Here is a 65487-nt window from a genome sequence, read left to right on the forward strand (position 1 = left end):
ATATGCCTAAACATACACATACATTTTAATCATGAGTTCAGAAGACTTCTGTGATAGAGTAGCCTTCTAGCAGACCAATATTCTAACAAGAAAACTAGAAAAGTCAGGTTTTAAAAAATATCTTTTGTGAAGCAATCAAAGGACCACTGAGGCAGCCAAGATTTGAGAGAGCAAATCCAGAAAGAAGAGAAGCTCATTAAGGTAAGCCTTACTTTCGGCATACTATTTTCCCCTCAGGTTCTTTTTGGCATAGGGCACAAGACAAGCCAGCAGATCAGCTTTAGGTTGCCTCATGGGGCTCAGAAGCATAAAACAGTAAAGTCTAGAGTTGTCAAGGTAGCTAACAGTTGAAGGACCAAGATCCTAGAGAGAAACGGAGGACACAAAATAGAACATAATACATGGAACCAGTTTTCTTCTAGAGGTATTTATGGTTTAAGCTGCACTGAAAATAAGGGCAGAAAGCATCAGCAAAGCAGAGCAGGTTTGTGACAGGCTTACAGTGCTGAGAGAGCAAAAGAGGTTATAAAGTGCTACGTAGAAGCCCTATCAAACAATCCTGATTTTTATTTGGAACTCCTAGAGGACTACACCCTAGAAATGGGGGTGAACCAAAGGCAAACCTGGACATTTAAAGACTGCAAACTACCCTAGAGTCAGCAAAGTCTATAGTTGAAATAAGGTGATCAGAATCTCTGCTTCCTGACAGAAGGGAGGAGTAAACCTCTCTGGAGGAAGATAACATGATCTGGAGCCCTTATAATTTTCACACACAATGCTGAGCATTCAATCAAAATTTACTGGCATACAAATAAACAAGACCAAGAGCAATAGAGAGAGGATAGAAACAGAAACATAGGTGATACTGAAGTTATCAGACACAGACTCTGGAATAATTGTGATGAATAGATTCAAGAAAATAGATGGCAAGAGAGAAATTTTCACCAGAGAACTGGAAACTATAATAAAATGCCAAATGGAAAATCTGGAACAGAAAATAAAATAACTAAAACTAAGACCTCAACAGATGGATTTAACAGTAAATTGAGCCAAGTTGAAAACATGATTTGTGAACTAAAAGATCAATAGAAAATATCTAGAAAGAAGAATGAGGAGCAAAAGGGATGGAAATGAGACATATGAGAGACATATGAGATATGGTAAAGAGTGCATTTGGGAGATCCAGAAAAGTGAGAGAATGGGTCCGAAGCAGCCCTTGAAAAAGCAGACAATATCCTTAAGAAACACAATTCAATAAAACTGACACAAGAAGAAAAGAGTCTTATATGAGTGTTAGAAATGAAACTTGTTATTAAAAAGTTAAACTGCAGACCTAAATGGCTTCACTGGTAAGTTCTTTCAAACACTTAAAGAAGAAATAACATTGATCTTTAACAAACACTTCCAAAGCTCAGACAAAAGGGGATATTTGTTATCTTATTTTATGAAGCCAGCATAACCAAAACCTGAAAGAAATGATAAGAAATGAAAATCACATAATAATAATAATAAAAGGGGCAAGAAGGAAATTTGGGAGGTGATGGATATGTCTTTGGTCTTGATGGTGGTGATTGTTTCAGAGGTATATACATATCCCCAAACTCATCAAATTATATTCATTAAATATGTACAGCTTTTAACATGTAAGCTATAACTTAAAAAAGTAGCTTAAAAAGAAATGAAAATGATAAACAATGATATAAATGTTTGAATCTAATCCAGCGATATTTAACAATGATTAATACATCTCAACAAAGTGGGTTTATGGGAAGATCAATTAGTGTAATTAGGCATATTAATAAGAAAAGCTAGAAAATTATAGATGCAGAAAATGCATTTAATAAATTGTACTCCTACTTGATGTTAAAAAAAATACTCATAGCCAAAAACAAACAAACAAACAAACAAAAACAAAACCATAAAAACAAACTCATAGATAACTGGGAAGCAAAGGCAACTTTCTTAGTCTGAGTAAATAGTGGCTGCAAAAAAAAATCATGAATTTTTTTTAAATCATTATTTTTTTATTTCCCCTGAGATCATGAATAAGACAAGGATATCAGCTAGCAATGCATCTATTTAATGCTGTCCTGGAGGTCCTAGACAGTGTAATCTAGCAAGGAAAACATAGAAAAGGCAAAAGGAGTAAAAACGAAGAAAGAAAAACTATCATTTACACAAGATATGATTATACATAAGAAATCCAAAAGAACCTACAAATAATGTGAACTAATAACTGTACTTAATAATATTGATATAAAGTTAAAATGTAAAAATCAATTTATATAGATCAGGACGAGTAAGAAAAATTTTTAATTTATAATACTACCTGGTGTAAGGTGATACCTCAATGTAGTTTTAATTTGAATCTCCCTGATGGCTAGTGATGGTGAACATCTGTACCCCAATGTTTATAGCAGCAATGGCCACGGTCGCCAAACTGTGGAAAGAACCAAGATGCCCTTAAACGGACGAATGGATAAGGAAGATGTGGTCCATATACACTATGGAGTATTATGCCTCCATCAGAAAGGATGAATACCCAACTTTTGTAGCAACATGGACGGGACTGGAAGAGATGATGCTGAGTGAAATAAGTCAAGCAGAGAGAGTCAATTATCATATGGTTTCACTTATTTGTGGAGCATAACAAATAGCATAGAGGACATGGGGAGTTAGAGAGGAGAAGGGAGTTGGGGTAAATTGGAAGGGGAGGTGAACCATGAGAGACTATGGACTCTGAAAAACAATCTGAGGATTTTGAAGGGGCGGGGGGTTGGAGGTTGGGGTACCAGGTGGTGGGTATTATAGAGGACACACAGATTGCATGGAGTACTGGGTGTGGTACAAAAATAATGAATACTGTTATGCTGAAAATAAAAAATAAATTTTAAAAAAAGAAAGAAAACATTTAGAAAAAAAATTATAATACTACCTAAAAGACACCAAATACTTAAGAAAAATTTTAACAAAAGATCTGTAAGATCTTCACACTGAAAACTAGAAAATGTTATTGAGAGAAATTAAAGAAAACCTAAATAAATATAGGGATATACCATGTTCATAGGCTATAGTCTCAATATTGTTAATACTGTTTTTTTATTATAGGAAGTAGGATTTATTGGTGGGCATGAATAGGGAGAGGGCAGTGCCAAAATTCTCAAGAGTGCAGTACCCGCCATTTGTCCAAAGGGACATGATTTGACCCCATAACCATCTTGGATGAACCAATTTTTTGCCACCATATCTTCAAATTCATCCACATCAAACTTAGTAAAGCCTTAATTCCTGGAAGTGTGGATATTTTGGTGGCCAGGGAATTTGAACTTGGTCTGCTTAGGGCCTCAATCACATGCTCTTTGTTCTGTAGCTTGGTACTGATGGACATGATGACTTGGCCAATATGGACCCTGGCCACTGTACCTTGGGCTTTGCAAAGGTATACTGCATACCTCTCTGGAGCCTAGTTTGGAGATAGCATGCATAAGGTCAGACATCAATGTCCACTGGAAAGGGCTATCTCCAAGGTCTCTTAGGGCAACCCATACAATCAACAGGCTGCATACACGATCAAGGAGGGTAGTGGTTGCTGCCATTGTACACTGGGACCCCATTTGGTACACTGTTAATATGCCAATTCCTCCGTGATTTATGGAGTCAATGAAATCCAAATAAAAACTGTAACTGGTTTGTTATGAAAACTGACAAGCCAATATTGAAATTTATATGGATACACAAAAGGTCAAGAATAGCCAAGGCAATTTTAAAGAATAAAGCTGAAGGAATTATACAACCAGGTATCAAGACCCACTATACAGCTTTAACAAGACAGTGTGCTTTTGGGGTCAGCATAGATAAATACATCAGTGAAACAAAATAAAAAGTATAGGAACAAACCACAATGATATAATCTCCTGATATTTACATCTTTTTTTTTTTTTTTGACAGACAGAGATCACAAGTAGGCAGAGAGGCAAGCAGAGCGAGAGAGGAGGAAGCAGGCTCTCCGCCGAGCAGAGAGCCTGATTCGGGGCTCGATCCCAGGACCCTGGGACCATGACCTGAGCTGAAGGCAAACGCTTTAACCCACTGAGCCATCCAGGTGCCCCAGATTTTTACATCTTTTTAAAACAGATTTTATTTATTTATTTGGCAGAGGGGGGGGGCACAAGCAGGGGGAGCAGCAGGCAGAGGAAGAGGGGGAGGGAGAAGCAGGCTCCCCACTAAGTGGGGAGTCCAATGTGAGGCTTGGTCCCAGGACCGTGGGATCATGACCTGAGCCAAAGGCAGACACTTAACCAACTGAGCCACCCAGGTGCCCCTGATTTTTGTATATTCAGGTCATATCCTACTGAGATTATTCAGATTCAAAATTTACTTGAATTCTTTCATCTGTGATTAAGTTATCAATCTGATACACAAGATCATTTGTTTTTGTCTTTCTTCTGTGATCAAGTTATCAATCTGATACACAAGATCATTTGTTTTTGTATGCATTCAACTTAAGATTTGCTTTTCTTAAATCTTTTTTGGATATGTCAGATATGTACATGATTCAAAAGTGAAAATTATATTAAAAGAGTAGAAATTATTATTTTTTAAAGATTTTATTTATTTTAGAGTGAGATAGAGAGTATGAGTTGAAGGAGGGGCAGAGGGAGAGAGAGAATTCCAAGAAAACTCCATGCTGAGTGCAGAATCTGATGTGGGACTCAATCCCAGGACCTTGAGACCATGATCTGAACTGAAATCAAGAGTCAGATGCTTAACTAACTGAGCCACCAGGTACCCCAAAAGAGTAGAAATTAAACAACACACTACTTCATAACCATAAGGTCAAAGAAGACATCACAAAGAAAATTGTAAAATAGTTTGAGATGAATGAAAATGTAAATACAACATACCAAACTTATATGGTACAACTAAAACAGTATTTAGTTAAAAATTTATAGCTGTGAAGACTTATATTAAAAGAAAAAGATCTCAAATCAGTAATCTAAACAATAAAAGGAAGAGCAAACTAAACCTAAAGCAAGCTGAAGGGAGGAAATAGTAGATATTAGAACAGAAATAAATAATAGAAAGTTGAAAAATAAAGACAATGACACAAAAGGTAGGTTCTTTGAATAGGTCAACAGAATTGACAAATTTTAAACTATATCAACCAAGCAAAGAAGAGAGAAGATTCAAATTATTAAAATGAGAAATGAAAGAGGGAACCTTATTATCAACCTTACAAAAATAAAAAAGGACACAGAAATAAAATGGATACTATGAACAATTATATGCCAATAACGTTGACAACTTAGATGAAGGCATAAATTCCTAGAAAGGTACAGATTACTGAAATTCAAGAAGATTCAATTAGTAAATTAAAAACTATCCTCACACAAAAGCCCAGGTCCAGATAGCTTCACTGGATTTCACAAACTCCTTCAGATAATAGAAGAAATACTTCTCAACTCATTCTATGAGGCCATTATTACCTTCATATCAAAACCATATAGGTCTTTTCTGAAGACGGTACTGAAGGCAGAGAAAGAAGCCCCTGTCCCTCCCAAAGCTGAAGCCAAAGCAAAAGCTTTGAAGACCAAGAAAGCAGTGCTGAAAAGGGTCCACAGTCACACACACAAAAAAATGACACGTGTGACCTACCTTCCAATGGCCTAAGACACTGCTTCTCTGAAGGAAGCCCAAATATCCTCAGTAGAGCACCCCCAGGAGAAGCAAGTTTGATCACTATGCCATCATCAAGTTCCCCTTGACTACTGAATTAGGCATGAAGAAAAGGGAAGACAATAACACACCTATGTTCATTGTGGATGTCAAGGCCAACAAGCACCAGACCAAACAGACTGTGAGGAAGCTCTATGGCATTGAGGTGGCCAAGGTCAGCACCCTGATCAGGCCCAAAGGAGAAAAGAAGGTATAGGTTTGACTAGTTCCTGACTATGATGCTCTGGATGTTGCCAATAAAATTGGTACCATCTAAATGAGTCCAGCTGGCTAAAGCTAAATCTAACTTTTTTTCACCTTAAAAAAAAGATATAGGGGTGCCTGGGAAGTTCATTTGGTTAGGTGTCTGACTTCAGTTCGGGTAATGATCTCAGAGTCCTGAGACTGAGCCCCTTGTCAGGCTCCACACTCAGTGGGGTGTCTGCTTGTCCTTCTCCCTCTCTCCCTCCACTCATGTTCCCTCTCTCTCTCTAAAATATATAAATTCTTTTAAAAAAGACATAGACATCACAGACTAATATCCATAAGAAAAGCACAGACCAATATCCTTTATGAATATAGGCACAAAATTCCTCAACAAAGTACCCAATCCAGCAATATATAAAAAAATTATACATCATCACCAAATGGGACCTTGAGAATTAGGTTGGCACAACATAGGAAAATCAATCAATGCAACATGCCATATCAATAAAATAAAGTAAAAATCCAAATAATCTTGATAGACACAGAAAAAGCACTTGACAACCTCTAACATCCCATCAACAGCAAACTAGGAATAAACCTGGAATAAAAGTAATCTTCTTCAACCTGATAAAGGACAACTATGAAAACTGTACATTGTACTCAATGATGAAAGACTGGATGTTTCACCTAAAGATCAGGAACAATACAAGGCTGTCCACTCTTATCACTTCTGTTCAATGTTATACTCGAGGTTCTAGAAAGGGTAATTAGCCAAAAAAGAAATAAAAGGCATTCATATCAGAAAGTAAGAAGTAAAACCGTATTTTCCATCTCCATCTATACATAGAAGATGTTATCTTAACATAGAAGATGTTATCTTTTATAAACAAAGTTCTAAGTAATCTGCTAAAAAAAACTATTAGAACTAATAAATGAGGGGCAACTGGGAGGCTCAGTCAGTTAAGCTTGTGACTCTTTTTTTTTTTTTGCTTCTTTTTTTAAAAATTATTTATTTTTTATAAACATATATTTTTATCCCCAGGGGTACAGGTCTGTGAATCACCAGGTTTACACACTTCACAGCACTCACCAAATCACATACCCTCCCCAATGTCCATAATCCCACCCCCTTCTCCCAAACCCCCTCCCCCCAGCAACCCTCAATTTGTTTTGTGAGATTAAGAGTCACTTATGGTTTGTCTCCCTCCCAATCCCATCTTGTTTCATTGATTCTTCTCCTACCCACTTAAGCCCCCATGATGCATCACCACTTCCTCATATCAGGGAGATCATATGATAGTTGTCTTTCTCTGCTTGACTTATTTCGCTAAGCATGATACGCTCTAGTTCCATCCATGTTGTCGCAAATGGCAAGATTTCATTTCTTTTGATGGCTGCATAGTATTCCATTGTGTATATATACCACATCTTCTTGATCCATTCATCTGTTGATGGACATCTAGGTTCTTTCCACAGTTTGGCTATTGTGGACATTGCTGCTATAAACATTCGGGTGCACGTGGCCCTTTGGATCACTACGTTTGTATCTTTAGGGTAAATACCCAGTAGTGCAATTGCTGGGTCATAGGGCAGTTCTATTTTCAACATTTTGAGGAACCTCCATGCTGTTTTCCAGAGTGGCTGCACCAGCTTGTATTCCCACCAACAGTGTAGGAGGGTTCCCCTTTCTCCGCATCCTCGCCAGCATCTGTCATTTCCTGACTTGTTGATTTTAGCCATTCTGACTGGTGTGAGGTGATATCTCATTGTGGTTTTGATTTGTATTTCCCTAATGCTGAGTGATATGGAGCACTTTTTCATGTGTCTGTTGGCCATCTGGATGTCTTCTTTGCAGAAATGTCTGTTCATGCCCTCTGCCCATTTCTTGATTGGATTATTTGTTCTTTGGGTGTTGAGTTTGCTAAGTTCTTTATAGATTCTGGACACTAGTCCTTTATCTGATATGTCGTTTGCAAATATCTTCTCCCATTCTGTCAGTTGTCTTTTGATTTTGTTAACTGTTTCCTTTCCTGTGCAAAAGCTTTTGATCTTGATGAAATCCCAATAGTTCATTTTTTCCCTTGCTTCCCTTGCCTTTGGCGTTGTTCCTAAGAAGATGTTGCTGCGGCTGAGGTCGAAGAGGTTGCTGCCTGTGTTCTCCTCAAGGATTTTGATGGATTCCTTTCGCACATTGAGGTCCTTCATCCATTTTGAGTCTATTTTTGTGTGTGGTGTAAGGAAATGGTCCAATTTCATTTTTCTGCATGTGGGTGTCCAATTTTCCCAGCACCATTTATTGAAGAGGCTGTCTTTTTTCCATTGGACATTCTTTCCTGCTTTGTCGAAGATTAGTTGACTGTAGAGTTGAGGGTCTATTTCTGGGCTCTCTATTCTGTTCCATTGATCTATGTGTCTGTTTTTGTGCCAGTACCATGCTGTCTTGATGATGACAGCTTTGTAATAGAGCTTGAAGTCTGGAATTGTGATGCCAACAACGTTGGCTTTTTCAATATCCCATTGGCTATTCGAGGTCTTTTCTGGTTCCATATAAATTTTAGAATTATTTGTTCCATTTCTTTGAAAAAGATGGATGGTACTTTGGTAGGAATTGCATTAAATGTGTAGATTGCTTTAGGTAGCATAGACATTTTCACAATATTTATTCTTCCAATCCAGGAGCATGGAACATTTTTCCATTTCTTTGTGTCTTCCTCAATTTCTTTCATGAGTACTTTATAGTTTTCTGAGTATAGATTCTGTGCCTCTTTGGTTAGGTTTATTCCTAGGTATCTTATGATTTGGGGCGCAATTGTAAATGGGATTGACTCCTTAATTTCTCTTTCTTCTGTCTTGTTGTTGGTGTAGAGAAATGCAACTGATTTCTGTGCATTGATTTTATATCCTGACACTTTACTGAATTCCTGTATAAGTTCTAGCAGTTTTGGAGTGGAGTCTTTTGGGTTTTCCACATATAGTACCACATGATCTGTGAAGAGTGATAATTTGACTTCTTCTTTGCCGATTTGGATGCCTTTAATTTCCTTTTGTTGTCTGATTGCTGAGGCTAGGACCTCTAGTACTATGTTGAATAGCAGTGGTGATAATGGACATCCCTGCCGTGTTCCTGACCTTAGCGGAAAAGCTTTCAGTTTTTCTCCATTGAGAATGATATTTGCGGTGGGTTTTTCATAGATGGCTTTGATGATATTGAGGTATGTGCCCTCGATCCCTACACTTTGAAGAGTTTTGATCAGGAAGGGATGCTGTACTTTGTCAAATGCTTTTTCAGCATCTATTGAGAGTATCATATGGTTCTTGTTCTTTCTTTTATTGATGTGTTGTATCACATTGACTGATTTGCGGATGTTGAACCAACCTTGCAGCCCTGGAATAAATCCCACTTGGTCGTGGTGAATAATCCTTTTAATGTACTGTTGAATCCTATTGGCTAGTATTTTGTTGCGTATTTTCACATCTGTGTTCATCAAGGATATTGGTCTATAGCTCTCTTTTTTGATGGGATCCTTGTCTGGTTTTGGGATCAAGGTGATGCTGGCCTCATAAAATGAGTTTGGAAGTTTTCCTTCCATTTCTATTTTTTGGAATAGTTTCAGGAGAATAGGAATTAGTTCTTCTTTAAATGTTTGGTAGAATTCCCCCGGGAAGCTGTCTGGCCCTGGGCTTTTGTTTGTTTGGAGATTTTTAATGACTGTTTCAATCTCCTTACTGGTTATGGGTCTGTTCAGGCTTTCTATTTCTTCCTGGTTCAGTTGTGGTAGTTTATATGTTTCTAGGAATGCATCCATTTCTTCCAGATTGTCAAATTTATTGCCGTAGAGTTGCTCATAGTATGTTCTTATAATAGTTTGTATTTCTTTGGTGTTAGTTGTGATCTCTCCTCTTTCATTCATGATTTTATTTATTTGGGTCCTTTCTCTTTTCTTTTTGATAAGTCGGGCCAGGGGTTTATCAATTTTATTAATTCTTTCAAAGAACCAGCTCCTACTTTCGTTGATTTGTTCTATTGTTTTTTTTTTTGTTGTTTCTATTTCATTGATTTCTGCTCTGATCTTTATGATTTCTCTTCTCCTGCTGGGCTTAGGGTTTCTTTCTTGTTCTTTCTCCAGCTCTTTTAGATGTAGGGTTAGGTTGTGTACCTGAGACCTTTCTTGTTTCTTGAGAAAGGCTTCTACCCCTATATATTTTCCTCTCAGGACTGCCTTTGTTGTGTCCCACAGATTTTGAACGGTTGTATTTTCATTATCATTTGTTTCCATGATTTTTTTCAATTCTTCTTTAATTTCCCGGTTGACCCATTCATTCTTTAGAAGGATGCTGTTTAGTCTCCATGTATTTGGGTTCTTTTCAAACTTCCTTTTGTGGTTGAGTTGTAGCTTTAGAGCATTGTGGTCTGAAAATATGCAGGGAATGATCCCAATCTTTTGATACCCGTTGAGTCCTGATTTAGGACCGAGGATATGATCTATTCTGGAGAATGTTCCATGTGCACTAGAGAAGAATGTGTATTCTGTTGCTTTGGGATGAAATGTTCTGAATATATCTGTGATGTCCATCTGGTCCAGTGTGTTGTTTAAGGCCTTTATTTCCTTGCTGATCTTTTGCTTGGATGATCTGTCCATTTCAGTGAGGGGAGTGTTAAAGTCCCCTACTATTATTGTATTATTGTTGATCTGTTTCTTTGATTTTGTTATTAATTGGTTTATATAGTTGGCTGCTCCCACATTGGGGGCATAGATATTTTAAATTGTTAAATCTTCTTGTTGGACAGACCCTTTGAGTATGATATAGTGTCCTTCTTCATCTCTTATTATAGTCTTTGGCTTAAAATCTAATTGATCTGATATAAGGATTGCCACTCCTGCTTTCTTCTGATGTCCATTAGCATGGTAAATTCTTTTCCACCCCCTCACTTTAAATCTGGAGGTGTCTTCGAGCTTAAAATGAGTTTCTTGGAGGCAACATATAGATGGGTTTTGTTTTTTATCCATTCTGATACCCTGTGTCTTTTGACAGGGGCATTTAGCCCATTAACATTCAGAGTAACTATTGAGAGATAGGAATTTAGTGCCATTGTATTGCCTGTAAGGTGACTGTTACTGTATATGGTCTCTGTTCCTTTCTGATCTACCACTTGTAGGCTCTCTCTTTGCTTAGAGGACCCCTTTCAATATTTCCTGTAGAGCTGGTTTGGTGTTTGCAAATTATTTCGGTTTTTGTTTGTCCTGGAAGCTTTTAATCTCTCCTTCTATTTTCAATGATAGCCTAGCTGGATATAGTATTCTTGGCTGCATGTTTTTCTCATTTAGTGCTCTGAAAATATCATGCCAGCTCTTTCTGGCCTGCCAGTTCTCTGTGGATAAGTCAGCTGCCAATCTAATATTTTTACCATTGTATGTTACAGACTTCTTTTCCCGGGCTGCTTTCAGGATTTTCTCTTTGTCACTGAGACTTGTAAATTTCACTATTAGGTGACGGGGTGTGGGCCTATTCTTATTGATTTTGAGGGGCGTTCTCTGAACCTCCTGAATTTTGATGCTCGTTCCCTTTGCCATATTGGGGAAATTCTCCCCAATAATTCTCTCCAGTATACCTTCTGCTCCCCTCTCTCTTTCTTCTTCTTCTGGAATCCCAATTATTCTAATGTTGTTTCATCTTATGGTGTCACTTATCTCTCGAATTCTCCCCTCGTGATCCAGTAGCTGTTTGTCCCTCTTTTGATCAGCTTCTTTATTCTCTGTCATTTGGTCTTCTATATCACTAATTCTTTCTTCTGCCTCATTTACCTAGCAGTGAGAGCCTCCATTTTTTATTGCACCTCATTAATAGCTTTTTTGATTTCAACTTGGTTAGATTTTAGTTCTTTTATTTCTCCAGAAAGGGCTTTTATATCTCTCGAGAGGGTTTCTCTAATATCTTCCATGCCTTTTTCGAGCCCGGCTAGAACCTTGAGAATTGTCATTCTGAACTCTAGATCTGACATATTACCAATGTCTGTATTGATTAGGTTCCTAGCCTTCGGTACTGCCTCTTGTTCTTTTTTTTTGTGTTGAATTTTTCCATCCTGTCATTTTGTCCAGATAAGAGTATATGAAGGAGCAAGTAAAATACTAAAAGGGTGGCAACAACCCCAGGAAAATATGCTTTAACCAAATTAGAAGAGATCCCAAATCGTGAGGGGGGAGAAAGGGGATAAAAAGAGGTTCAAAAAGGAAGAAAGAAAAAAAAAGAAAAGAATTTTTAAAAAAAGGAAAGAAAACAAATAAGAAAAATATAAAAAAGAAAATATATATATATTAGATAAACTAGTTAAAAAATGTTAAAAAAGAATAAGGTAAAAGTTAAAAAAAAATTTTACCAGAAGGAGAGAAAAAAAAAACAAAAAATGAAAAAGAAAAAAATTAAATTAACTGCAAGACTAAAAAAAATCACAGGGAAAAATCCATGAGTTCCGTGCTTTACTTTCTCCTCCTCTGGAATTCTGCTGCTCTCCTTGGTATTGAAACCGCACTCCTTGGTACGTGAACTTGGTCCTGGCTGGATTTCTTGTTGATCTTCTGGGGGAGGGGCCTGGTGTAGTGATTCTCAAGTGTCTTTGCCCCAGGCGGAATTGCACCGCCCTTACCAGGGGCCGGGCTGAGTAATCCGCTCGGGTTTGCTTCCAGGAGCTTTTGTTCCCTGAGCGCTTTCCGTAGAGTTCCAGAGGACGGGAATACAAATGGCGGCCTCCTGGTCTCCGGCCCGGAGGGGCCCAGAGCCCAGGGCCGCACTCCTCAGTGCGCCCTCAGAAAACAGCACCCAGTTACTCCCGTCTGCCTGACCTCCGGCCGCGCTCCGAGTTCACCGAGCCTGCGACCGGTTCAAGGTCACCCCAAGCTGCGAGCTTACTGTCGGCTCTGTCTCTGCAGCCGGCTTTCCCGTTCCAATACCCACAAGCTCTGCGACACTCAGACACCCCCGATCCTTCTGTGACCCTGCGGGACCTGAGGCCACGCTGACCCCGCGTGGGCTTCGCCCCGGTTTAGCCTCTGGAGCGATGTCCCTCAGCGGAACAGACTTTTAAAAATCCTGATTCTGTGTGCGGTTGCTCCGCCGCTTGCCGGGAGCCGGCCCCTCCCCCCGGGGTCTATCTTCCCGTCGCTTTGGGTCCTACCTTTCAGAAAGTGGTTGTTTTTCTGTTTCCAGAATTGCTGTTCTTCTTCTCTTCGATCTGCCGATGGATTTTCAGGTGTTTGCAATCTTTAGATAAGCTATCTAGCTGATCTCCGGCCAGCTGAAGTATTCTCAGCCTGCTACTTCTCCGCCATCTTGACTCCTCCCACAAGCTTGTGACTCTTGATTTCAGCTCACATCATGATCTCAGATCATGAGATAAAGCCCCACATCTGGCTCTACGCTCAGCCCAGTCTGCTTGAGATTCTGCCCCTCCCATTTGTGCTCTTCCTCTCAAATAAATAAATAAATCTTTTTAAAAATCTGGGCACAGGATCTGAATAGGCTTTTCTTGAAAGAGGATATGGAATTGACACAAACATAAGAATAAACATAGAATAAACACATAAGACGCTCAACCTCAACAACCATTAGAGGAATGCAAATCAAAATCACAGTGTAACACAAATTCACACCCACTAGAATGACTACTGTCAGAAACAGAGAATAACAAATGTTGGTGAGGATTTGGAGAAATTGTAACCCTCATACATTGCTAGTATGGCAGTTCTTCAACATGTTAAATACAGTCATAACCTATGATCTAACAATTCCAGGTATATACTAGTATATGAAAAAAACAAAAAGTTGTACATGAGTGTTCATAATCTCATTATTTATAATAGCCAAGAATTAGAAGGAAGCAACTCAAATGTCCATGAAACTAATGAATTGATGAACAAAAGGTGGTATATCCATAGAATATTATTGAGCCATTAGGGGGCATGAAATACTGACACATGTTACAACCTGGATGAACCTTGACAACATGATACTAAGTGAAAGAATCCAAGCACAAAATACCACATATCACATTACTGTACTTATAGGAAATACCCAGAATAGGCAAATTCATAGAGACAGAAAGTATATTAGTGGTTGCCGGCAGCTGGTGGAGGTAAGGCAATGGTGTGGGGTTTTTCTGACACTGATGATAACATTCTGGAATTGGATGGTGGTTATTGATGAAAAACTCTGAGAATATACTAAAAATAATTGAATTGTACACTTTGAAAGGGTGAAATTTATGTATTAAATTATATCTCAATAAGGCTGTTTAGGAATATTATGCTAAAAGATATTCAGAGAAGTCTTATTATAATTCCTGTTATCTGTACCCTATTTCTACCCACCTCTTCTATGTAATAATTTGTCTTAGCTTCTGGTTTATCCTTCTGTATCTTTTTGTAAAAATGAGTATATATTCTCATTCCCTTTTCTTTCTTACACAAAAAGTAGTATATTATATAAATTCTCTTGTAACTTGCATCTTTCACTTAATAATATAGCCAGGAAATCACTCTATGTCAGCTTGTAGAGATCTTCCTTATTATTTCTACAGATGCACAGTAGTCCATCAACCAGTCCCCTATGAATGGCCAGTTGGGTTATTTCCAATATATTGCTATTACAAACAATGCTTCCATAAATAACCTTGTATGTATGTTGTTTCATATTTGTGGAGGGACATCTCCAGGCAAAATTACTAGAAGTGAGATTGCTGTGTCAAAGGATAAAAATCTCGCTAAACCTTTCTCCATAGGAATCATTTTATAATTATTCCATACTCCCACTAGCAATGTTTGAGAGTGACTGTTTTTACAGAGTATTTCTCACAGAGTATGATGCCAAGCTTGATAAAACTCCTACATCCTAGCTCTCAACTAATGATGTTGCTTCCTACTTAACTGAGAAAGCTGAAGCAATAGGAACCTCCACAGACTCCCAAGGCCACAGCTTTTGTTTGTGCCCACACTCTCTGCCTTCTTGCCTATTACCATAGGTGAGTTTTCCTTGCTCCTGTCTAATGCCAATTACATATCAGATCCCTCCATTCTCACCCATTGAAGCACATGATTCCAAAAAGTTTGCCTCTCTCTCCTGTATCATCAGTGTTTTATTCTGTACCAGGTCTTTCCCATCAGCATAAAAACATGCTGTTAGGGGTGCCTGAGTGGCTCAGTGGTTTAAAGCCTCCACTTTCAGTTCAGGTCATGATCCCAGGGTCCTAGGATTGAGCCCCACATCGGGCTCTTTGCTCAGCAGGGAGCCTGTTTCCCTTCCTCTATCTCTCTGCCTACCTCTGCCTACTTGTGATCTCTCTCTGTCAAATAAATAAAATCTTAAAAAAAAACGTTGTTATTTCTCCCATTAGAGATACAGAGACTCCTTTAGGATGAAGATACTTGAGCAACATAGAGATGGGAAGGGAGAGGGGGAAAAATACACCTTCTCCTCTTAATGAAGAAATGGAGATATTCTCTGTTGATTATTTTGAAGTACACTCACCTGATAATGGTGCTTTCACCAGCGGTTCTGAAATTTTGGTGTGCAGCAGAACCACCTGAGGGCTTGTCAAAGTAAAGATTTCTGATTCTGTAGGTCTTGGAGTTGTATGTAGGTGCTATGGTCTGCATTCTAACATATCCCCCAAGTGATACTAATCTTGCTGTCCCAGAAACTTCACTTTCAAAACTTCAGCTTGACTCCATCTTTTTCCATTTGATATTCCATGTCTTAACTCAACACAATCTGCATTAATTGTGCATTTGTCAGTAAACTTCAAATAGGAAAATGATCTCTTTCTTTTCCCATTATGAAATACACTATCTTAAGAAAACCACACTTCTCTCTATCTCAGTCCCCACCACCTACCAACTACTGCTTGATTTCTTTATTTCTCTCTGAAACAAAATCTCTCAAGTGTTGCATGTATCTGTCTCTAATTCCTCTACTTAGTCTTCCTTGAACTCATGTGAAACAGAATTTGACTCCATCCACTCCACCACACTGCTCTCATCAAAGTCTACAATGACCTCAGTATTGATAAGCCTTCAAGTGTAAGCTCTCATCTTATTGACCTATTGGCAGTGTTTAGCCATGGATAACATCTTCTTTTCCTCCAGATTTCCAGATCATACACTTTGGGTTTCCTTCCTACCTCACTTGACATTAGCTGTCTCCTTTGCTGCTTCTCTTTTTCCCTACATCAATTTTGGTATACCCCCAAAGATTACTCCTTGGTTGTCTTCTTTATCTTATTCATTCTATCCTGTAGTTTTCAATACCATCTATAGCTGACAATTCCCAAATCTTTATCTCGCAGCCCTGGATTCCTGACCCCTATATCCAATGACAAAGTCAACATCTCCAATGAGCACCTAATAATCATGTCAAATTCAACATGGCTAATTCGTGTTCATACCTTCAAATCTGCTCCTCCTGCAGCCTTCCCTAGATCAGTACTGAGAAAAACTCTATCTTTCCAGCTCTTCCTGGATTCCTCTCTTCCTTTTATACCTCACACCTAATCTGTTAAAATATCAAAATATCCACAGAATCAGACCTTCTATATTTTTAAGATTTATTTATTTATTTGACAGAGATCACAAGTAGGCAGAGAGCCAGGCAGGGGGTGGGGAGGAGGCTCCCCACTAAGCAGAAATCCCAATGCAGGGCTCAATCCCAGGACTCTGAGATCATGACCTAAGCCGACGGCAGAGGCTTAACCCACTGAGCCACCCAGATGCCCCAGAATCAGACCTTCTTAACATCACTTCTCACCTGATTCCACTCTGGTTTGACCTACCTACATCGCTGCAACAGGCTCATCACTGATGTCCCTGCTCCTCCTCTTGCCATTCTAAAGTTTATTCTCAGCACAACGACCTAAGTGATTCTATTAAAACACAAGCCAGGTCCCACCTCTCTTCTGCTCAAAACCCCACACCAGCTCCCATCTCATACAGAGAAAGCCCAAGTCCTCACCATGGCCTAGAAGACCCTATCTATCCTCTGGCCCTGCCCACCCCTCTCACTCCTCACCTCCTACCCTTCCCCTTGCTGTCTGAATCAGCCACCCAGGCCTTTTTGCTGTTCCACAAACATGCCAGGCACATTATTATCTTATGACCTTTGTTGTAGCTGTCCCCTCTGCTGGAATGCATTCCCATGAATATCAGCTCAGCTAATGCCTTCACATTTTTCCTGAAATTGTCCTTGCTTAATTAATTCTGTCTTGACTACTCAATAGTGCAATCCCTTCAGAGCCACCCTGAACTGCTCTCCTTCTGCTCTACTTTTTAGTTTTTTCCATAGTATTTATGACATCCTAACATGCCACATAATTCATTTATTGTGCCTATTGTTTCTTCTCTGTTTTATCCTTAACACATGCTACATTCCGAGGAGAAATAGAAAGAAAGCTCTTCTCTCCATAGGACTTGCCTGGTCTATGGGGCCAGTCACAAGAATAGGCACTCTGCTTACTCATCCATCACTAAGATTCTGCCCCTAGAAGCCAGACACAAACCTAACCAGGCCCCATGCCAGATGTAATGAACCTATGAAAATTGATGCCTAGTTATGTCTAAATCTTAGTTTTTACTCAGATATTAACTTCTACTACATATAAAAATGTTCCATGCTAATGGATTGGAAGAATAAATATTGTGAAAATGTCTATGCAACCTAAAGCAATCTACACATCTAATACAATCCTTATCAAAAATCCCATCCATTTTTTTCCAAAGAAATGGAACAAATAATCCTAAAATTTATATGGAACAAGAAAAGACCTCGAATAGCCAAAGGAATATTGAAAAAGAAAGCCAAAGTTGGTGGCATCACAATTCCGGACTTCAAGCTCTATTACAAAGCTGTCATCATCAAGACAGCATGGTACTGGCACAAAAACAGACACATAGATCAGTGGAACAGTAGAGAGCCCAGAAATAGACCCTCAGCTCTATGGTCAACTAATCTTCAACAAAGCAGGAAAGAATGTCCAATGGAAAAAAGACAGTCTCTTCAACAAATGGTGTTGGGAAAATTGGACAGCCACATGCAGAAAAATGAAACCAGACCATTTCCTTACATGACACACAAAAATAGACTCAAAATGGATGAAGGACCTCAATGTGAGAAAGGAATCCATCACAATCCTTGAGGAGAATATAGGTAGCAACCTTTCCAACCTCAGCCACAGCAACTTCTTCCTAGGAACATTGCCAAAGCAAGGGAAGCAAGGGCAAAAATGGACTATTGGGACTTCATCAAGATCAAAAGCTTTTGCACAGCAAAGGAAACAGTCAACAAAACCAAAAAACAACTGACAGAATGAGAGAAGATATTCACAAATGACATACCAGATAAAGGGCTACTATCAAAAATCTATAAAGAGCTTAGCCAACTCAACACCCAAAGAACAAACAATCCAATCAAGAAATGGGCAGAGGACATGAACAGACATTTCTGCAAAGAAGACATCCAGATGGCCAACAGACACATGAAAAGGTGTTCCATATCACTCGGCATCAGGGAAATACAAATCAAAACCACAGTTAAATACCACATCACACAGATCAGAATGGCTAAAATGAACAAGTCAGGAAATGACAGATGCCGGCAAGGATTCAGAGAAAGGGGAACCCTCCTACATTGTTGGTGGGAATGCAAGCTGGTGCAACCACTCTGGAAAATAGCATGGAGGTTCCTCAAAAAGTTGAAAATAGAGCTATCCTATGACCCAACAATTGCACTACTGGGTACTTACCCTAAAGATACAAACGTAGTGATCTGAAGGGGTACCCGAATGTTTATAGCAGCAATGTCCACAATAGCCAAACTATGGAAAGAACCTAGATGTCCATCAACAGAAAAATGGATAAAGAAGAAGTGGTCTATATATACAATGGGATACTATGCAGCCATCAAAAGAAATGAACTCTTGCCATTTGCTACAACGTGGATGGAACTAGAGGTTATTATGCTTAGAGAAATAAGTCAATCGGAGAAAGACAACTATCATATGATCTCCCTGATATGAGAAAGTGGAGATGCAACGTGGGGGGTTTGGGGGGTAGGAAGGGAGGGAAACCATAAGAGACTCTTAATCTCATACAAAAAAACTGAGGATTGCCAGGGGTAGGGGGGTAGGGAGAAGGTAGTTGGGTTATGGACATTGGGGAGGGTGTGTGCTATTCTGTAAGCTATTTTATCATGAACATGCATCCCATGTCTGTCTATACTTGAATGAAGGACTTAACATTCTGACTGATCAATCATTCAATTCATTAGGTGATTTTTTTCACCCTCCAGTGAATCAACTGGTCATTTGACTGAATAGTCTAAATAAACCAAATGTGGAAGAATGTTTTGGAAGGTCATCTCTCTAACTGCAGCAAGACACTGTGGCCTACATAAAAGTGAAAATGAACAAGTATTTTCAGGCTATATTTACCTACCCATTGTCTAACACATTACTTGGCAAGGCACACAAATGTCAATCAGCCCAAAACTCTTCTCCCAGCCTTGGTGCTCAACTAAAACAAAGTAGACCGAATATTAGGGAGTTACATTGCTTTCCCTAGGTGATGCTAGTCTACATTACCTAATTTTTGGTGTTATTTTTTTAAAAACTTTTATTTTTAAATAATTATAGATTCATAGGAAGTTGTAAAGATAGAACAGAGGGGTCCTACATATCCATCACCTAGTTTTACCCAATGGTTACATCTCATATAGCCATAGTTCAATATCAAAACCAGGAAATTCACATCAGTACAATGTGTGTGCATAGTTCTGTCATTTTATCACATGTGTAGGTTCACTGTTACCATTACAGCAGTCCAGATACAGAACTACTCCCTCACCCCAAAGATCTCTTAGTGCTACTCCTTTATAGTTATACTCGCCCCCTCCTCTCTACATTACCTGTGTTCAATTCTTGAAAAAATAAACTGCCCCAGGGGCACCCAAGTGCCTCAGTCGGTTAAGGTTAAGTGTCTGCCTTCAGCTCAGGTCATGATCCTGAGGTCCTGAGATGGAGACCTGTGTCAGACTCCTTGGTCAGCAAGGGGTTTCCTTCTCCCTCTCCCTCTGCTCCTCCTCTCTGCTTGTGCTCTCTCTCACACACATGTTCTCTCTTTCTCTCAAATAAATAAATAAAATCTTAAAAAAAAAAAAAGAAGAAACTGCTGCAGATGGAAGTTCCCTACTGTGACACACATATCTCTAAAAATTCCAAGAACAGATCTCCTTCATTTTCATAACCAAGAAACCCCTGACAATTCATCAAAGCTGCTTTGAACCGGAGCTCACAGCTATCAATCTGTTTTATTGCCATTTAAAAAACAAACAACAACAACAACAACAACAACAAAACCAACCCTGAGATGTATCAGAGCCTTTCTAGGAATATTTAACATTCAAATATATCTTAATTAACTTATTATATTCTTGTTCTGGTTGAAGCATGGATTTTACAAAATCCCCTTAGTAAGTGATTGTTTAAAATGCCTGCTCCAATGACCTAGTTACATGCTCAATAAGACAATGCAATCTGGATCCAGGGCTCTGAGAAATAACATTTGATCCCTTTCTCTCTCCAATGTGAAAGAAGAGTCATACAGTGTAAAAAAAAGAGAAAGAGCTATGGGTCATAAGTATCTAAAATACAAACCATCTCATTATAATGAGAACATTCCCTCTGTGTTACATCTCCCAATCTCCACCAGTTTTCTTCTCTTCCCCTACTCTACATCCTTCCACTTTTCCAACCTATCAGATTTCTTTTCTCCCTTACCCACAATAATCTACCCCCCTAAAGACACTAAAATCAATTCTATCCAGAGAAATTCTATTATCTATCTCAAACATTTCAAAGATATGCATATATTATATTTATTTATAATAAAAATGGTACTCAAGTGTACATAGAGTTATGTCGTCTTTTTCACTCTACATGTGAATATTTTCCCATGTCATTAAACATTTCATTATTCTTAAAGATTTAATATGGAAAAAAATCTGTCAAAAGAGTAGATTGAGCTGAAGTAGAGCCATGCCTTATGCTAAAAATATATAGGAATATTGGATAAAATACAATACTCAAATTTTAATACATAGATTAGCTTGAAAGGAAAGTAAATTTCCAAGGGAAGAAAGAAATCAGAGCCAGAGTTAGGGTGACTGCTTGGGTTTAGCAATTCCTGCATCCAAGAAAACCCCTCTGTTCCGGGCAACCAGGACAGTGGTTTTCCTTGTCTAGAGCAGTAAAGTTAAGGGAAGCTGATATACAATAGACTTGTTATAGACTCTAAGTGCTGGATATAACACTCTTAACTGTCTTATTAGTCCCAATTGTTTGTTAATTCCCTTGTATTTTCTATGCAAATGAAAATATTGTTTGCAAATGAGAGATTTCCTTTTTTAGTCTTCAAAGGATATTTGTTTCTCTTAAATGATTTCCTTGGCTAGGTGCTCCAGTATTATGTTAAACAGCTGTGGGAATGACTGGTTGGCTCAGTTGATGGAGCATGCTACTCTTGATCTTGGGGTCTTGGGTTTGAGCCCCACATTGGGGATAGAGTTTAGTTAAACAAAACAAAACAAAAAATATATACTAGCTGCTATACCAGCCTTCATTTCCCTGTTCCGGACCTTAAAGGGAATACCTTTAAGTTGTCTTCATTAATACTTTTTATTTTCTTTGAAAAGGTTAAGGGAGTTTCTGTCTATTTCTAGTTTGCTAAGATTTCTTTAAATCATAAATTGGTGACAGGCATCTGGGTGGCTCAGTGTATTAAGCATCTGCCTTCAACTCCTCTGTCTTCAGCTCAGGTCATGATCCCAGGGGTCTTGAGATGGAGCCCCAGGTTGGACTCCCTGCTCAGTCTGCTTCTCCCTCCCCCTCTGCCTGCCATTCATTACCCCCTGCTTGTTCTCTCCCTCTCTCTCTCTCTGTCAAATAAACAAATAAATAAATAAAATCATATATGGATATTGATATTTATCAATTGCTTTCTTCTGAAAATCATGTAATTGTTCTCCTTCAGTTCATTATTGTTATTATATTCTTATGCATTCCAGCATTGAAACATCCTTGTACTGCTAGAACAAAGCCTACCTAATACATAGTTGACTTCAGTACACACACACACACACACACAAACACACATGTGTAGGATTTTTGTTTCTATGCCCTTAAGTTAAATTGGCTTCTAATATTCTCTAATATTCTTGTGTTATCTTCTGGTTGTGATCTCTATAGCACACCAGCCTCATAAAGATGGGCGGCTTTTCCTGTTATTCTACTTTCTGAAACAATTTGTGTAAGATTGGGATTATCTGTTCCTGAAATTTTGGTTATACTCACCTTTTGAAAATGGGGCCTGACTCTGGGGGCAATAAGGGGAAAGTAAAGAGTGCAACTAGAAACCCTTACCCTAACCATCTGCAGGCCCTGGCCAACGTCTGCATTTCCCTTCATGTATTAATCTTGTCCTAAGGCTTTTGAAGATTTTTAGTTGCTACATTTGACACTGAGTTCCATTAATTTCTCTATCACTTTGTTGGCATTGGCAGTGAATAAGGGACGGGGGGACTAGGTTGGTAGAGATAGAGGGGCTATGTGATCACGCTCACAGAAATCCCAAAAATGCAGGGGTGTAAAGAAACCAGAGATAAGGGAACATACCAGACAACCTTGCCCCAGGTGTCTGAGAAGGGGAGTCTTATTTTTGATGGTCTCCTATGGTCAACAGAAAATAACCAGACCCTAAAAAAGAAGTAAGCCATCAAAAATGTTATCACTAGTGCTCAATCAATGGTGCAGCCAGTGGAGAAGTTAAAAAGATTTGAGTTCCCTGGTTAGTTTTCAATAAAAGACCAACACTACAAGTCCTCAGCGGCAACCCTGTTGGGACCCCTCTCACTCCTAACTTTTTCTGTATCCTTGCTTAATAAAATTCTATCATTTTATTCACTCCCTTTGGTCTGTGAGTTTCATTCTTCAACTCCATGAGACAGAACCTTGCTCTCCCTGCTTCATTTTGGAACCAAAACCAAGGATCACTCCCACTGAAGGGTGAGTAAAAGCAGCGTCTTTCCTCAAAAGAAGGAAATGTTGGCCTAACCCTACCCAGTTCTCTTTTCTGATCATTTGCTTTTCTTAAATGGCTCTCTCCCACCTCAGGGCCTTTGCCTATAGTAGGGCCCTTCCAACCTTTGAGGATCAGTATTCCCTTTTAATCAGGGATTCATTTCAGGATTTAGAATCACTTCTTATCCTCCACAGTTCCTTTTCAAAGCACCTGGGAATTTTGTGGCTTCAATAGGTCCTGTTGACTTTGTTATCTGGGAGAAGAATGTTGCCTAAGTAGATAAGACTTCTTCATTTAAAAGTGTCTTTGGGGGGCACCTGGATGGCTCAGTGGGTTAAGGCCGCTGCCTTCGGCTCGGGTCATGATCTCAGGGTCTGGGGATCGAGCCCCACGTCGGGCTCTCTGCTCGGCGGGGAGCCTGCTTCCTCCTCTCTCTCTGCCTGCCTCTCTGCCTACTTGTGATCACTCTCTGTCAAATAGATAAATAAAATCTTTTTTAAAAAAAGTGTCTTTGGCAAAACTTAGTTCAAGAGGAAAATCTTTTCCTCATTTATGTGGACTGGTAAGACATATGTTTTTCTGTTAGGAATAACTTAGGTTTAGTCACTACCAGGAATTATAACCCAAGTTATCATCAAGCAGGGTTAGAGCTCTTTATCTGATCAATTGGAGTCGTCCCAATATTTCCTGGGCATTTACTCTCCTTGGAATACTTTGGGCATTAAGGAAGGAATTAGAAACCCCAGCCAATGTTTTGATTGGTTGTATTAGCAGCCGGGGCTTTAATGGGTCATATAGATGAGTTTTTCTTGTTTCAACAACAAAAATATCAAATTATGATGATGCTAAATCTCAGGGTCTGCACCCCTCAAACAGGGCCATGCTCACAAATGGGATCTCAGGTATAAGGACAGGAAAAGCCCTTGAGGGGTAAGGCAAGGACTCATAATTGAAATTGGCTTATAATTGGCCTGACTGCTGAGGTACCATCAAGTGAATTTATATGACCAAATAGTGAGAACTCAATCACAGAGCTCTTTTTTAAAAATTTTTATTTATTTTTTTAAATTTCTTTTCAGTGTTCCATATGCACCACACCCAGTGGTTCATGCAATCCGTGCCCTCCATAATACCCACCACCAGGCTCACCCAACCTCCCACCCTTCTCCCCTCCAAAACCCTCAGTTTGTTTCTCAGAGTCCACAGTCTCTCATGCTGCGTCTCTCCCTCCACAAAGCTCTTAAGAAAAAGTTCTTTAAAAGGATTCCCTGCTTTGTGTTAAGGTTCACTGGGGGGCAGGGGGTGGCGCACAAAAGGACTGGCATTCCAGCATTCTGAACCTGCTCTTTGGTTACCATTGGTGGCCTTGGGTGTCTCTGAGACACATAAAAGGATAGAGACCAGCTCTGGGGGGGGGGTGTGTCACACCCCAGGGAAGCCGCATCCATAAATAGCACATGCCTCCCACTGAGAGAACCTAGCTGTTTCATTCGCATTCTTAGCCTTCTAAAGAGATATTAAAGTTTGGGGCGCCTGGGTGGCTCAGTGGGTTAAAGCCTCTGCCTTCGGCTCGGGTCATGATCCCAGGGTCCTAGGATCGAGCCCCGCATCGGGCTCTCTGCTCTGCGGGGAGCCTGCTTCCTTCTCTCTCTCTCTGCCTGCCTCTCTGCCTACTTGTGATCTCTGTCTGTCAAATAAATAAATAAAATCTTTAAAAAAAAAAAGAGAGAGATATTAAAGTTTAATCTCACGCCAAGCCCCTGGGTCGGAATCCTGAGGAGACAAGGAGGTAAGAGTGACTATTCCCACTGGTCTGATCCCTCCTCAACCCAAGACGTTAGGCCAGTCTTTCACCTTGGGTAGGCAAACCAGGGGATGCCTTGGTTCACAGGGGAGAGCTAATATGTAGGGACACCTTCATAGTCACCTCTCTATAACAGGTACGGGGGACACCTACCGGGATCACAAGATGGGAAGCCATTCTACACAGGGATTCCTCTTTATTGGGTAGGGCAAAATTGGGTAATTTCCCCTTGTAAAATTTTCTAGTGTTTTCCAGGGATTAAATACCATGGGTTCTTCAAGGCAAGGTAAAATAAAGTGTGACCTCCATGGTAAGGCATGGTCTCTTCTTGAATTCCCAAAGACTCTCCATTGGGGTGTCTTTTAATCCGCTGGAAACAATTTGGACTGCAAACTTTAGGATAGGACCAAGCTCCTATAACACTCACTGCATGGCCTGGGATCTATCAGATCTGTTCTGTAGGAAAACAGGGTCACTAGACGGAGGTAACCTAAGTCCACCCAGGCTTTCAGGGCTCTAAATCAGGACCCAGACCCAGGGGCCTCTTGCAGAACATGTTTGGTCATAACCAGACCAGTAAACTCCCTCCTGATGTATTGGATGATAATTACCTAAACAGGCCTTCTCTGAATAAACCCAGGTTGCTGGAGGAAACACAGGCTCTCCTTGGCAAAGGGGATGCCGACACTCTCTCACTGATCCTCCTAATACATGTGGGGGCTTTTCCCTCATCATTTTCCAGGTTAATGGCTATAATTAGAGCCAACTGTGGTTAGTCTACCTCAGGATGGGGAATTTAAGGAATATTCCCGAGCAGTCATTTAAACTCTCTTTGTTTCAGGGAAGTTCCCTGTCTTCTCTGGCCTGACATGGACTGCCTAATCCCACTTGTTGGTGAAAAAAACATGGCTTTTTCTCATCTGCCCAAGTGGATGAGATTTAGAACCGGGAACACTTTTTCTCTGCCTTCTGGCTGCATTTTGCCTTCTCTGTCTCCCCCACCCCCTCCTGTTTCCGTGCCACCTTGGTTAAGGCCTGCATACACCACCCACCTCGGATTTCCCCACCAGTGTATCAGATAAAAATTGACAATGGGGAAAAAACTGACTTTTAAAAGTGGATCCAGGTGAAACATATTCAGTATTTAAATTAGTTTAAGTTTGTTGGTTTAATTACGATAGACTTGTCTTTAAAATTATCAGCATTAAATATAAAATTTTTATTCTATCAAGGTTTGCAAAAAGTCAAGCAATATCTGTTGCAATGTGTTAGCAAAAATATGACTTAAAATAATGGTTAATTGGCTGTCTCAAAGTTCATGGTTAATTGTTAAGATAGCTTTCAAAGTCTTTAGTAACCTGAAACCTAAAAGTTCTGTTTGGATGATAAGTGGGATTAAAGTCACTGGACATCTAGGTCTTTTCCAAATAGGATAAAGTGCTAAAGTATTGACTGTTGAATATAGGTTTGTGCTTTTGACTTCTTTTTGCAGAGAAACTAAGGATATTTGAGTCTGTTGGTAAACATGCTTTCTACTTAACTGAATAAACTTGCCATCTAAAAATTCTGGTGTAATGCTCTGGTTTCTTTTCAGATTGCATAAATCTTTTGCCTTTTAAAAATTCTGGCGTGGGGCGCCTGGGTGGCTCAGTGGGTTAAAGCCTCTGCCTTCAGCTCAGGTCAAGATCCCAGGTTCCTGGAATCGAGCCCCACATAGGGCTCTGCTCCGCGGGGAGCCTGCTTTCTCCTCTCTCTCTCTGCCTGCCTCTGCCTACTTGTGATATCTGTCTGTCAAATAAATAAATAAAATTTTTTTTTTAATTGTGGCGTAACAGTTCACGATTGGTTACTACTTAGCCTTCTTCACTGAAGACTAAATTTTCGAAGAGTTAAAATTCTGGTAGATGAAATTAATACTGATGGAAATAAGCAACACTATAAGATCTAAGATCTTGTAAGACGTTGTAAGAAGATCTAAGGAGTGGGAATGACTTTTTGTTAAAGGTAAAAGGAAGTAACTTTGTCCTAAATAAGACTAACTGCTTGGAGAGACATGGCTTGGGACAAATCTTAATGTAAACAAAGTTATAGAAGGTTTGTTTTAGGGAAATTTTTGGAAAGGAATTTTACATGTGGTCAGGACAGACTAAGATTAGAATGAAGGGATTTTAAAAGTACACGGATATAAGATTGAAAGTCTGCTTTCTCTCAGTCAAAAAGACAAAGTTTTCTTTTTTTTTTTTTAATTTATTTGACAGAGATCACAAGTAGGCAGAGAGGCAGGCAGAGAGAGAGGAAGGAAAGCAGGCTCCCTGCTGAGCAGATCACCTGATGTGGGGCTCGATCCCAGGACCCTGGGATCATGACGTGAGCTGAAAGCACAGGCTTTAACCCACTGAGCCACCCAGGTGCCCCAAAAGACAAAGTTTTCTTAAATGGTTGGTCTGTTTGGTCTGCTCTTGATAAGAAAATGCAAACACTTGTTTTCTCTTTGCCCAAAAAACCCATTTTCTATGTTTTGCCTTCATCAGGTGTTTAATGATCCTAATCCTATTTAGGCATGTGCTTTAAAACATTCTTTTTTTTAAATTTTTATTGTGTTATGTTAGTCACCATAAAATACATCATTAGTTTTTGATGCAGTGTTCCAAGATTCATTCTTTATGTGTAACACCCAGTGCTCCTTACAATGCTTTCTAAGGTTTTCTTTAAATTATTATTATTTTATTATTTTTTATTAACATATCATGTATTATTTGTTTCAGGGGTACAGGTCTGTGATTCATCAGTGTTACACAATTCACAATGCTCAGCATAGCACAACCCTCCCCAATGTCCATCACCCAGCCACCCCTAAGGTTTTCACAGACTTCCCAAGATTTGAATTATAAACGAAGTCTCTTTGACTCACTAGGACTTTTATTTCCTATGGTGACTTACTTGGAAAGCACTGTCAAATAATGATAAGCCTTGGGTTATGTTTGGGTAAATGCTATTACATTTCTAGGTATACAATTCCTAAAGTTTTAGTATGTTTTAATATAAGGTCATCACTTGATATTTTGATTATTCAAGTGTTATGTGTCACAGAAATAACCAGATTTCCTTGCCAGCTATATTGTAACCTCTCATCAGATCGTTGGTCATGTCCATTTTTATGTCTTTTGTCATTTCTTTTTTTTTTTAATTTTTTATTTTTTGTAAACATATATTTTTATCCCCAGGGGTACAGGTCTATGAATCACCAGGTTTACACACTTCACAGCACTCACCAAAGCACACAACCTCCCCAATGTCCATAATCCCACCCCCTTCTCCCAACCCCCCTCCCCCCAGCAACCCTCAGTTTGTGAGATTAAGAGTCACTTATGGTTTGTCTCCCTCCCAATCCCATCTAGTTTCATTGATTCTTCTTCTACCCACTTAAGCCCCCATGTTGCATCACCACTTCCTCATATCAGGGAGATCATATGATAGTTGTCTTTCTCTGCTTGACTTATTTCGCTAAGCATGATACGCTCTAGTTCCATCCATGCTGTCGCAAATGGCAAGATTTCATTTCTTTTGATGGCTGCATAGTATTCCATTGTGTATATATACCACATCTTCTTGATCCATTCATCTGTTGATGGACATCTAGGTTCTTTCCATAGTTTGGCTAGTGTGGACATTGCTGCTATAAACATTTGGGTGCATGTGCCCCTTTGGATCACTACGGTTGTATCTTTAGGGTAAATATCCAATAGTGCAATTGCTGGGTCATAGGGCAGTTCTATTTTCAACATTTTGAGGAACCTCCATGCTGTTTTCCAGAGTGCTTTGGTGAGTGCTGTGAAGTGTGTAAACCTGGTGATTCACAGACCTGTACCCCTGGGGACAAAAACTCATTAACTAAGATTAGAATGAAGGGATTTTAAAAGTACACGGATATAAGATTGAAAGTCTGCTTTCTCTCAGTCAAAAAGACAAAGTTTTCTTTTTTTTTTTTAATTTATTTGACAGAGATCACAAGTAGGCAGAGAGGCAGGCAGAGAGAGAGGAAGGAAAGCAGGCTCCCTGCTGAGCAGAGAGCCTGATGTGGGGCTCGATCCCAGGACCCTGGGATCATGAGCCGAAAGCACAGGCTTTAACCCACAGTTGGTTCATCACTCAGAAACCTGAAATTTATACTGTCCTTTCAACCTCCTCATTCCTTCCCCACACAAGCGAATAACCAAGTCCTATTAATGCTACATGCCAAACAGCTCTTAGATCTACTTACTTTTATCCACAGTCTCACTACCCTTGCCCAGGACACTGTATTTTCTCATCTGTGTTAATACAACAGCCTAAGGGATTCTCTTGACCCCAGTACTGTTCACTTCCAATTCTCCACACAATAGTTAGAGTGGCCTCTAAGGATATAGAGCTAAGCATACCCTTCTTGTGCTTAATGCTCATCATTGGTTCCCTTCTGTCTAAAAAATAAAGCCCATTTTTAAAATGTGGGTTATAACCAAAAAGAGGAAACCAACTAAAAACCAGACTCTTAACTATAGATAACTGGTGGTTATCAGAAGGGATGGGTGAAATAGGCAAAGGGGGTTAAGTGAACACTAACCTTTGGAGCACAGAGTAATATATAGAATTGTTAAATCACTATATTATACACCTGAAACTAAGTTAACATTGTACATTAACTATACTGGAATTAAAATTTTTAAAAGGGCCTAAAAAATAAATAAATTTAGGTTATAAAGTTCTCATCAGAGCCACCTGGGTGACTCAGTCAGTTAAGCATCCTACTCTTGATTTCAGCTCGGGTCATGATCTCTGGCTCTGGACTCAGCATGGAGTCTACTTGTCCCTCTCCCAAAACTCCTCCCCTCACTTATGCTCTTTCTCTTTCTCTCTCAAATAAATAAATAAATCTTTAAAAAATAAAGTTCTTTTAATCTAACATCTAAACTGAAGTTGCTGCCATCCTGAACTATTTGCCATATTCCAAATATTCCATGTGCTTGGGCCTTCATATATGAAACGGTCCTCCCACCACACACTGACTGCATGGGAAACACCTGTTGGTCCTTCTTACCTTCCATTTTATGCCTCTTCCTGAAGTCTGGCTAAGTGACCCCTGCTAAATGCTCCCATAGAACTTGGTACGCCTTCTCTCAGAGCCTTGTCATTACTTCTTTACCTGGCTTCTTCTCTAGCAGGTTTGTGAGCTCAATGAAGGAAAGGCTAGCTTTATCTTGCTTGTGACTACATCCCTGGCACATAGAAAGTGCACTGCCCATAGCAGAGGCTTAATTAATGTTTGTTGAATGAATGAGCAACAAGCCAACGTAAACTTGAGCCCCATACATTTCAAAAAAGGAAAGTGAATAATAAAGACAACTTTTTAAAAAATCAGTTAATGGGGGCGCCTGCGTGGCTCAGTGGGTTAAATCCTCTGCTTTTGGCTCAGGTCTTGATCCCAGAATCCTGGGATTGAGCCCCACCCACATCAGGCTCTCTGCTCAGCGGGGAGCTTGCTTCCTCCTATCTCTCTCTGCCTGCCTCCCTGCCTACTTTTGATCTCTGTCAAATAAATAAATAAAATTAAAAAAAAAATAATAAAAAAATAAAAATCAGTTGATGTATGTCATAGAACATAGAACATAATTTAAAAAAAACTAACAACAGTGTTCAGCTCTTGGTAGTAGGATTATGGATAATTTTTCCTTTCTTCAACATAACTTTATATACCAAATTTTCTATAATATGTGTGCCTTTTATGGTAGAAAAATAATGTTATATGTTATAAAATAAGAAGAAAAACCAATTACAAAATATTTTTATGTCTTTTCTTCAAAATAAAGACAGTATCAAATACAGTGAAATATGATCACTGGATCCCCCCATCTCCAACCCTTTGCTGGAAGGTGAATAACACCATGAAATCTCTGCCTTATTTCACCCAACAGAAGTATTATGCTGAAAACATAACCGAAGTTGCAAAAATCACATTAGTACCTAAGACCTGAATTGTCACCAGTGTTTTTCATATATATTTTTTAATTCTGTAAAAACTATTTTTAATAAGAAGAACTCAAATCCTGATTTGATGCACAGAAACATAACTATCAACTTTATTTTATATTCGGAAGTAAACATGACAAAAATAAGAACTCCATCAGATTTAGATGACTGGAACAGTCTCTCCTCTGCTCTGAATGGTTTGTGTTCTTTTCAGTGGGAAAATAATGCTACAGGAGAGAAGTAAAGTAGAGTAAAATAACTTGAAAGGACTAGTATACATACATCACATTTTGTTAGAAGAGGAAATGATTGCAACAAAGTTCTCAAACTTTGTATATTCAGTGCTATGTTTAACTTATCTATTTTCAGTTTGTCAGTGTATCATCTTATGTTACTGTGAGGCTAAGACAAAATATACTGTGGCAAATACAATGACAATTTCTGAATAACAAGGTGAACTTCCATGCCCCAGTAAATGGCCCACAGAAATCATATTGTTAGGACGTGTCTGTGTGTGCATGCATATACACATGTATATATTGCATTAAACTTATACAAAGCAATGATATATAGGTATGTATATACATGTATGATCATAATATATATTTATGTATTACCTTAGTTTTATTTATATATATATATATATATATATATATATATATATATAAAATACCTTATATAAGAATTTTGTTTCTTCTGAGATAAGTCACATTTCTTATTCATCTAGTCCAAACTTCTTATTTTGCAGCTCGGTGAACTGAAGCCCAGGGAAGTTAAGGGAATTGCCCAAGTTCCCACTGTACATAGTGACAGAACTGACACTAAAGCCAGAGTCTCCTGACACTAAGATCAATGGTCTGTTATTCCACTCCTCTGCTTCTCTGTAACTGAGGCTAGAACTTAACAATTTAAATGTGAGTACTGCACTGCAATTTTCAAAGCATTTTCACATACATTATATTGTTTAAGTGATAAAACAAAATTTCAGCTGATGGTATCAAGTTGTTGAAAGGTTAACTTGTCCGTGAAAATGCTATAAGATAATGGCCCGAGCCTCCTGACCACCCCCCAGTCCAATACTCTATTCCCTGATACCTCTCTTCTAACTGACCATTTTATTCTTAGTTGGCTCTTCCTAATTATTATAAGAGGAGGAATCTCCAAGCCTAGGAGATCTGTAAGCCTGAGGTCCAGGGAGTCCCTGCTGTATGATTCTGGGATCCCTCAACCACTCATAATACTAAATTATTTAAGTTTGGGGAGCAGGTAGTTGAAACTAACAGCTAGGATCCAGGATTGGGTTGCAGATCTGTCAGATTCCTGAAGCTACCCTCTTTCGCCTGCCTATCTGGCATGGTCAGTACATATGGGGAACTACAGCCATTACTATTTAGCGAAGGTGTCTTTCATGGAGCTGCAGAGTCAGAGCAGACAGATTCCACTTATTTCTTCTAAAGGGCTGAATTATGTTTACCAAACAGTGTGGTACCCAAACAACTTGGCACCTTTCTTGTCCACCTTCCTAGAACCCAAATATCCCCAGTGATAATACTGTTTCAGAAGCTCATATCCTGTGATCCAAACATTTGTGGGATAAAAACAAAAACAAAAACAAACAAACAAAAAACCCAACTAACCAACAAAGTACATCAATTGGACCAAGATAGTGGTAAAAGAATCAAACATTAAATACTTCAATTTTATACCCTACTGCTAATTACCTTTGGTCTCCTGCTCTTTTTCATCACCTAAACCTTCCTCCTCTTCGGCCGCTGTCCGTAACATTTCAGCATCCCTCTTTATTTTCTTTCTTTGTTTCTTCAAACCCTTTAAAATTCTGTTGACTCTCCTTCGTAAAGGATTGGCCCATTTGCTGTAATGTTAAAAATTCAAAGTGAAACCTTATTTTTCGACAGTGATAGAACAATAACAATTAGGGTCATAAAAAAATGATGGGTTATAAGGAAAAGGCTATTTACCCACATAACTCTTTATACATTCCCACCTGATTATTTAACTCACCATATTTAACAAATCTGATAGAAAATATTGCACTTGGCTCATTCATATTTATCATTGTAACCATTATTATTACTGTACATAGTGTCATTTTGACCACTTGATCCTCTTCCACAATGGTAATGCTGCCGTACCCCCCTCTGCTGACATCAATATGACTCACACTTCAAGACCCAGCGTATATATTATTTGCCTAGGAAACCTTCCCTTTTACTCCTAGTCTATAGAGATTCTTCTCTCCTATCAATTTAAAAACTAAATGGTAATAGTTCACATTACATTATCATCTATAATTTTACAAGCTTACGCTTTCCCTGACTATTGCTATCATCTGGAATTCAGGTGCCCCAAGATCTCTTACTTTCTAAAGATCTAAGCACAAGCCAAGGAGAAAAACTAGAAATGCTCAAAGCAAAAGTAAGGATGGAAACCCAAAAGAGAAAGGAAGATTTCCATATGATGTTCTGACAAAGTAATGACAGATACATAGTCCTAGCCTCAGCTCAAAGCGAGGTAGGATACAGAAGAGGACACCTGGCTCCTGACAGTGCTACTGAGCAACCGGATTCTTAGCATGTGGGGTCCAGAGATTGATAAGCCTGCCTTTGAAATGATGACTTTGAAGGTAATATTCACTTTTCTCCCCTCAAACTGCATTACTGAGTTGTCACTGAGCTCCACCAAGTAAGACATATATGGAGCAAATAAATACTTTTTCCTCAGTTAATCTTAAAAAAGTCTCCAGGCATAAATGAAATAGTGGGTGAAGGCCAAAAATATATTTATGATTTACCTATGGCCTCTTTATGTTTTAGTGCTATTAACTTCAGTCTCAAAAAAATAATAACTGAAACAACTATATAGTTCTCAGTCTCTTGTGGCCAGATGTGGCCCAGAGTGCAGAATATTTTGGGTTTTAGAAAGGTAATATGACATGATATACCGAATATTACATGGCACTTCCATAAGGTCTGAAGCAACATCTCGTGATCAAACACAATAATATTTCTATGACAAAATATATGATTGTTCATTTTAAGCATTAACTGATGACTAGAAAATGTCTCAGTTCAGGTCAGCTCAGGTTTTGTTGCCAAATGAGTTTGAAAAAAGTTTTAGGTTTGTAGAACTTTTTGAACTTCAGAATTTTAGATAAGAAATTGGGGATTTATTATGCCTCCATCAGAAAAGACGAATACCCAACTTTTGTAGCAACATGGACGGGACTGGAAGAGATTATGCTGAGTGAAATCAGTCAAGCAGAGAGAGTCAATTATCATATGGTTTCACTTATTTGTGGAGCATAACAAATAGCATGGAGGACATGGGGAGTTAGAGAGGAGAAGGGAGTTGGGGGAAATTGGAAGGGGAGGTGAACCATGAGAGACTATGGACTCTGAAAAACAATCTGAGGGGTTTGAAGCAGTGGGGGTTGGGAGGTTGGGGGAACCAGGTGGTGGGTATTAGAGAGGACATGATTGCATGGAGCACTGGGTGTGGTGCAAAAAGAAGGAATACTGTTATGCTGAAAATAAAAAAAAAGAAATTGGGGATTTATTCTGTTTTTCTAGTGTGACTTCAATATATTTTATTTTACGTAATTAAAATGACTATTTGTTTTATCCATAGATTTTACTTTAAATTTAATCGAGTACATTTCACCTTAGTTGACAAAGAAAAATGCAACATGGCCTTATTATTTTGAAATGCACAGCATTAGTGTAGTTTGCAGAGAACAATGTTTTAGATTCAGCCTTAACATTCATTACTGAGATCCAAAGTTAGATATTCTACCCAATATCTACTGAGAATGCCCAAGAGGAAAAGTAGGGGTGAAATGATTTGTCCAGAATCCTAGAGGTGATTTTCTTCTTTTTATGTAAAATGTCATATTGTGACCAGTATACTCGCACTTGAAACGTACAGATCAACTTATCTCATACTTATTTACTCGCTGACACATTTGCTCATTTATGAAATAAATACCATTCTAAATACTAGAGACATAAGATGAATAATATACATATCCTGTCCTCAAGAAGCTTAAAATTTAGAAGGGAAGACAGCTATATAAGCTGAATTATATCACATTGAGACAATCCAAACTGCAGTAAGCAGAGATTGGTAGGAGACAAAAAGGAAGAAGCCTGACCCAGTCTAGGTTGGTGGTCTGGGGTAAGCTTCCTAGAGGAGGTAACATCGAATTGAGGCCTGCATCCAGGGCAGGGAGAGCCAGATAAAGAAGAGTGGTGATGGTAAGATGCAAAAGAGCTTTTCAGTCAGTGGGTGGTACATTGTGTGAAAAGATCAGCGTGGCAAAGAAGTATGTTGTTTGTAAACACCAAGTAGAGTGCTGTGGCTGGAAACACTAATTGGATCACTGGGAATTTCTTGTTATACAGATCTATACAGTTGTGAGATTATTTTTCTCTAAGAAGTCCCAGGATGCTATAGATCTAGGAGCAGAGAAGTAGTGTGGATTCTATTTCAAAGAAACAAAGGAGCTGGAAAGAATGGACTCATGTATCAGACGATAGGATCCAGGTTAGATAAAGAAATCAGATAATATTAAAAGATAGAAAACAGAAGTAAGGGAAAACAGAGTTAAAGACCCTAGAGGTCCCAATGAGAATAGGTGTAGCAAGAGTAAAAAAAAGAAAAAGAAAAAGAAAAAGAAAAGACAAAGCACCTATAGTCAAAGAGTAGTTTGAGGTTCGAAGTTTAAGATTTCAGAGACTCAGAGTTCAATTTGTGATGAATGACAAGATTTAGGATATGAGCATGAAACTGGGTGGCCAATAAAGAATACAGGAGAGATTCCTCAGAATTGAGTGCATCAGGGAACTCTGAAGCTATGGGCTTAGATGGCTCATAACATAGACAGTGAAGCTTCCCATGTAGATGACCAGATGGAGAAGAACAAAACACATAGCAACTGCCCAGACCAAAGTAAGAGCTCGATAAATAAGAAATACAAATAAATAATAAATAAATAATAATAAAATAATAAATAAAAGGTCTGGAATCCAGATATTCTTTTATTTTTAAGATTTGTATTTATTTATTTGACAGAGAGAAAGACAGAAAGAGAGGGAATACAAGCAGGGGAAGTAGGAGAGAGAGAAGCAGGCTTCTGCTAAGCAGGGAGCCTGATGCTGGACTTGATCCCAGGACCCTGGGATCATGACCTGAGCCCAAAGCAGATGCTTAACGACTGAGCCACCCAGGCACCCCTGGAATCCACATATTCTTGAATGCATTAGAAGATCTTGAATAATATAATAAAATGAAATAATACTATCTTTGGAAGATTAATCTGGCAGGACATTACAGGATGGAATAGAAGGAGCATAGATTAAGAATCCAGATATATGTCCAAGTGGGCTTGGTAAGCATCCTTAATAACTCCCTCCTTCTTAAGGGCACAGCCATATATTCCTATCAAAGTGCCAGGAACCTTCTCCAGGACTCAACTCCTAGCCATCTTCCAAACCCCACTTACAGTTCCAACCTAGTTATATTCTCTTGTGTATAAACTCTTTGGATTAAACACCTTATTCCAGTGCCCTCTGCAGTTCTCAATGTTTTCTTTGCCCTTGGATGCTAGCTAGCCTTTTGTTACAAGACTGAATGCTTGTGTCCTTAAAACCCATATATTAAGCCCTAACTTCCAGTATGGTTATATTTGCAGACTGGGGTCTCTAAGTAATTAAGTTTAAATGAGGTCATAAGGGTGGGGCCCCAATCAGTAAAATGAATATCATTATAAAAACTAATTTTTCAGTCATTTATTATTTATTTATTTATATTTTTTAAAGATTTTATTTATTTATTTGAGAAAGAGAGAGAGCACACAAGCAGGGGGAAGGGCAGAGGGTGAGGAAGAAGCAGACTCCCCACTGAGCAGGGAGCCAGCCCAGGGCTGGATCCCAGGACCATGAGATCACGACCTGAACCAAAGTCAGACACTTAACCAACTGAGCCACCCGGGTGCCACAACTTTCCATTTTTTTAAACTAAAAACCAGAGGTTTTGGTTTTTCCTCTCTCTTCCCCTTCTCTCATGCATCAAGGAAAGGCCATTTGATTACACAGTGAGAAGATGGCCATGTGCAGGAAGAGAGCCCTCACCAGAAATCAAATCCTCTGGCATCATGATCATGGACTTCTAGCCTGCAGAATTGTGAGAAAATAAATGTCTGTTGGTTAAATCCCCTGGTCTCTGGTGTTTTGTTATGGTAGCCCTAAAAGACTAATACAACTTGGCTCCTTTTTGCTCCTCTCCTGAAACCATGTAACCAGGACAGAAGTTGACAGCATACAAGACCTGGAACAAGCTGTAGAAACAGATAAATTTGAGAAGAGGCAAATCTCAGACTCATTCCAGAGGAAAGCAAAAAAAAAAAAAAAAAAAAAATGACAATGGATTAAGAGAATAGATTACATATTACAAATAAAGGAAAGTAGTCACAGATGACTCTAAGGTTTCTAGTCTGGGAGACTAAAGAAATTATTGATAGAAATATACAGATGTCAAGGGGAGATGATTTGAGAGAAAAAAAGAAAAGTTCAGTTTTCCACATGTTGCATTTAAGGTACTAACAGAACACCTAATTCATGAAGGGCAATTAGAAATTTGGAAGAGGTGGTAGAGGTAAGGATTTCAGGATTCAGATTTTTTTTTTAAGATTTTATTTATTTATTTGACAGAGAGAGAGAGATCACAAGTAGGCAGAGAGGCAGGCAGAGAGATGGGGAAAGCAGGCTCCCCACTGAGCAGAGAGCCTGATGCACAGGGCTCGATCCCAGGACCCTAAGACCATGACCTGAGCCGAAGGCAGAGGCTTAACCCACTGAGCCACCCAGGTGCCCCAGGATTCAGATTAAAAAAAAAAAAAAAGATTTATTTAATTGTTTATTTATTTGGGGGGGGGGAGAGCATGAGAAGGGGGAGGGGTAAAAGGAGAGGGGGAAGAAGACACCCCGCTGAGCAGGGAGCCAGATGTGGGGGCTTGATCCCAGGACCCTGGAATTAGGACCTGAGCCAAAGAAAGATGCTTAACTGATTGAACCACTCAGTCACCCTCCCCAGGATTCAGATTTAAAAGAGTTATTCACCCAGAGAAAATCAGAATATTACTATCAGAAAGGACCTCGGGAATTATCTAACTCAATTCTCTACTCTAACTTCAAGAGAAAACCAGTACCAAAAGAAGTTAAACTCACTATAAGACTGGTAGAAAAGACAGAACTAGAATACAGATCTTTTCAAATGTTCTTTCTGATACACACCTGTAATATTCTCTGGCAGATGAGAATAAGACTTTGGAAAACAACCATGGCTGGGAGAACAAAGAAAAGCAAACCGCGACGGATCAGAATGGAAGGGGAACAATGAAATCCAAGGAAGGAAATTTTCAAGAAAGGAGCAGTCAACAATGTACTACTATGTGACAAAAAGTTAAAGTTGGGTGGGAATTGAGAAAAGGCCACTGCATTTTGCAATGAGGTTATTAGTTACTTGGCAACAAAATGTTCTTTTTAATAGTACCTACTATTCCAGAATTCTCTAAAATGCTGCCCTTGGAGTCTGCAATGGGAACACCTCAGACATATAATCCGCATATAATGAGATTCTCTTATTATTTCAGTAACTAAATTACTTTGAACAGAGTCCAAGAAGAACTGGCTTTATGTGAGTTTCAAATCTATAATGACTCATGTCAGAGCAGGGTTCCAGTTTGCTCACATTTTCATCTGATCATGTTTTATCAAAGTTCTTAGAGACTAGCCATACTTTTAAATTTTATAGACTTTATTTCCTTTCTCTGAATTCATATGTATATAATCCAGGAACTTCAAACCTTTCAGCAGTTGGTTAATTACTACATAAAGCTTTTCAAAATAACATTACTAATTATATTGTACAGTATAATGAAACACACAAACATGGGGATTCAAAAATGTAAATGCCTATTTTTAAAATTCAATGGGTGATGATTTTTAGGCAATTTTTGACACATTTATTCCCAATTCTTTACCTCCCTTTCTAAGAAACTAAGTGGCATTAAGACTATCTGCATAATGAAAACCACATTATAAATTCAGAGAATCACGCAGCAGGATTTGTCTAAATGTAGAAATTTTCAGTAACAGCCATCTGGCAAGAAGCAACATTGAAAGTGTATGGGGGATGTTCTATTTACATCATCTGTGTATCAGATGATCTACAATCTTTAAAAAAATGGCTTTTTATTAGTTGAGAGAAAACATAGTTTTGTCATTTGCAGACCAAGTTCTGAATTTTTTCTTAATTCAAAGTTGCAAGAAAAAGAAAACAAGAAAATGCACTCCATCTGAGTTTAATAGGCATGGTATTATAATATTTGAATTTTCCACCTTACCAAAGCTATGTACATACTCAAGTATCATATCACTATATAATACACAGATGTTTAACTCACCTATGCATAGAGATTAAACTTTACCTAAAAACAGATAATGATTAGAAACTTAATTTGACACTTGAGACTACTATTATTGGCATTCTATTACTGTAACAGGAACCATTCAGACACCGCTCTCCTCTCTCCACTAGAGCCCTCCTCCCCTGCTTCCTTTTGTCCTCATCCACCTGATCTTTCCCTTTCTTCATTTCTATATAAGTCTTAAGCCAGCCAGTGACACTTAAACCTAATGAGGCTTCTGATCCCTATTAATGAGAATAAAAATAGATCTTACATAACCTTGAAGATGTAATGAATTTCAAAACTCATCTTATATGCAAGTTTAATAAGGCTATTAGTAGCAAATTCTTAGAAAGTGTTTCACTAATGCTTTCTGCTCCCTTTTGTATATGTGCAACCAGCTTAAGCGGTCTCGAGTTCTCTGTGTACCTGGCTCGTACCACACCTGAACTCAAGTCAAGTAGAAGCAAACTAGAGATTCCATTATAGATTACTCCAGGGGCAAATTTCAACCACCTCCGCTTACAAATGATGAGCAGTTAAGGGGGAGACTCCATCTCTATGTACTGGATTCTGTGGAAGCATCCTTCAACCTAAATCTTGTCCTCCCTTCAAAACTCAGCTCAAATAGCACCTCCACGGCTCTCTCTCTGCTCTCTCCCACTTGTCCTGATCCCCACTGCCTCAGAACTTCAACAAGTTATTGCCAGCACTCTTTTAGTCCTTAATTATATTCCGTCTTGTACTGTTATTTAATATATCATGCTTGGGACTTATTTTAAGGTAGATTTAAAGTTCCTGAAAGTGGGGCCTATGTCTTGGACATTTCTATGTCCTCCCTAGCACAAGCAGTGACTAAATACGGTCAATTATGGAAAGCATGAATTAGGCACCAAAAGAATGAAATACATTTGGCTCTGGAAAGTGATTATCGTCTTCCCTTAAACTGTTTTCATTTCTACCACCTGCTCATATTACTTCTTATTTTTACTTCCTCCAACTCTTGCCTGAGGCAATCGGTAAATAAGACTCACTGTCTAAATTGCAGGAGCTGGGGAATGTCAAGACATCACTTGTTGGCTTATAACTAAAGGCTGAGAGGGGAGAGGTACAACATCTGAAGGTGTGTATATTTAATGTATAGGACAGGATCCAGCAGGAGGAGGAGCTTAAGGGTATCTTTCAGTGTCTCAAGAGTTCTTCTAACAAATAGGTCCAGATCATGTTACTGCAGATCTGCTTTTGGCTTTTAGCCCCTCTGATTTAGACAAACTGTGTTTGGCTACTTTCTTTTCTTTTTAAAACCACTACATATTGATTTTACTGCTGCATCTACTTCCCTTTTATGTGATCATTTATTTTATCTACTGCAATATTTTATCTAACTCTTTATTCTTTGAAATGAACAGGAAGTGAGTTAAGGGGATAGTTCTAAAGAGATATCTTGACCCCCAAAAGGCAGAGGGATGGTTAGCAGGCTTTGGCTTCCATTTAAGCTCCTTGTTTGGTATCAAGGATAGGATCTTTATTCTATCACAATTACTACCTCTGCCTCTAACATCAGCTTACTAGGAAAAGCTTGACAGTGCCACATCCACCCTTGAACATCCATTGTTCCTGGAAATTAAGCTAAGCGGCAAGCTGCCCCCACAAAATCCACGGTTGCAACAACCAACCCAGGACGTCTGAAGGAACATGCCACTCTTACACAAAATTGTAAAACAAATTTAAAAAATAAACAAATAAATAAATCATAGTAAACCAAAATCTTTGGTGTTCAATAAACATACTATTCACATTGTTCAAATCCAAAGCAGTTTACACTATGTAGAAAGAAGAAAATATATTCTTATCAAGGTATAATTCTTTGAATTTCATTTTAAAGAAAAATCCAGTGTACCTGAATATCCCCACAGAACTCCTTGGCAGAGACACAATACAGAGGCTAGAATTAAGTTATTGTACCAGGCCTGTTATACCAGGCTCCAGATTGCATGGCATAATCCTAGCCACAATTTTCTAGCAAATATTATTTCATTTTTATTCAGAGTTATCTTTTATCTGAAATCAAACTTTGAAGAAGCAAAGGTCAAAAATTCCACTCCTATTCCCAATCATCTGTGGAAAGAAGAAAATGAGAGAGGCCTAGGGATTACACACTCAGTAATGGAAACTAAGTAAAAATGGAAAGAACTGTCAGCAAACTGGAGGAGTTGAAATGCTGTGACTCCATGTGTCTTCAGAATGGTCTGAGAAAATGATATAAGTGATGAAAAACTTTAAATTACTGTAAGACTGCCTTCCAGGCTAGCCAATGCCAGCTACTGTATTTCTTTATTCATTCAACCACTCATTTATTCAACAAAAATATATTAAGCACGTTAATATATGAAGCACCCTGCTATGGAATGAAAATACAGTGTTGAATATGACATACTCATCAAACACAAGCAAAATGTACAAAAAAGAAAAAAAAAAGACTTAATGATCTTTATGGAAAATAAGGTAACTTGTGTATAGTATAGTGTCAATCTTCCAGTGAAATCTAAACAATTTTTTGGTACCTCAAATACCACTTTCTCATTAACTTGAATAAAAACATCGGAGAAGGGCGCCTGGGTGGCTCAGTGGGCTAAGCCGCTGCCTTCGGCTCAGGTCATGATCTCAGGCTCCTGGGATCGAGTCCTGCATCGGGCTCTCTGCTCAGCAGGGGGCCTGCTTCCCCCCCCCTCTCTCTGCCTGCCTCTCTGCCTGCTTGTGATCTCTGTCAAATAAATAAATAAAATCTGACCTGAGCCAGAATCAAGAGGCGGACAACCAGCCGAGCCACCCAGGCATCCCAGGTACCTTTTCTTTCTCTGAGAACTGAAGAAAATACCTACATGCATGGTCATGCTAGTGCCCTTATACAAACCTGAGAGTGAGTGCCTCCTTAAATTTTGTGCTCCAGCTGTCTCACTCGTCCTGGCCCTGCTCTTTATCTCCACATCCACTGTTCCAGTAGGTAGAGAGGTATTTTTTAAAACCTTAGAAACATCGTGCCAATAGGCCACTGGGATTTTTTATAAGATGGTAAGAAGAAATCTGATACAAATTGGCTTGAAGACAGACCAAGGCTTTTAAGACACAATAGTAGATGACCAGCTACTAGATGGAGACAACACTTCTGGGAACTCTTCTGACTTGCAGTTAATAACCACTTCCACTCACACACTCCCAGCTCACTGATGTATTTTTCCTTCCAATTGTCTGATGAGGGAAGGTACAGACTATGCAAGAGAATGTCTAAATTTATGGAAAAATAAAATAATATGCACTTAAGCATATTATGGGAACTCTATTTTGGGTTTTTCTTAAGCTACCTTCTTTTAAACAAAAGGGACCCAAACATAATCCTTGTGTTTCTAGTGCATACGAATAAATGTGTCTACACAGAAATATCCAAATACATTCAGCAATCCACAAATAAAAGTTTAGGTTTGCCTACCTCCTCCGGCAAAGAGTGCAGCAATAAATGGGCAGACATCCCAGGATGATCATGCTGATCACACCAAGTCCAAACATCCGGAACATCTGTGTAGGCTCTGTTGGTTTAATTATATCCTGTTACTTTTATGACTTAAGCAAGAGAAGAAAATCTGAGCTATTTCATAAACTTTTTATTTAAAAAACTACCAGTGAATAAAGCAAAATAAGGAGTTATTCTTATATGACAGGTAAACATCCTTGCTACTCTATCAGAAACAGGAGTTTATGAAATGTTCTTGAAATACAACTAAACACTACACTTGAAATACATGCTTCCCAAAGGAAGCCTTAGCAAAATGATCCTACTGTTTTTGCTAACACACTAGTAAGACTCATACTATATATTTCTTCCTATAGCTTAAGCGTGTTTTTTCCCTTGGCCACGTTATACATTCTCAAGCAGTCAAGGAGTGAATTAATCTATGAATTGTTAATTTGTTAAAGGAATGGCTTCTTAAATGTTTACTTCAAATTATAAAACATTGAAAAAGAAATTAAGAATTTGCAGGTCAATAAGCATATTTTATTCATTTTCAAGATTTTATTTATTTGTTTATTTATTTGTTTTAGAGACAGACTAGAGGGAAGGACACAGGGAATGGGACAAGCAGACTCCATGCTGAATACAGAACCTGCTGAGAGCTTGATCTCGCACCACTGAGATTAGGACCTGAGCTGAAACCAAGAGTTGGACACTCAACCAACTGAGCCAGCTAGGTGCCCCAAGCATATTTTATTCTTATATTCATTTGGATGCATTCTAATATGACTGGGGAATTATAAGTCACGGTTCAATTTTCCCCTCTATAAAGACCAAATGTCTCTTCACACATAATATAAAGACTAAACTGATGAATGAATTATAAACAACATGTGACAGTGTTGAAATTGTAATACTATATTCATGATCAGGTTTCAGTCTCCATTATTAATACTAGATGTTCAACAAAGAGCTGTAAATTGAATAGGGACTATATTAACCTAAGACATTGTTTTGCATGCATCCTTTTTGTAGTATTTTTTAGTGTTTAATCATATCTAATATGCCCTCAAGGGACCAACTGGTAATATGTCCCTACTGTCCAAATGCAGGAGCAAAAACAGATGGTCTAGTTCTTAAAACTTTGTAAAGAAAAAAAAAACCTTAAGAACCTGATTCAAAAATAATAGAACAAAAAGAAACTAATAAACAAACCTTAACAAGGAACATTTGAGTCTATTGTTACATACTGAGATGTTGAAGAAAAGATAAATGGGAAGAATTCTACTCAAGTAGGAAGAGAAGTTAAGATGAGAAAAATAAGCTAAGGCATGCCTGATTGCTATCTTCTCCCAGGCACTGAGGGTCATGTATCATAAAGTCTGAAATCTTTTGAAGAAGACGAAGAGTAGCCAAAGCAAAAGAAAAGATAAGACTAATTCCGAACTGCCAAAGTCACATCCAAGGGCTAAGCAGAAACTGTTCATGAATAGATGCCTGACAACCTCAGGACTTTCACAGAGAGTGTTGTTCTAGGGCTGGGAGCCCCCTTTATGTGTGAAGCAGGGAGATTGAAATTTAAATTTGTGCCATTGTGACATATTTATTTGATTTTTTTAAAAAGAAATAAAATAAATGTAAGAGGATGAACTTACTGTCTTTTAATGGGGCAAAACAGCTGAAGTTACTGGTCCTGAAGGATGTATAACAGCATTTGTATCCCAAACATTCACTCTTGTTATAATCTTGCAGCTCATTGCAAGCCTTCACCACCTGATTCACCTTTGGAATGCACGCTTTCAGAAACAAAATCCAAGAAAAAGAATTCAGTATGGTTAATAAGCATTTTCCCTAATTAAATAATGACTGCAAAACAAAAAAAAAAAAACAACTCATTCAAACTGGTGCGTTTAAAGACTGAATAACATATACAAAGTGATGAATGCTGAAAAAAATAAGAGTTAAGTTAAAAATTATCACAAAGTTATTAACATCACATTTCAATTCTAAATGAACTGCAGAAAAATATAAATTGTTAACAGGTCATTGGTAAGGTAGTTTTAAAAGGACTATAGATCATAAACTGAGTAGTAGGATACATATATAAAACAGAAGGAGCTAAATAACAAGAAATATCAAATGTCTTTAAAACCGACACCTTGTTAAAATAATACCATTGATATCCTCTCACTCAATTTTTCTAAACTACAGAAATTCATTAAATATATCAATGAAGATAAATGTAAGCAAAATTCACAGCTTATTGCTAGAGTATAAGGTAAGTGGTACTACTGATATTGACCTACTTTCTGTGAACACTTACCATATTAGCACTACAGTATGTTTTTTTTTTTTTTAAAGATTTTATTTATTTGACAGAGAGAGATCACAAGCAGGCAGAGAGGCAGGCAGAGAGAGAGGAGGAAGCAGGCTCCCTGCCGAGCAGAGAGCCCGATGCGGGCCTCGATCCCAGGACCCTGAGATCATGACCTGAGCCGAAGGCAGCGGCTTAACCCACTGAGCCACCCAGGCGCCCAGCACTACAGTATGTTTTAAGACTCTTCCTTTTGGCCTTAAATTATATCTCTATAATTTTGAATAAGCAATGATTTATAGCATGAACACCAAGGTTCATGCAACTGCAATAAATCCATACATATCTGAATCTATAAGATTTGCAAGCTCATGAATAGGTAAATAAATAAATAAAGATGCACAAGCGCAAATACCTGATTTTTAAAAAATCCTGTTTTATAAGCAAATGATGTATAAACAAATGACAACCAAATAGACAGATATCATGTTTTATATTCGAAAAGAAAACTTCCACGGTATGGCTTAAGGCCAGCATAGATTCAGTTCACTCTCCAATACGATCAACAACTATAGACTTAGAAAAGTAATAACTGATATTTCATGATTGCTCCAAAGAACTTTAATGTCAACAAAGAACAATATCGTGGTTACAGGCATAATTTTTTATCTCTTAGTGTATATATATCTATATATGTGTGTGTGTGTGTGTGTATTCATTCTCCTTTTTAAAGATTGCCTATTCCTAAAACTAAAGTAAAAGTAATAATAGCTACCATTCACTAGGTATCTATTTGGGCCAGGTTCCTTGCTTTACACCCATTTCTAATTTTCACAACAAACTCTCAAAATGAGTTTCAAAACCCCCATTCTAGAAATGAAGATTCAAAGTAATCTGCAAGGCCATAAATTTAATGCATTTCTAGCTGACTTGGATATTCATTTCCCACACATTTTATACATGTGAGGGTTTGGTCTACTTTCTTTTTATCTGACAGAGAGAGAGAGAGAGAGAGAGAGAGTTCACAAGCAGGCAGAGAGGCAGGCACAGAGAGCGGAAGCAGGCTCCCCACTGAGCATAGAGTCCGATGTGGGGCTCGATCCCAGGACCCTGAGACCATGACATGAGCCGAAAGCAGAGGCTTAACCCACTGAGCCACCCAGGCGTCTGGTCTACTTTCTTGTTATATACACTGGGCAATCTATTCTCCAATTTTGCCAGCCCCACAGTGATTTCCTCTCCGAGGCTGGACTGCATTGGGAATACCATGTTCATTCCTAGGCACCACACACTCAAAAAAGGATGACTAGAGTTAGGGCCTGGTCAGAGATGGTATGAACTTACTGCGTGTTGAATTTACTATTGGCATTGCTCAAAGACCAATTTCCAGGAAGGGAAGTCAAAGAAGAGATTTTAAATCACAGAAGAGACTGGACTGTATGATCGCTAAGATCCCATCTAATGTTGAACTTCTGTTATTTTATACTGAAATTGCATCTGATGGACTTTATGCCAGATACTAAAATTAGCTTTCAGACTTAAATTACCAAGACACCTGTATTTTGAAGAATAAAAAGGGTAGACTAATATTTATCAGGTTTCTGTATATAATTTTGTCCAAAGAGAGAAGGGTCATGTGACCTCTTGAGCTTCCCTGCCAGTCTGTCTCAAGATTATCGCTTTAATGAGCAAGAGATAAATCTTTGATGAACAACAGCCTGATGACAAAACGGCAAGCTTTTTTTTTTTTTTTTTAGTGCTTATGTGGGGAGAGTGTTCCTTTTCAATTATACCCGGGAGGAAATAAATTGGTTAAAAGTATTTCACATCTTATGAACCCATAGTTATTCTTTTCAAAGAGATAGCATATACATTTCATAAATATTAAATCCCTGTTTTTGAAAGATTTGAATCAACCTGGGCCCAAAGTTTCTTTTAAAATGAACAGTCTGATTTTGTTGGGCGTCTCATACAATTGATTTTGACTCAACTTACTGCACCAGGTTGAAGGAATATTTTGGAATGCAAATATTCATATTTAAGCTATTTTTAAAAGTGGCTTCAGTGTTTGTATAATGTTATTAGAGGTAATTATGGGACAGTGTATGTCTGTTATCTCCATAAGCTCTAAAGCTTAAGTCATCATCTGTTGTTGTTTATGACCAACTTTGGCACTCAGCAACCATTTCTTAAGTTTCACAATATACCTTCTCAAATTTCTTTCTTTTTTTTTTAAAGTTTTTATTTCTATTTTTTAAAATATTTATTTGTTTGTTTTAGAGAGAGTGTGTGTGAGCTGGGGTGCAGGGCAAAGGGAGAGGGAGAGAAGCAAACTCCCAGCTAAGTGTGGAGCCCCATGAAAGGCTCAATCTCATGACCCTGAGATCATAACCTGAGCTGAAATCAAGAATTGGATGCTTAACTGACTGAGTCGCCGAGGCACCCCAATTTTTATTTTTATTTTTTACAGTAAACTCTATGCCCAACATGGGGCTTAAACTTACAACCCCGAGATTGAGATGCTCTACCGACTGAGCCAGCCAGGCAACCCCTCAAATTTCTTTTTGTTCACTCAACTTGACCATGGCCGTTTTTAAAGTTTAAGGGCCTCATTTATTTTGTTATTCTCATTAGTAGTAGGTGTTATAATGCCTGTTTTGTACTGGAGGAAACCAATATAGAGAAATGTGAAGAGATTTATGCAAGATCACATAAAAATTAAGTGGTAGACCCTGAAATTAAACAATGGATACAATTTTGTGCTTATATATGTATATCAAATTTTGTTAGAATAAATTCTCATGATTTTTAACAAAAGCTTCATCCTTGTAATTCACATATCAATTTATTTGAAGACTCTCCTTGAAAGGGCACCACATGCTGTAGAAAATGAAACATGTTTATTTGTGGTTAATAATTCTCAGGGGTCATCATGTGCTTGATAAACACATTATATACAGAATCACAAAAATATGATGTGACTTGAAACCTGAACTTTTTATCATTAAAACAGATGGGAGAACATCTGGTATATTCCATAACATCAGAGCCACACAGTTCCCTGATTAATGCTAAAGAAGATATTGATTTCACAATATTGGGTCAGTGACTAAATTTCAGGCAATGCCATTAAGATAAACTATGAAAGGTTTAGATATTTGTGAAGGAGAAGCATTTCCATAAAGAGTTAACATTTATGGAATGTCTTAAAAGTACAGTTTCAGGTCATCCTCACAATTCTTTGTGGTAAATATTTTCATTTTAAAGATGAGGACACTGAAGTTCAGAGATGTTACCTCGCCTAAGACAAAGGGCAGAATCAGCATTAAAACTCAGGTCTGGCTCTCCCCCATGCCAATAACCCACACTGCCTCCTAAACATGTAATTACTCTTCAAAAGGAGAGCAGTGGGAGGAAACAAACAAACAAACAAAGAACTTACTTGTTGGAAAGAAAAAATTTAACAGAGCTTCCCAAATGGAAGTTTTTTCCAGAGACCGTCCATTAGCATTTTCAGCGCTCCACAGAATACGTTCATTAGGAGACACAGAATTCGAGAACCCTTAAGAAAGAGTGAAATTATTAATCCCAAAGTATAAAGCATTGATCACTTTTTATGACCCTTTAGTAGTAATTACCTTTTGCTTAGTTAAATTAATTATGGAAAGTCTAAGGACTAACAGGTATTATACTTACATCTCATAACAGTTTAGGTACTATTAATCAGAATGTAATTCTGCTGAAAACTGAAAAACTAAGTATTAATATTTAAAAATTTTTTTAAATAAAAAATAATTAATTTTAAAATGCTTAAGCCATAGGCTAACACATCTTATTATTGTGCTATAAACTGAATTACAATACTGAATTTGCCTCTGACAAACAACATTAACATTCAGAGGCCCAACCAATTAAAAAGTTGGGAACAGTATGTATCCCAACTAAATCAGACCCCATCACAGAAACTCTTGGCCTATATTGATGGCTTCTTTATTTACTGATAAAAATGAAGCCCTTAGACATTGTAAAACTCTCCTTATCCTTCTTCCTCAACACTTCAAACAGACTGTTGTTAGTTTTATTTGCATCATTCCCTCTTATACAAGAGGAAAGTATATCTGTCTTTGTTCCTGTAGCATGGATTTGTCCATATCATTCAATATTTTTCAAGACAATCTTTAATAATTTCACAGTATTCCATTATATGGCCCTATTACAACTAAGTTAACCAATCCCCCATAGAAAGACATTTAAGTTATTCACAAGATATTGATATTACAAAGAATACTGCATAGAACTCATAGATACAAAAGTAAAACAAAACTCATAGACAAAGAAGAGATTGGTGGTTGCCAGAGACAGGTGGTAGGGATAGGTGAAATGGGTTAAAGGAATCAAAAGGTACAAAATTCCAGGTATAAAATAAATAAGTTCCGGGGACATAATGTACAACACGGTGACCGTAGTTAATAATACTGCATTGCATATTTAAAGTTGCTAATAATACTGTATTGCATATTTAAAGTTGCTAAGAGAGTAGATCTCAAAAGTTTCCATCACAAGAAAAAATCATTTGTGACTATGTACGATAATAGATGTTCACTAGATTTATTGTGATCATTTTGCAATATATACAAATATCTAATCATTATGTTGTACACCTGAAACGAATGTAATGTTATATGTCAATTCTACATAAGTAAGAAAAGAAAAAAAGAAAGAACACTGTAATGATAACCACTGGAACTATATATTTGCCAATAGCTATGAAAAATACCTTAGGATGAATTAGTAATGAATTGCTCTTGATTTTGGTGACACTACCCTCCAGCAAGCCTGCCCCAAAGTACACTTCTACCAGTAGTGCAGGTAAATACCAGTTTTCTCGCACCCTAGACTTTTTGTTGCTGTTTGCCAGTTTGATGGCGAAAATAATGGTATTTCTTTTGTTTTAATTGCATCTTCAGTCATCAGTGAGCTTACGTCTTTCATACATTTGTTGCATAATAGAGAACTTAAGCTTTAGTCTGTTACATATGTTACAAATATTTTTCAAGGTAGTCAGCTATCTTTATATTTTTTATGATGTTTTGGGAAATTCAATAGTTTCAAGTGTTTTATGTAATCGAATGTATCAATCTCTTCCTTTACTATTTCTGCCTTTTGGGTCATGTTTAGAAAGATATTCTAAATTCCAATATTTCCTTCTAACACTTTTTTTTTAAAGATTTTATTTATTTGTTTGAAAGACAGAGAGTGAGTGAGAGAGAGCACAAGCCAGGGGAGACACAGAGAGAGAGAGAGGAGCAGACTCCTCGCTGAGCAGGGAGCCAGATGTGGGACTCCATCCCAGGACCCTGGGATCATGACCTGAGCTAAAGGCAGGCACTTAACTGACTGAGCCACCCAAGTGCCCTCCTTCTAACACTTTTGAAATTCATATCTTTAATCCACAAGGAATATATTATGAAGTAGGGATGCTTTTTTTCTAGTTGTTCAAATAAATAAAGTCCATCCTTTCCTACTTATGATACTACCATCATATTCTCGGTCATTAAAGAGTTATAAATCTTATTCTTGAATTTTCTACTCTGTTCCATGACTCTATGTGTTCATGAACCAATAGCACCACTGTTATAATTTATCTTACACTGTTATATGTTTTAATAACTGATCTGGCAATCCTTTCATTAGTCTTCATTATCAAAATTGTATTCTTAACTCTGAAGAATGTTTTAGATGAAGCTTAGAATCATTTTATCAAGTCAAAAAAATTAATAATATTTTTATTGCAATTATGTTCACTTATTTAAATTTCATTAAAAATATTTATTATGTGTCTCATGTGCTTGGCATAAATCCAGTTATATGCCAGCTCATTTGGAATGAAGTGATAACTGTACAATATTTTTTCACCCAATAATAGGTTTGTTTTCTCCACTCATTCAACTCTCTTCTTCCCTCCCTGAGTAAGGTTTATTGTTAGATTCATGCAGGTCCCATGTCTTATTCTTACTATGTTTACTCCCTTATATCCTATATATTTTGCTATGTGAATATAATCTATCTCATTACATTTTTTAGCTGATTTACTGCTGGTATGTAAGAAAGCTATTGATTTGGGTTCATGTATATTCTGATTTACTACCTTATTTGACGCTCTTTAGCTCTCCACTGTTCTCCATTTTCATTCCAGATCTATACAATCATATTATCACTAAATATAGATGGTTTTGCCTCCTTCCTTTCCAATACTAACAGCTCATTTCTTTTTCTTCTCTCACTTCATTGATAGAATTTCTGAAACTATGGTGAAAAACAGCTATGATAATGGGCATACTGATTGATCCTGACTCTAATGAGAATACACTAGTGTTTCAACATTAAGTATTACTGGCTGCTGACTTAATGTGTATATATACATATACAGATACATATACATAAATATATATTTATATATGTGTGTGTATGTGTATATATATATATATATATATATATATATATATATGATAGGATATCAAAATTACCAATGACACCAAAAAAAGTTGACATAACTCACCATACAGCAAACCTTTATAAAATCCCCCTTAACATCTCTGTTCTTTCGTTCCAGGGAGCACTTAAACTGTCCTTTCCTCTCTCCAAAATCTCCCATCATCCCTCATCTAAGTCTACTCAGATCTTCCTCTTCACCCTATTAGGCTCCAGACTCTTTCTCCTCTGGCATTGTTTTTCATAGGCAGAATAACTCCATCCTCTCTGCCTCTAATTTGCATGTGTACACTTATTATGCTCAGCAAACAAAAGATTAGGCACCAGCTTCCTTAAAAGGCAGGAAGAAATGGTAAAATATATATATATATTTCCCCATCACAAAGAATTTTATTTTTTAATTTCCCTGTTACAAAAGAAGACTGAAAATCTAACTACATTTAAAAAAGAAAAAACAGACTCAAAGCTGCAGGATCCATGGGTATGAGACCTGTGCAATCTACAGTCTGGCTCTTAGAAGGACCCTACTCTTGGGGTCCTAGTTCTGCTATCATCTTGAAATGTGTAATAAATTTTGAACATGGGACCTTGTATTTTCATTATGCAAATTATGTTGCCAGCCCTATTCAGCAGGAAGGTCTCTCAGATGAGGAACTGTATTAAAGAGTGAGGAGACAGAATGGGAGTAGTAGCTAATGGTATCACATTGGAGAAGATTCGGTTGGGACTTTCTAGGCTTTGCTCTCAAATAGACCTGAATTTGCATTCTGGCTCTGCTACATAATCATTGGTGATCTTCAAATCAGTAAACTTCTCTTTGCCTCAATTTATTCATCTGTAAAATGGAGATAATGTTTATTTTTAAGGATTATAAGGAGTAAATGAAGTAAAAAATAAAGTGCTTAGTACAATGTAAAACAGGTAAATATTTTGTCATACATCCTCCATTGTTTATTTTAATTTTATTGCTTATAATTTTAAATTTAATAACATTACTTTGTTTTCAGAATATTTATTTTTATAAATAATTGTCATAGTAGCAAATGTGACCAGTTTTCAATTTATAATTGTGCTACAGTTTCCTTTTAAAATAAATATATTTATGTAAAAAAGTGGAGCAGTTCAACAAAAGATGAAAAACTGGTAACATTAAGATAATCAAGAACTATGCAGATGTTATACAAATGACTGAGGCAGGAGAAACACTTATCTAGTGAAATCTCAATTTTTAAACAAGATAACAGAAACCTAAAGAGGTAAGGTGACTCATCAAAGGTCACACAGCATGTCAGTGGCAGAATCAAGATAACTTGGGTCTCCTAACTCCTAATTCAGAGCTCCTCCAAACACACCACATGCACAAATGGTTAAAACAAGAGCAAGCATGGTGCTTAATGAGGTACATGGCAAGTAGCCAGACCTTCTTTCTTTTCTTTTTTTTTTTAAAGATTTTGTTTATTTATTTGACAGGCAGAGATCACAAGTGGGCTGAGAGGCAGGCAGAGAGAGAGAGAGAGAGAAGGAAGCAGGCTCTTCACTGAGCAGAGAGCCCAATGTGGGGCTCGATCCCAGGATCCTAGGATCATGACCTGAGCCGAAGGCAGAGGCTTTAACCCACTGAGCCACCCAGGTGCCCCACCAGACTTTCTTTCAATATGCACTGCCTCGTTCATTCCCCAAGGAGAGCAGGTAAGTGAAGAATTCTAATATAATAATACAGAAACTAGTCACATGGTTTTGTCAATGGAGCTGAAGCATTTTGAAAATACTACCTATTAGTAAATCTTTATTTCTTGTTTTATGTTTTAAATCTCCCTGAAAAAGATGCACAATGAAGACTGATTCAATAGGTTACAGAAAATTGGTAAAATAGGTGGGATCAAATTCTCAGTCCCCAATCTGCTAGTCTCCTCATCCTGTATGTCACCAGTCTTTATGTCTTCTACATAAATACAACCTGAAAAGTAAAGTGGCTTGGGAACCCAAATGAAAATATGAAACTAGAAATATCCCGGAGCTACCTCAAGTCCTTCAACTTCAAATTCCATTGGTGACATTAAGTCTAAAAGAACTCAGAAGTGTCTGTCTAGGAAAGAGAAGCAGAAATTTAGCTCTAGGACCATGTGCTTGCTTTCACCATAATCCTCCAGGCCATGGCCGCACTATTTTACTCTTCAGTGTGTATTAGTTTGCTAAGGTTGTTGAAACAAAGAACCATCAACTGGGTGACTTAAACAATAGAAACTGATTGTCTTACAATTCTGGAGGCTAGAAGTCCCCAAATCAAGATGTCAATAGGATTGGTTCCTCCTGATGGCTGGGAAGAAAAAACTCTCTCCTTGGCTTATATACAGCGGTCTTCTTCCTGTGTCTATTCATTTGGTCTATTCACTGAGTCTATTCACTCAATGAATGTCTAACTCTGTGTCCAAATTCCCCCTTTCTATAAGGACACCACTCCTGTTGGATTAGGGCTCACTTCATTTTAATCTGGTTACCTCTATAAAGACCTTTTCCCCAAATAAAGTCACATTCTGAGGTACTTTGGTTTAAAATTCCAACTTTTTTTCTGGAAGGGACACAATTCAACCCATAACACACTGCATTTAGTTAAATTAATTAAGTTAAATCATTTAAAATGCAAAATGATATTTAATCCATCCAGTCACATATCACCTCCTGGGAATCTGGGAAATCTGACAATGTAAAGAATGAATCATGGATTATTTTAGGAGAAAACATGTTAAACCTATATTGGAAAAAGTCCCCAAGGAAATAAAGAAATCACACTGAATAACACTATTCTTTTTTTGTAAGAGTTCCACTCAAAATAGAAATAGAAAATGAAGAAATCATGGACTAAGAAAAAAATGATGTACAATTTATAGTTTTTGTTTTAACTTACTTTTTCAGAGAATGAAAAAGCTCTCAGTTTGTAAGGCTCTCAAATGTATTTGTAACTAACATTTACAAATACAGTAAAAGTAATTCAGAAATACTTTGGTATTTTAGATGAATAGAAGAAAAAATAAATATGAATAATTTGAAGTAATATGATTTGCAAGCAATCATTTAAAAAGTATCTTAAGATATTTGTGTAAAAGCAAAAATTATATTTTCCCAATTTATGGAAAATAGCTGATAAAAGAATGAACAGCATATACTTTATTTAACTTTGAATTTCATCCCCCACCAAAAGTTACAAACCCACAAAGTTATGACATAGTATACAGAGGTCTGTTTCCTTTACTTACAATGCCTCTGCTCAATTTTTGCCTCCTTCTTTGACTGTAGGAGGACCTTGGTTGGGGGGATGAAGGTCCTGGAGCAGGCAGGGAACGAGAAGTCCTTGAGCTTCGAGGTGGAGGGATCAGGTTGGAGCTTGAGCGAGGGAGAAAGACTGTGGGAAAGCCAAGGCCTTTATGCAGATGAGGAGACAGAATACCATTGAGAAGGAGCTGTGAGGGGGGGCAGGCCAGGGGTTAAGGTAGGGAAGGTACTTTTGAGAAGGCCAACTGGGAGCTAAGGAGAGAAGGCTGTGGGGAAAGAAGTATTTGAGTGAGGGACAAGCCATGTCTGAAGAAGGAGGTGGGAAAGACTTTGAGGAAAACGAGGCAGCAAGACCATAGAGTAGATGGAAAACCAGGTTCCGGGGCAGAAGGAGAGAGTACCTTTGAGCAGTGAAGGAGGAAAAACTTACGGGTCGGGAGAAGGAGGCCTTTGGGGGGCTGAAAGAGGCCCCCAAAAGGGTAGTGAGCCAAGAGGGCCTGAAGGAGGGTCAATACGGAGGCAAGAAGGATTCGGAGCGAGGCGAGGGAGGGCTTCGTGACAGTACGTGGTGAAGAATGGAAAGACCTTGGCTGAAAGTTTGCGCGGTGAGGGAGGGAGTACATGTACCAGGTAAGGTGGCAGGAGAAGGCCTTCAGGAACACGTTTTCAAGAAAGGGAGGAAATCACAATTTTGCTCCTACGTATCTGCCCCAGAGGGCTGAAATCACATTGACACAAACACTGTACACAAGTATTCACTGCAATATTACTCATAATAACCGACCATCAGAAATAACCCAAACGCCCAGAACATAATCAATGGATACACAAAATGCAGGAATATTATTCAGCCATTAAGATGAAATGAAGTACTGACACGTGCTACAACAGGCGAATATCTCAAACAACGTCATGCTAAGTAAAAGAAGCTGGATTTTCACTTGGGTGGATGAAAACATTTTGGAACCAGGTAACGGCAGTGGCTTTGCAACAGTGAAATAGACTAAATGCCACCGACTCATTCGCTATAAAACGGGCCGTTTTCCGGGAGGGAAATTTACCTCCGTTTTTCCAAAAGAAAAAAAAAAAAAAAAAAAAAAAAAAAAAAAAAGGCAGGCGGCCGAGGGAGATTCGAATTCTAGCATTTTGTAGGGGGGAAGTCGGAGAAGCGAGGTCGCGATGAAAGGCCCCGGGAGGAAAGGGCTTCGGGAGCGGCTCTGAGGGGCGCGAAAGGGGAGAGATTGGGGAGAGGAGAAGCGGGGAGGTGGGGGGGGGTGCAAAAGCCGGGGACGCGGCGGAGCAGGGGCGGGAGGTAGAGACGCGACTGCGTGGCCAGGCAGAGGCTGGCCATGGCCACTCACCGGTGTTCAGGTAGTAGCACAGGAAAAGCAACATCCAGACGGTGAGCAAGAGCAGCCCGAAGCACTTGTGGGCCCACATCTTCAGCAGAGAATGGCGCGTCTCGGCCCGCAGGCCTCGCAGAGACGCTTGCCAGCCGGGCTGAGGCGTGGCTGCCATGAGGGCCTGGTGCCCGGGGCTGCCGCCCCCTGGGTACGACCCGATGGCTGCATTATCCGCACGACACCCCGCCTCACAACTTAGCAGCCTGGAGCGAGCCCCTCGCAGGACCCCGGGCTTTGACCTAGTCCTCCCCTGCATCAACCTCCCCTCGGAAGCCATGGCTCTGGGTCGCTGCCTCACCGAAGTGACGCATCAGTGCCACGGACCTGTGACTCAAAAGCCCCCGCGGTGATGACGCGGACGTGGCCCCCCTCAGTCTCACGTGCCAGGCCCCGCCTCTTTTTAACGGCCGTCCTCCTGTCTTGTGCCCCCTCCCCCACCCGAGGGCCGGCCCTTCTGAGGCTTTGCTTGCGAAATGCCCTTGACTGAATGACTGCAGCCTGGAGCCGGGTCCGGTGACGTGACTGCTTGTCATGGATCCACCAGATATTTCAAGGGCATTCAGACCCCAGCCTTGGCTGCTCATTCTTCCCCAGATCCAGCCCTGTGACGCGTGCCGTACTCGGCGGCCACTGCCGTTAAGTTAGTCCCCACAGTAGCCACTAGGCAAATACGGCGGTTGAAATGGCAATTTTAATTAATTAAAATGAAACAGAGTTAAGGAACCAGTTCCTCGGTCACAACAGGCATGAATCAAGGGCTCAGTGGCCAGACATGCCTCGCAGTGACCACATTGGCCGGTGCCAGTTGGGAGCGTTTCCATCATGGCGGAAAGCTGGATCGGGCAGCGCCGGCTTCATAGCGACTAGCGAATACGGTAGATAACTTAGCACGTTGTTACCTCGTAGGAGGAGCTTTTAAGTAGAACGACATGCTATTTGCCTTCAGAGATTTTAAGCTTTAGTTACCAATAAATGAAACAGGACAACATGAGGACGAAGAATGTGTAAGGAACACTAAGAAGCGACTCAGAGCACTTAGATTTTATTACCGTCATTTGCCACCAACGAATGGGGGTAGCCCTAAGAGTCTTCCTACTTGGCCTCAGTGCGGCAATGTGTAAATAGAGAGTTAGCATCGTCTCTAAGCCCCCTTTTGACTTGAAAGTCTGACCCGTGGGCAAAATCCCAGTAGCTTGCATGGTTTGGGCGTGTCTGCAAAAGAAACATGTGGTTGAGGCTGGCTTACCTATAGCCTACCTCATGCGAGTTTTCAAAGGATGTGAAAACTACCCCTCACAACTGCATTTCCATCCTTGTTCTAATAGCATTTTACTCTGGCTTTCCAAATAGTTTTCTACTGATTTTATTCTATTGTTCTTATTGTTCTTTCCAATGTTAATAGGCATTCCATAGGGGGAAGGACGGAGGAAAGTTTCTATGCAAATAATTCTTTTTTTTTTAAGATTTTATTTATTTATTTGACAGAGAGAAATCACAAGTAGGCAGAGAGGCAGGCAGAGAGAGAGAGAGGAGGAAGCAGACTCCCTGCTGAGCAGAGAGCCCGATGTGGGATTCGATCCCAGGACCCTGAGATCATGACCTGAACCAAAGGCAGCGGCATAACCCACTAAACCACCCAGGCGCCCTCTATGCAAATAATTCTTGAGGCTTAGCCCACTAGACCCCACCCTCACATCCAGCAGCAACTCATAATGCTCTTTAGTTTCTTAAAGGATATGACAAGAAAAGAACCTGCTTCCCTCTCTTTGTATTTTTTATAATTTTTTTTTTTGCCTCAACTTTTCCCAAACTAATTTAACCAGAGGACACCAGTCCCACTTAACAGCTTCTGAAGCCACTGCTTGCAACTCTGAAAAACTGAATTTACCTGACTTTACCCCACTTGTGAATAACAAGATAAGCTACTGCAGTTTCAAGGATGCTGGCAGAAGATGCAAGACAACTGGGGCAGAGGCAAAAGATGAAAGCTCCCCTGAGACACGCAGAAACTTGAGAAACCCATGAACAATTGCCTACGAACAGCAACCTTGTTCTTGTCATGGCACACATGGAAAATAATCCTCTGACCAGGCACCATGCAACCACCCTGAGGGCTCAGGGGATTAAGCTAGAGCACATGAGCTAGGCACTCAACTCTTGACCACTTCACAGTTTGTGCTCTCTGAGACTTAGTTTCCCCTTCTGCAAATTATGGGCTACGGGCAGCCTGATTATGAAGATCCCTCCTACTCTGCTTGCTGTGACTTGTCCTGGACAGTAGCATTTGGGGTAGCTGTAAACAGGCAAGGCATGGCAGTTCTCCAACAATGCGCTACTCCTAAGCAAGCCACATTCTGCCATTTGAAACCCAAATTACTAACTGGAACTCAGAGGGACAAAAATCCCTAAGATTATGCCTCAGCAATCCCTGGATTACATAACACTAATTCAAGATTGGAGACACAAAAAGCCATGTGAACTGTCCATTTTGAAGATTATCAGATGGTGATTTAAAATTCTGCACTGGCGTCCCTCTTTCATTCTATATTCTAGGGGTAGCTAAATTTGATACTAGACCCAGACCTAATTAGGGAGGAAAATCTGTTGTATGGGCATGAATACAAGAACTGCCTCATGATATGGTACATACCACTGCTCAGAATGCCACTACTGTTCTTGTGGAAAATTGAGAATTGACACTATTTTTTAAATATTGCCATAAACAGAACGGAAAAGATGCTCAACCTCTGGTAATCAGGGGAATGCAAATTAATCAACAATGAGATCATTTTATGCTCATCAGGTTGGCAAAAATTAAATATTCATAAGAATATGCAAAAATAGAAATTCAGTCATTGCTGGTGGAGATGTAAGTGGGTACAACCATGTTGGAGTGCAATTTGACAACACTTTGTAAAGTTAAATATCCATATAGTTTGTGATGCAGATGCAGAAATTCTACTTTAGGGATCTATCCTGTCATCCATGTGTAAAAGGAGACATATACAAAGACATTCACTGTTTTAGTGAAAGCAGTGTAAAGGATGTCTCACAGTGTAGTTCCATCATATAATGTACTATACTACTAGTATATAGTATTTAATGGCAATCAAGATCGATCACCCTAGCCAACATAGTAATTCTCTCTCTCTCTCTCTCTTTTTTTTTTTTTTTTTGTTGTTGTTGTTGCTTTGCCTAGTGGCATGAAGTGGCGGTTTCAGCTTCTAGTTTAGTGGAAGCATTGTTGTGTTCCCTGAAAGAAATTGTCCTCTCCTAGATAATAAACTTCCAAAAGAACAGAAGCCAGAGTTGTGAGAATGAGAAGAAAAGTGCAAAATTTTTACAAGTGGGTCATTAGGTATTTCTTACCACTACCCCTTAATTCTTGGCCTCCTGGGTCCTGTTATGGGAGAAACCACGATGTATGTTTATGGGCCCTAGTTCAGAGTGTTGAGAAACAGCACCTCAGATTCATGGAGTGCTTTCTCCTAGGTGGTGTCATACCAGGTTTTCAAGAGGTGATTTCATTGTTCTATTAGGCCAACCTCTTTTTGTCAGCTTTATTAAGGTATAATTGCTTTAAAAAAAGTGTAAAATATTTAAAATCTACACATAGTGATTTGATACATACACACTGTGAAAGGATCCCCTCTAGCTAGTTAATTAAGACAGCCATCACCTCACATATTTAGCTCTATATTTTGCTTTCGTTCTCTTTTCTTTTCTTTCTTTCTTCCTTTTTTGGTGAGAACACTTAAGTTCTCAGCAAATTTAAACGATATAATACAGTGTTATCAACTACGGTCACCATGTGTCACATTAGATCCTCAGACTTTATTCATCTTATAGCTGAAAGTCTATACCCTTTTTTACCAACCTCTCTCTATTTCCCCCACCTTCCAGCTCCTGACAATCACTTTCCTTTCTTTCTTCTTTCTTTTTTTAAAATTAACATATAATGTATCATTTACTTCAGAGGTGCAGGTCTGTGAATCATCAATCTTACACAATTCACAACCGTTACCATAGCACATACCCTCCCATTGTCCATCACCCAGCCATCCTATCCCGCCCCCCCCCCCCAGCAGCTTTCAGTTTCTTTTATGAGATTTAGAGTCTCTGTGGTTTGTCTCCCTCCCTGGTCCCATCTTGTTTCATTTTTTTTCCCTCCCTACCCCCACAACCCCCCATCCTGCCTCTCAAATTCCCCATATCAGGGAGATCATATGATAATTGTCTTTGTCTGATTGACTTATTTCGCTTAGCATAATACCCTCTAGTTCCATCCATGTCATTGTAAATGGCAAGATTTGGGGTCATTTTTTGGTGGCTGCATAGTAGTCCATTGTATATCTATACCACATCTTCTTTATCCATCCATCTGTTAATGGACATCTAGGCTCTTTCCATATTTTGGCTATTGTGGACATTGCTGCTATAAACATTCAGGTGCACATCTGGCAATCACTTTTCTAATCTCTATTTCTATTTCTATGAGTGACTTTTCTAAAAAGTTAAGATTCCACATGCAAAAGATACTGCCTGGCTTATTTTCTGAAAAAAAAAAAAAATTCACTGGATTCACAGCAAAAAATGGCTGTAACTACTGTTGAGTTGTAATAATACATATATAAGCTTCAATTCAGAACATTTTAATTGCATATTCTTTAATCCACACTGTATTTACATGGAAGTTAAGTTGGAATAATTCCAGTTTTAGAAAACTTCCAGTTGGTCAATGCCTAGCACCTGTTGGATCCAACAACATATGGTCATTTTTTTTTAAAGATTTGATTTGATTTGATTTCAGTGTTCCAAGATTCATTGTTTATGCACCACACCCAGTGCTCCATGCAATACGTGCCCTCCATAATACCCACCACCAGGCTCACCCCACCTCCCACCTCCTCCCCTCCAAAACCCTCAGTTTGTTTCTCAGAGTCCACAGTCTCTCATGCTTTGTCTCCCCCTCTGATTTACTCCCACTTACTTCTCCCCATCTCCTAATGTCTTCTTCCGTGTTATTCCTTATGCTCCACAAGTGAAACCATATGATACTTGACTCTGCTTGACTGATTTCACTCAGCATCATCTCCAGACCCGTCCATGTTGATCCAAATTTGGGTATTCATCCTTTCTGATGGAGGCATAATACTTCATTGTATATATGGACCATATCTTCTTTATCCATTCGTATAGACCGACTTTTGAATGACCTGTACTTTGAACTGTCTACTGCACATCTAAATCAGGCCAGCAATTTTAAACTATGTATCTAAAAATAAATTTGTACTTGATCAGATCCTGTTTTAAAAACCAGCGATAGAGAAGTCACTAGTTGTCAGTAAACACCTTAGATCCCTTTGCCTCGGGCCATAGTTTCACTGCCTGTGGTGGAGTCTTCTGTTTGGGAACTCACATTATCTGATTATACCATCTGTTTCATTTTTCTACATCCCAAGGGCCTACTACTACTAAATTCTATTCTCTACTTCTCTTCTACTTCTTCTTCTTTACATCTCAATTCTCAACCATTATCTTTGCAATGAAACTGGCTACATGGCTTTTTCACCTTCCAATTTTCAAATCAGAAGGGCACTGAAGTATCTATCCTCCTCAAACACTTTGCTGCATTTGAAACTGTTAATGTTCCTCCTTCTATGAGGGAAGCTGTGTCCCTACAGTGTGGTACATTCTATGGGAGCAGGGATCTTGCTTATTTATTGATGTATTTTTAGTGCGTACACAGTGAGTGGCACATAGTAGCCACTGCATAAATATATTTTAATGGTAATTGCTATGACAGAGCACAATTCTCACATCCTTCTAATCCCTAGCTCATTGGCTAAATGTAGGTATTCCTTGAGATTTAGCCCTCTGGTACCTATTTGTGCTGTCTTTTTTTTTTTTTCCTGAGTGACATACTTATTTTCTTTTCTTTGGTGGTCACTCTGTGTCAGCCACGCTGTCTTCTTTATATATCTAGCCTCAACCCTGTCCTGAGCTCCAAGCTGGAGATCAACAAAGCAAGTTCAATGATGTTGCTTCTGGGAGAAGCAGATGGAATAAGTCAGAGGCCCTGGGCTCTGGAAGTTGCACTCTAGTGTGGGAAGCAGGCATGTAAAATGCAATTATAACAGAGTATGATGAATGCTCTTAAAAACAAAGGTATGAACAGAGTGTTGTAGGAACACAGAGGAGAGGGCAAATAATTCAGCTTAGAGTTGTCAGTGAAAGCTACTGAAAAGTGACATTTAATTTAAGTTTTGAAGATTGAATAGAAAATGTTCAGGCCAGCAAGATGGGAAAGATTTTTTTTTTCTTGGAGGAGGCCGAACAGAGCCCCAGAGGAATGGAAGGACATGATAGATATGGTATGTTTGAGAGTCAGGGATAAATATTCTGCCATACTTCAAAGTATGTACAAACCTGAGCTTTTGATCTTTTTCTCCCAAACCAATATCTGCTCCTGCCTTCTTTTTTTCCTGTGGATGTTCCCATCCTTCTGATCCTTTTGATTGACAACCTCATGTCCAATTAGATGCCTGTTGATTTTGCTTCAAAATACTCCTCAGTTCCATTCCTCCTTTCTAGTTCTACCTAAAGAGTCCTAGCTTAGACCTACATTACTTCTTCCCTTGACCAGCAAAGGTCTCCTGAGAGATCTCTACAAGTAGGGTCTCACAGTTCTAATGCACCCTACTCACTGCAGTCAAATCATTCTTCCTACTAAAATAACCTCTGCTGGATCCCTAAAGGCTACAGTATAAATGATAACAATAAATCTGCTCCCTCCTTCAGGAAGCAGTCTCTCTCATTTGTGCTGGGCTCGCTGTTAGGCCTTCTTCTCTTTGCTTCTTCACTCTGCCCTGTCCCTCCAAAGGATCATGTACACTCCTGCAGCTGACTTGCCATTATGTCCTGATTATTCACAAAACTGCAGTTCAGATCTCTCTCCTGAGCCCCACCGAAGCATCATTTCTGCTTGGCTGACTCATAGCACTTAAATCTGCTCACATCCCAAATTGAATGATTATCTACCACAAATCTGCCCTTCCTTGGCTGTTCACTATCTCAATTGGAGGTACTACCTTTTGTCCAGTGGTTTAAGTGGGAAATCTGGGAGTCCTCACTGAGTCCTCCATAGTTTTCAATCCCCATCAGTCAATCAACAAAAGCTCTCTATTCTAACTCTGAAATTAAGTGTGATGGTTAGTTTTCTGTGTGAACTCAGCCAGGCTATAGAACCTAGTCATTCCATCAAACACTAGTCTAGGTGTCACTGTGGAAGTATTTTATAGCTGTGGCTTAACATTTACAATCAGTTGACTTTAAGTAAGGGAAATTTCCCTTAGTAATCATGGCGGACCTTATCGAATTAGTTGAGAGACCCTAGAGCAAAATTGAAATGTCCCTGAAGAAGAAATTGTGCCTCAAGATGGCAGTATCAGTTTTGGCCTGCATTTTCAGCCTATCAGCCTGCTCTAGGAATTCTGAACTTGCTGGCTTCCACAGTTGCACAAGCCAGTTCCTCAAATTAAATCAATATCTATTCTGTAAATTTTGTGGGTTCTGTTTCTCTGGAGAAACTTGACCGATACACAATGTCTCTATTTCGTCCACTGCTCTTGTTTCCAGGTCACTCTCCTTTTCTGTAAACCTCGAAGGCAGCTGGTTATGGCCCAGAGGACTTTCCTTGGTTCCTGGCTCATGAGCACTCACCTGCTCTGCATTTGTCTTAACCCCCTGGCCTCAGCTCTTGTCCCTCTCTGTCATTCCTTGATGGCCGCACATGACTTGCCCAGACTCCTGCTTGAATGTGAAAAACCGAATTCATAGTGAATTCAGAAAAAGAAAGATCTGCTCTGTATTTATCACCTCCTCCACTCATTTTTTTGTTGGGGTTTTTTGCAGGTCAGGATGACTTTTCTTTGTTTACACTTTGTTTACTGTTTACACTGAGTCTGAATTCCTCTGTTAAACACACATACTTCTAAATCTTCCATCCATTTTTTTATCACCCTGTCAACAAGGGGGTGGGGGGAGACTGAAGAATGCCTATTTTCCCCAGCTGGAACTATTTTAGACACTTTGAGACACCAAAGTGTCTAAAAAAGTCTCCGATTCTTCAGGGTTTATAAGGGTGGGCTAAAGAAGATAAAATGCCAAAGTCTTAGTCCCGTAACACAATAAAAGTTTATCATTTGCTCATGCTACATGCCCCACACAGGTGGGCCGGGACACTCTGCTCGTCGTTGTCCCTGTTACCCAGATGGATGGACGTGACGCTGTCTTATGATGCTGTCATCTCAACTGGATCTTCCAAATGGCCGTGTCCGGGTTAGAGAGTGTGGAGAATCACAGCATCCCGGCTTGTCATCTCATTGGCCCAGAAAGGTTGTGCTTCCTTTCTGCTTTCACCTCATTGGCTACGGGAAATTACAGGGCCAGGCTTCAGTCAAGGGAGGCATGTGCCTGGGAGGAAAGAAGAATCAGGAACTATGGTGAGCCCTAGAAATATGTAACATTAGCATGAATACAAACAGCAGTCCTTTGGGGGAGGATGAGCCATGTACAGCGCAGTGTGCTAAGCACATTACATTGATCCTTCTAACAGGCCTGAGGCAAGTGTTAATATCTCCATATTTGGGGGGAAACTGAGGTTCAGGGAGATTGCGTGATTTGTTGGAGGCTGTGGGTGATATTTAAGCTGGGATCTGAACCTGCCAGCTGCTGCTCACTCCCGATGCCGTACCCTCATTCTTAATGCCCTTTCCAGAACTCTGTGCTTTTGCGCCCATGATGCCCTGGGCCTGACCAAAGGAGGAAAAGTGCATTCTTGGCAAACTCCTGTTTACCCCTGCTGAACCATTTCAAACCAGAAGTCCTCTGTGAAACTTCTCCTGACTTCCTCCTGCAGAGCTCATTGCCCCAGGCTCAGACGCACTCAGCTCAAATCCCTAGCAGAACCCTCATCATATGGTTTTGTTATTATCTGTTAACCTGATTTTTTCCACTAGATGGTGGATCCTTGAACAAGGGAGCCATGTCCCATTTCTCTTTGTATTTCCAGGCCAAAGGCAGAAGAGCTGAAATCCAGCCAGCGCTGGTTAAGCAGACATGCCAGACACAGGTCTCCATGCTCTTTACACATGCCAGTTTCACTCTCATG

General features: G+C 39.0%; 1 protein-coding gene and 1 pseudogene across 1 annotated transcript; both read right to left on the minus strand.

The window, feature by feature from the left end:
• Window positions 1-3514: 3514 nt before the first annotated feature.
• LOC123388513 lies at window positions 3515-3623 on the minus strand (annotated as a pseudogene).
• Window positions 3624-30939: 27316 nt separating this feature from the next.
• On the minus strand, window positions 30940-56664 carry FMR1NB (FMR1 neighbor). Its single transcript, XM_004777931.3, has 6 exons — window positions 56274-56664; window positions 48593-48712; window positions 44492-44632; window positions 42816-42912; window positions 32565-32716; window positions 30940-31070 (listed from the first exon to the last, which is right to left on the minus strand). The coding sequence occupies exons 1-6, from the start codon at window positions 56590-56592 to the stop codon at window positions 31054-31056; spliced, it is 846 nt and encodes a 281-aa protein (XP_004777988.1). The 5' UTR covers window positions 56593-56664; the 3' UTR covers window positions 30940-31053.
• Between the last annotated feature and the right edge of the window lie 8823 nt (window positions 56665-65487).

This window comes from Mustela putorius, unplaced genomic scaffold (assembly GCF_011764305.1).
Source record: "Mustela putorius furo isolate JIRA1106 unplaced genomic scaffold, ASM1176430v1.1 tig00003899_pilon_pilon_pilon, whole genome shotgun sequence".
NCBI classification, from domain to species: domain Eukaryota; kingdom Metazoa; phylum Chordata; class Mammalia; order Carnivora; family Mustelidae; genus Mustela; species Mustela putorius.

What these genes read in the sequence shown, in the direction of transcription:
- FMR1NB (XM_004777931.3), bottom strand. Translation starts at nt 56,592, where the DNA reads ATGGCTTCCGAGGGGAGGTTGATGCAGGGGAGGACTAGGTCAAAGCCC. An exon ending in TTTTGCCCCATTAAAAGACA is followed by an intron (nt 42,913 to 44,491) that starts GTAAGTTCATCC and finishes TTAAACCAACAG; the next exon opens with AGCCTACACAGATGTTCCGG. An exon ending in TGCACTCTTTGCCGGAGGAG is followed by an intron (nt 32,717 to 42,815) that starts GTAGGCAAACCT and finishes TTAACATTACAG; the next exon opens with CAAATGGGCCAATCCTTTAC.